This window comes from Citrus clementina, unplaced genomic scaffold (genome assembly GCF_000493195.1).
Source record: "Citrus clementina cultivar Clemenules unplaced genomic scaffold, Citrus_clementina_v1.0 scaffold_6, whole genome shotgun sequence".
NCBI lineage: Eukaryota > Viridiplantae > Streptophyta > Magnoliopsida > Sapindales > Rutaceae > Citrus > Citrus x clementina.
Genome location: NW_006262139.1, coordinates 9,602,036 through 9,674,124, shown reverse-complemented (window position 1 = coordinate 9,674,124; position 72,089 = coordinate 9,602,036). Strand labels below are relative to the sequence as shown.

The window sequence follows — 72,089 nt, the reverse complement described above, 5'->3', positions numbered from 1 at the left end:
ATCATTGACTCTAACTTTTAGGTAAAGTTGTCCTGATCAATACTATAATTAAAAGAATGATTAAGAGAAATAGTTATAAAGTTGAGAGATTAATTATTAAAGTTACCCTACCATAGAATGGAAAGAAGGGTACAATAAATAATGATCATAAGCTATATAGGAGATGACACTTGTACAATGAGAAGAAATATAAACAGATTGTGTTTGCCATGAGCATTATAGCACTTAATGTGATGAATATGATTAAAAAGAGGTTGTTTAAGGATGATATAGAAAATATTGTTGTTGGGATTGATACTGAACCTCAGAGTCTGTTATATGTGTTTCAATGGCAACCAACTGAGAATATTCAAGCACAATAATAGCTAAATGCAACTATTATTGGAAAAAGAGGCTCTCAAAAGAAGTCGGTGGCAAGAAAGAATCAAGGAAACCATATACAAAATTTTCCAAGCTCTCTATTTGATAACTCTATGGAATGAGAGTTATTATGACATTTTTAGACTTAAACCAATATTACTTAGAAAATAAATGATGTGTTTTTATTGCATTTTTAGCTACATTTTGTATGAGCATTTATTTAAGTTTAATTTTAATAAATTGATTATGTGCATGATTGTAGGTGATCAAAAAGCTCAAGTTTTATGGATGGAATGTTGCAGTAGTAAACTTGCAGAGATGACAAAGAACTTGACTATAGAGGAACTAAAACAAGTATGAGAGAAGATGTTGTAATCGTTACTACAGCAATCTGGGAGCAACTGCAGAAAAGATTACGGGCGTGTTAAATGACAAAGCAGCAACATGAGGCACAAAAAGATATGTGATCCGAGGTATTTTTTTTTTAAAAAAGACACGTGACCACATGCTTTTGGTTGCTCTAATCCCAAGATATAAAAAGAGCACACGTGAAAGAAATAAGAGAGAGTCGTCATTGAAGAAAAGTAATAGAGAAGACAAAAGGAAAAAGAGAATAAGAGAAAGTTGAGGGCTGCAGCAAGGGATTCCAGAAGAAAACGAAAGAGATGTCATAAAGACTTAACTCAATTCTTCATCTTTATTTTCTTGTTTTCTTTTCTATATGAGAATGTGTTTGATGGCAGAAACGAGTATTGGTACTATTTCGGTTAATCACCCATTTAGAGGATACTAGCTAAGAAGAAGCCTAAAAAAAGTCTGACTTTATGGAGTAAATTAAGACAATACATGGTTTTAAATTGAGTTTCCCAAGTTGAGTTAATCTCGATTTGAATAGGATCATGCTTGATCTAAAATTAGTGAAGAACTAGACATAGAGATTCACGTTGTAGGACAATTGGAATCTAGAACGTATAATGTTGTATCTAATGTTAGCATAACAATTTATCACTATTAGGTTGCATATAGATATAAGATATCCAACATGCGATAGCTGAGGACGTATGAGGGATTTTGTCTCGTGCTGTAGTAGATGCTGTAGCAACAGAATCATAATTGAAAAAATAATCAATGCCATTAAGTAAGTTTAATCACTTAACTACTCATTTCCCATTGAATACATCTGTGAGTTTAATTTAAGGTTTTCCTTATTGCATTTTTAATTTAGTTAGTTAATTAATTTCATTAATTATTTTATTTTAATTTAGACTGAAATTACACTGTTAAGATTACTGTAGCAAGTCTTATAACATCAATCCCTATAGAGACGATCTGAATACTCATCATTATATTACTTGTTGTGTACACTTACACATTAACACCTATAGTAACATGCATAAACACTATTCCAGAACTAGAGTCCATAAATAAGCTTACCACTACAATAGAACATGGTCTTGAAATATAAACTACAACTGAACTTGCTATTAATATAGAAGTTGAACTTGAAACACAAATCACAACTCAACTCGCCACTGCAGCACAAAATGAACTTCAACCACAAATCATAACTCAACCTACCCCTACACTAGGAGCTAAACTTGAAACACAAACCACAACTCAACCCATCACTGCCGTAGAACTTGAACTTAAAATGTAAACCACAACTGAACATGATATTATACCAAAACCTGAGCTTAAAATATAAATCATATTCAAGTTTACACCACATCCTAATCCTACACATGAACCTCCACTTGATGTTGAACTTGAAATTTAAACTACAGAAAAGGTATTAGAGAAAATGAAGGCACTTGTCAGCAATAATATACAACCTGGTGTGTTTGATCCTTTGTCACACCTATAAAAGAGCCTGCAGATAAAACATTCTTAGATTTTCAAACAAGAGCAAGAGAATTACCACTAGACTTTGACTAAACCCCATTTATAATATTAACACCACCACCACCATCTCAGTTTAATAAAACCTCATTACCAGTACTTGCATTTTACCCTCCTTTAGGTGATGATGGTCCAAAAAAAGGTGGTAATAACGGTGAAACTTACTCTTTACACCTTTCACAATATAATGATCACTTATCTAACTTTGATGTTGCTGATGACTTCCATGAGTTCTCAGTGGAAGTTGATAAACAATATGTTAAAGTTGCTAATTTTCATGACATTTGAGCCACTGATGTTGAGGCTGTTGATATATCATTGTCTTAATTTTGGAAGAATAGACCCATAGGTCCAGAATATCAAGGACTATATATTCTCAATTAGAGCTACCAAATGAACAATCACAAGATACTATGCCGACTAAAAATTTACAATAAAAAAAATCTCTAAATTGAACTTTCTAAAACAAAGGAAAAAAAATTCAGTAAATCACCTGTTACTGTAAAACCTTTACATAGGTAAGCTAAAAAGAGAAAGGCTGCTGCTTTTCAAATCAGAGCTTCTCAAAGGATTGAAAATCAGAAGATGCTTTATCTTATATTTTTCAAGAAGACTGTAAAGAAGAAAATGATGAGTAACTTTGCATATTCTAAGCAAGTCATGAGCAGGTCCAGGCCAAGTAAGAAGAGTAAATCAACCATAAATAATGTTAGTGCTGGTCTATGAAGACATGTAGAAGAAGATGATGAGATGTTACCAGATAAGGAAATGGACTTCGACATTTGATCTAAACTAAAAGATGACATTTGTGGAGTTATAAAAGTGAATAAGAGTCAGCAATGAAGCTCAAAATGAAGAAGATGATGACTTGATGGATATCAAAGTGATAGCTATGATTATTGGCTACTTTTAGATGAACATCTAATCAATATAATGTCTTATATGTTTGGTGGGAAAATGTTCAAAGAGGATATGAAATCAATAGAATTTAGAAAGGGAGTGATGTTCAACAATTTCATAGAATGTGCATGGGCTCTAAAGAATTTATGTATTCAAAAGAGTTTCAGGGTAGGAAGATCAAGCTTGAGAGAAATATGATTTTGTGTGGATGTTATACAGACAAGCGCCCATTTATGGTATATACAACACTTAAGAACTATGAAAAGTACTTTTATATTCGGTCTTTGAATAACATGCACACTTGTGAAAGCCTTGATGACAATTCTAAGATAATTGAAGCTTGGATAGCAAGAAAGTACCATAATAAAGTGCTTGCTGATCTAAGTGTTGTTGTAAACATACATACAAATGATCTGAAGATAATACATAAGGTGATTGTTTTTCTACAAAAGGTTTACAAGGAAAATAGAAGAATTTTAAAATTATCTGCTAATATTGACTATGTTGAAAGCTTCAAGTCATTGTAGGAATATTGTTATGCAAATTTTATTGAACTTGCAAGCGCACGAATCTATTGTAGAATAGACTAATGGTGACGAGTGTCGATCCCACGAGGAGGTGGATTTTAATTGTATGTAGAATTAATTTTGTAAATAGGTGGTTGGATTTGTGGTGAAAATGATTTGGATTATCCTAAAATTGAAATTGAAATGGCGAGAATAAATTCTAAAATTGGAATTGAAATGGCGAGAATAAATTAAAGAGAAATCTATTGAGATGACGTACTTGGGTATCTGGATCCGTATCAACATGCATCATGGGCTAAATATTCCTTATTAATACCAATTAAATCATGAGGGGGGAATCCACACCTCATAAACCACGCTCTAATCAATATGGTGCTAAAGGCTTATCGTGCCAAATAATAATAACCTTGTACTAGGGGGCCGGTGAAACTAAGGCGGTACTAGACAAGATTAGTATTATTTGTCGACGAGAAGTCAAAACATCCACAAACAGTAGAGGGGAAGAGAAAGTAAATTTACCAAATAAAGCCCATGACACATGTTGAGACTTCACCTTCAACCCAAGCTTGAAAGACAATTAGCTACTCATAATTGAACTAAGGACAAAATGAAAATTTATTAAAATACATAGAAAATACAAGATGGAGAAGGAATTACAGAAAATGGATCCCAAAAATGTATTCAGAGGTATCAAATTAGGGGGGAGAGGCCCCTTTTTTATAGATGCATGGAGTACATCATGGCCATCGGATTAAAAACAGTTTGGACGCTCAGGATTGCGCCACGTTATTAGTCAACAGTACGCGGTTTGACCACGCGGATGAATAGTAACACAGTTTGACCTGGGTTGAACAGTAACGCGGTTTGGTTGAAAATAATCTTATGTGATGCATGTACCGTACGTGAGATTTTTCGTCCACTGATATGCTGCCACGTCACCATCAACAGTACATAAGAATTTTAGCCCAACAGGATCGTGACACCTCATCAGTCAATGCCACATCATCGGTCAATGCCACGTCATCGATCCGTCTATGTGAACAGTGTCATGAACAGTAACGTGAACAGTGCCGTACACGTGAATAGTACCGTATATGTGAATAGTGTCATTTTTCCTTTTATGCTCCTCTTAAGGTTTTCGACCGTCCTGAGTTCAAAAGTGATGTCCGTTTTGCCGTCTGATCTCTCGTTTATTGTGAAATGACCATGATGCCCCTAAAATACATAAAATACTTAATTAAAATAAAACACACGTAATTAAATCACAAGAAGGTTAAATACATAAAAGTAAGGGTTGTTATTAAGACTTGAAATGTAAAATGACGGTTTTCTCTTTTATAAATATGCATTTTCTAACACTGAACACACCCGCAACCAGCTTATTGGTAGTCCCTAGCAAATAAAGCGAAAATAAAATTCAAATTCAAAATATATATATTTAGAAATACTTGTGTTTATTCAATCAAATTAATGATAGCAATCAAATAAAAGTATAAGCATTATCTCCAGTCTAAAGAAACATCACACCCACATCAACCATCCACATGAATCAGCCCAGTAAACTTTGTTATAGCTACTTTCAAGAATGACATGTCAAACCCCAAAATCTCACTAAAAGTAGTGACACTCTCACAAAGAAATTAAACCCAATAAAAATAGTCACTCCAATGAATGGTAATTGAGAGAAAATAATAAAGAAGTGATATCACATGCTCTCACCAAGATGAAATAAATATGCCCTCAACTTAGAAATAATACGATCTCAAGTCAAACAAAAATGCTAGTCAACCCAATTTATTTATCTTTATTTATTTATTTATTTATATTATTATTTTTTTAATGCACCACTACATCTTTTTGGCCCATATAACTAGCTTCTACTTCAGACTATAGTTCCCTAAAATCAAGAAGGACTTTTATTAGGATGTAACGTAGGCTAGGGACATGGTTAACAAAGAAGGAAAATAAGGAAAACAAAGTGTATGTTTGAGAAAAATGCAGAGAAATTTTTTTTTTTTAGGGAGCTACAAGGTGGATTTCACCTATTATTGTTATTTTTATTCTTTTGAAACAACAATTTTTTTCTTTTTTCTAGCAACAACAAAATATTTTTTTTTTTGAACTAGGCATAACTTCACTGTACAAAATGTTTATTTACATTTTTCTCAAACATAAATAGATGATGGAATTTGTAAGATATTGGGTAATACTCCAAATCGGAGTGGGTCAAGATGATAAGTTTAACAAAAAAAAGTTTTTTTTTTAAAGGCTCAAAATGGTTAACTATGGATATTTCACAAAAGGGATGGCTAGAAAGGCTCAAACGGATCAAAAATGGCCTTTCCATCGTCTTTTAGGGCTCTAAATAACCTTCCATATCTACTAGTTAGATGGGCCTCCAAATGTAGCAAAACACTTTTTTTTTTTAATTTTACAATTTTTTTTAAGGGTTAACTCAAAAGAAATCTAGAGATCGTGTATACAATAATAAACTGCTAAGCTGTATAAAGAGTGGGTAAAAGGGTTACTCTCCAAGAAAAATAATAGGCTCAAAAACTCACTTGTCACTTATTTATGACATGTTCATTCCTTCAAGCAACTCATATTTGTCTCCGAAATCAACATGTAAAGTAGCAAACATAGCCTAACATCACTTAAGACCAAAGATAATACAAATACTAAAATTTGAAATTAATCATATCATCCAATATTAAAACAAATCACGCAAAAATTTTTGTTTTTTGTTTTTTTTTTAAAACAGTGTTCTACCCCCCAACCTATTCTAAACATGAAAGGAAAATCCGCATGCAGAAATGTGAAAATGATGCAGAAAAACTAATTAGAAAAGTTACACTTAAAATTATAGAAAAAGAAAATGATTTTTTTAATTTTTTAATTATTTTTTTATTTTATATTTTTTTTTCAAACAATGAAGATGCGTTTCTAGAGGCACTACACTCCATATTCAGCCATCTTCAACACAAAAAGTTAGCAACAGTTAGTTTCTACAACAAAAAATCAGTAAAAACTTAACCAAGATTTCACAATTGTCGACTATTCCCTCCCCCCAACCAAAACGAAACATTGTCCTCAATGTTTGAAAGGAAAGAAGTAGAGTTTAGAAGACATCACCTGGATGGTGCAATACAGAAGAAAATATTTACAAGCGGAGAGTTAAATCTAATTTGTACTTCTTACTGCGGCTACTGTTACCATCATTATTTGGACGCTCCAACACAAAGGTCCAGGGGTCTGGCTCCGGTCTATAAGCTTGTAACATATTAAGTAGCTCATTAGCAGTGTGAGCACAAATAAAAAGCTTTTTGGCATTGGAAGGAACGAAATAATTTTTTATTGCATGGTTAAGAAATGCAATAAAGCCATCATAAAAATTATTGACATTTAACAAAGCGATGGGTTTCTGGTGAATGTGCAGATGGGCCCAAGATGCTAGTGTGATAAGTGCCTCTAGTGTTGCAAGATCTCCTGGAAGGAAAATAAAAGCATCAGCATGATTAAGCATTTCAGTTATTCGTTCTTGCATACCTGAGACGACTAACTCTTCTCCAGTCGATGAGTCAGACAAACTGCCCAAAGGTTTTAGGACTCTTGGGATGATGCCTAACACTTGACTTCCTCTGACAAAAGTTGCTTCTGAGACCATTTTTGATAACCCTCGATTACCTCCTCCATACACCAAGTGTAATTTTCTCGCTACTATGCTTCGACCAAGATCTATGGCTGCCTCAACGAACTCTTTATGTTTGCCATAGTTAAATCCAGAAAGCACACACATGTTATTGAATTGTCTATTGGGAGTAGCTGCCATTGTGATACTTCTCAAAAACAATTTATGAGTGCTTGACAAAAAAAAGAAATCACATTTAAGAATCTTGGTGACAGTGGATCACAGCTGTGTATGAGGTAACGTGTTAGTGTCAAATATGCGTAAAGCACATGGCTCGAGAGGAAAAAAGGAAACAGTAAAAAAGAAAAAGCAAACAGTAATAAAATTATTAAAGACAATAATACAAACAATAAAACAACAGTGAAATAAAATAACAGTAAAGTAAAAGGATATTTACAGGTAGTTGCGACTGTGGCTCACATTTTCCTCTGGTTTTACGTCCAGAAACGGCTTGAACGCCCTCTATGGGTTGAGGATAGGCTTCCCATCCAGTTTTCTTATAAACTGGCAAACATGGTCGTTTATAGTCAGATTCCCGAGACTATATCGTGCATGCTCTTTCTGGAATAATGGCCATAACTGGAGAATCGCTCCTTGCACATATCCACTGGGATGCGTTTCAAGAGACAGAATGATATCATCCAATGACTCCTTATTCAAGCAATCCCTAATGAATTGAATCTTATCTTCCCTGTTATCAGACACCATTCTTAAAGAACATGGGTTTTTATCGCAACTCATTCTAGCACACTTATGACAAGCAACAGAAATTCTTCGAGCTCGTCGTTTTCTTGCATAATTTCCTTTACCACAACCAGGCATGTATGCAATAAATTTTGAAGGTAACTCACCTGCCAATCGTACTTTAGCCTCGATTAACCAACGGATGTCAGCAGGTATGTTATTCCTCATGAGCAATCGCATGCGTTCGGACCGGGCTTTATAGATTGTAAGGAGGGCATTCTGAGGAAGTGAAGGGAATCGCTTGTGAAGCTTCGCTAGAATGTCGTTTCTGTCCATACTTTCGCCTCAAAATATCAGTTATTATGGGAAATTGAAGTAACCGACTTGATTGTCATGGAGTACCGTTATCCGCCACTTCACTGGGGTAACAAACTAAAGCACACAAATAGAAAAACAAATTAAAACACACAAAGAAAATTAAAATCGTCCTCTTATTGAATTTACCTCAAGCTCCAACTAGATGTCGTAAACACTTCTCTCAATGTCTCTAAGTTGGCTTTCTAAACCCTCAACATAGGCTACGAACGTTGGTGGCTGTAGAGCCCAAATGCGATGTGTTTTACAAAATTGAATCTGCCTTTTGAGATGAGTTTTGACACGTTAAAGTGGTTTAAGAATGTTCAGGAGGAACGGTGTAAGTAAGGTACTCATGATTAAAAATGATAAGAGAAAACTTAATAGTTAAACAAACACACTTATGCAAAAATAATTTCAAATAGCAAAGAATAATAAAAAGAAAGAAAGAAAAATCAAATCAACGAAAAGAAAAAAAATCAATTCAAATCTGGTGGGTCACTCAAATTTATTTCGGTGTTTTCTCTATGTGGTTGATACTCTAGATATGGCTTTAATCTTTGACCATTAACTTTAAACGTGACACCGTTCTTTGGGTCCTTAATTTCAATTGCCCCATGTGGAAAAACAGTATGTACAATAAATGGGCTAGACCAACGAGAGTGTAACTTACCTGGGAATAGGTGCAAGCGAGAATTGAATAAAAGAACTTTCTAACCTGGAGTGAACAATTTTCTCATAATTTGCTTGTCATGGAAGACTTTCATTCGTTGCTTGTAAATCTTGGCATTTTCGTATGCATAATTGCAAATTTCTTCAAGTTCTGCCAACTGTAATCTTCTTTCTGAACTAGCTTGCTGCATGTCAAAATTGAATTTCTTGATGGCCCAATATGCACGATGCTCGAGTTCCACAGGTAGGTGGCAAGCTTTTCCATACACTAGCCTGTAGGGTGACATCCCAATCGGGGTCTTGAAAGCTGTTCTATATGCCCATAATGCATCATCAAGTCTTAATGACCAATCTTTTTTGTCCGGCCTCATCGTCTTTTCTAATATGTGCTTTATTTCTCGATTGGAGATCTCAACTTGGCCACTGGTTTGCAGATGATATGGGGTCGCCATTTTGTGAGTGATTGAATACTTTGTCAAAAGAGCTTTGAATACTTTGTCAAAAGAGCTTTGAATGCTTTGTTACAAAAGTGGGCACCACCATCACTGATTATTGCTCGAGGGAATCCAAAGCGTGAAACAATGTTGCTTTTCAAAAATCTTATCACCACCTTGTGATCATTGGTTCTACATGGAATTGCTTCTACCCATTTTGATACGTAGTCAACAGCAACCAATATGTATTGATGGCCAAAAGAAGGGGGAAAGGGTCCCATGAAGTCGATACCCCATACGTAAAAAATCTCAACCACTAAAATTGGATTTAGTGGCATTATGTTCCTTCGTGTAATGCTCCCCATTCGTTGACACCTATCACATGAAGAACAGAAAGTGCAAGCATCTCGAAATATAGTTGGCCAATAGAAACCACATTGTAAAACTTTAGTTACTGTTTTCTTAGTACTAAAATGGCCTCCACAAGCTTGTTCATGGCATAATGAAAGAATATTTTGAATTTCATTTTCTGGGACACATCATCTAACAATTTGATCTACACAATACTTGAACAAATACAGGTCATCCCAAAAGAAATTCTTTATTTCTGCAAAAAAATTGGCCTTGTCTTGCTTGGTCCAATGCTCTGGAAGTTGACCTGTAACAAAATAATTCACGATGTCAGCATACCATGGTAATACTTCCACACTCATTAATTGTTCATCTGGAAGTGACTCATTCAATATTAATGGCTCTGTAATTGTGTCAAAATGGAGACGAGAGAGGTGGTCCGGCACAACATTTTCTGTGTCTTTCTTATCTTTGAATTCCAAGTCAAATTCCTGCAAAAGTAACACCCAACGAATTAGTCTAGCTTTTGCATCTTTCTTTGTGAGAAGATATTTAAGAGCAGCATGATCTGTGAATATAATTATTTTACAACCAATGAGATAAGATCGAAATTTCTCTAATGCAAACACTACTGCTAGTATTTCTTTTTCAGTAGTTGAATAATTCAACTGTGCATCATTCAATGTCATACTAGCATAGTAAATAACATGGGGAATTCGATCAACTCTTTGTCCTAATACTGCTCCTACTGCATAATCAGATGCATCACACATGAGCTCAAATGGTAAGCTCCAGTTTGGGAGCTGAATGATGGGTGATGATGTCAACAACTGCTTTAGTTTTTCAAATACCACAAAACATGAATCATCAAAGATAAAAGGTACATCCTTAGCAAGTAAATTGCATAAGGGTCTAGAAACTTTGCTAAAATCTTTAATGAAACGTCTATAGAAACCAGCATGCCCAAGGAAAGATCTTACTTCTCTGACTGTTTTGGGTGGAGGAAGATTAGAAATGAGATCCACATTGGCTTTATCAACCTCAATACCTTTGCTCGAAATGATGTGACCGAGAACAATACCTTATTTTACTATAAAATGGCATTTCTCCCAATTTAAGATCAAGTTCTTCTCGATACATCTCTACAGAACTAGTGTTAGATGATGTAAACATTGATCAAACGAATCACCAAAGACAGAAAAGTCATCCATAAAGACTTCAAGGAATCGTTCAAGCATATCAGAAAAAATACTTAACATGCATCATTGAAATGTAGCAGGTGCATTACATAATCCAAATGGCATTCTCCTATATGCAAAAGTGCCAAAAGGGCAAGTGAAAGTGGTTTTTTCTTGATCTTTTGGTGCTATGGGAATCTGATTATATCCTGAGTAGCCATCTAGAAAGCAATAAAATTCATGGCCTGCTAATCTATCACGCATTTGATCAATAAATAGTAAAAGAAAATGGTCTTTACGTGTGACATAATTCAATTTTCTATAATCAATGCATACACGTCATCCTGTAGTTACTCTAGTTGGTATCAATTCATTATCAGCATTGGTAACTACTGTGACTCCTAACTTTTTAGGGACAACTTGTACAGGACTGACCCATGAACTATCAGAAATTGGGTAAATGATACCTGCGTCTAATAGCTTAAAGACTTCAGTTCTAACAACTTATTTCATGTTAGGATTTAACCGATGTTGCATTTCCCTAATAGGTTTAGCATTTTCATCGAGGTGAATGTAATGCATGCAGTCTACTGGGTTTATACCTTTTATGTCTGCTATGGTCCATCCTAATGCTCCTTTGTGCTCTTTTAAAACATCCAACAACTTACCTTTTTGTTTGTCATTTAGGGATGATGAGATGATTACCGGTAGAGTACTTTTTTCTCCCAAAAATGCATATTCCAATGTGTTGGGCAATGGTTTGAGCTCGAGTTTTGGTGGTGATTCTGATGATGGGATGAGTTTCTTCTCTGATTGTGCTATTTGTTCAACTCTTGACTTCCATTTATTAGTGTCCATGGATGGTGCTGAGTCAAGTAAGGCGTTGACCTCATCGACTGATCTGTCAATATCAAAATCCAAACCAAAGTGAGTTAAACATGTTTGTAAAGGATCACCACTAAGGTTTGAAACAAAAGTATCATCAATTAATACTTCAATTAAATCCACATCAACAATTTCATCATCTGCATTGTGAGGTTGTTTGGCAATGTTGAAGATGTTCAGCTCCATAGTCATGTTGCCGAAGGACAACTGCATATTTCCAGTCCTGCATTGAATGTGAGCATCCTCAGTTGCCAAGAAAGGTTGGCCTAGAATAATGGGGATGTGCTTCCTTGAATCCTGTGTTGGTTGAGTGTCAATTACAATGAAATCAACAGGAAAATATAACTTGTCTACCTGGATAAGCACGTCTTCCACAATACCACGAGGTATTTTTGTGGACCGATCTGCAAGTTGTAACACCACTGGAGTTGGGTGTAATTCTCCCAATCCAAGTTTCACGAAAACAAAGTAAGGCAACAAATTTACACTAGCTCCTAAATCTAACAAAGCATTTTCAATTGTATGGTTCCCTATGCTACATGAGATAGTGGGGGAGCCTAGGTCTTTGCATTTTAGAGGAATTTTATGTTGGAGGATAGAACTAACGTTTTCTGTTAAAAATGCCTTCTTTTGAACGTGAATGTTTCTCTTTTTAGTACAAAGATTTTTAAGAAACTTGGCATAAGATGGAACTTATTTTATAGCATCAAGTAAAGGGATGTTAACACTTACCTGTTTGAAGATTTCAAGAATCTCACCTGTGGATTTTCCCTTCTTTCCTTTAGCTAACCTCTGAGGAAATGGAGCTTTGGGAACATATTCCCGTGTGTTGGTTTCTTTTTTCTCCTCCAGTGATGAGTCCTTAACATTCACAGGTACAATTTGATTTTCTTTTGTCACCGGCATCTCTACTTTGTTGTCAACTTCTTTTCCTTTTCACAAGGTCATGATTGCTTTGACCTCTCTATGCTGCTGTGGTGAACTGGTACTTGTTCATGTACTCTTTTAGGATTAGGCACTGGTTGACTTGGAAATTTACCTTTCTCAACAGTCATTGCCAAGGTCTGAACTGAAGAAGCAAGTTGTCCCACCATATTCTTGAGGCTTGAAACTGATTGAGCTTGTGAGTTGAAGCTTGCTCTCAACTCATTTCGTAGTCCATCAATGGTGCGATTCTGTTGCTCAATCATGGAGTGAGTAACATTCTTGAAATTCTGAAATGCATCCTCCTATGGTCTGGGTTGAGAGTAGTTCTGGTTCTGATTGTATGGTCTAAACGGAGGCTGAGAGGCTTGAGGAACTTGAGGAATTTGTTGCATTGGTGGAGCTGGAGCTACTGGTCCATTTTGTTGGAATCCTTGAGACCATGAAAAATTGGGGTGGTCTCTCCATCCAGGATTATATGTGTTGGAGTATGGGTTGTAATTTGATGGTTTTCTTATTACACCTATGGCATTGGCTTGATCTGGATATGAGTTAGGATCGTGTGGCTCTGTTGATTTAGCAGTCGATAACGATGCTATTTGTCGAGAGAGACCTTCAATTATTGCTTTGACTTCTTTAATTTCTGAACTGGATTCATCAATGTGAACCTCATTTACTCCCTTAATTCTTCTAGTATTCCTGAGTGACCGACTCTGTTGTTGGGAATTATCGGCTTGTCGCTGGAAGAATTCCTAAATCTCTGATGCACTTTTTGACATTAACTCTCCTTCACTTGTTGCCATTAGCCATTCTTGCACATTCGGCAATAATCCTTTCAAAAAGTATTGGCATTGATGTCATTTCTCATACCAATGATGTGGACACTTCAAGAGTAACCCATTGAATCGCTCCCATGTTTCGAAAAACTGCTCGTCCTCTCTCTGGGTAAACTCTGAGATTTCCCTGCGAATAGCATTAGTTTTATGCACTGGGAAATATTTATTCAAAAATTTTGTAACCATTTATTCCCATGATGTGATGCTATTAGCAGGCAATGTATTAAGCTATGAACGAGCTCTATCCTTTAAAGAAAATGGGAATAGTCTAAATTTTACATCATCATCTGAAAAATTCTCATATTTAAATGTTTGACAAATAGCATGAAAATCATTCAAATGATTATATGGGTCCTCATTTTCTAGGCCATAGAATGTTGGGAGACAATTTAGCACACTAAGTTTTAGTTCAAAGCTCCTAGCAGCTACATTTGGGTATCTTATACATGATGTGCTCAAATTAGCTAAAGGACTGAAGTAGTCCTTAAATGGCCTTTCCTGTAGTTGCAAATCCATTTTATTTTTAACTTGTTTGTGTGTGCGAAGTGTTTTCTCAAGTTCAAGATCTATAGGTTCAAGATTAGGTAATAATGACCTTCGACCATGCATGCAAAACAAATAAAATAAAAAATAAAGATGGGAACAAAACAAATAAAAATAAAGAAGAGAGAGAAATTACGATACTAACCTTATTGCGCTATTACAACCTTACTATAAAAATACACAAAAATAAATACATTAAATAAATTAACTAAAAATAAATTAATAAGATAACAAAAATTACAAAAAAAAAATAAATTGAAAATTAAATTACATAATTTTAAAGAAGAGGGAAAATAAATAAATAAAATTCTTAGCTCAAAATGTAAATTCATTCTTTTTTTTCTCTTTTTTTAAAATTACAAGAAAATAAATAAAATAAATTATTCATAAAAATTAATTCTGTGAATTAAAATTACTTACCTCCCCGGCAACGGCGCCAAAAACTTGTTGTGCAAATTTTATTGAACTCGCAAGCACACGAATCTATTGTAGAATAGACTAATGGTGACGAGTGTCGATCCCACGAGGATGTGGATTTTAATTGTATGTAGAATTAATTTTGTAAATAGGTGGTTGGATTTGTGGTGAAATTGATTTGGATTATCCTAAAATTGAAATTGAAATGGCGAGAATAAATTCTAAAATTGAAATTGAAATGGCGAGAATAAATTCTAAAATTGAAATTGAAATGGCGAGAATAAATTCTAAAATTGAAATTGAAATGGCGAGAATAAATTAAAGAGAAATCTATTGAGATGACGTACTTGGGTATCTTGATCCGTCAACATGCATCATGGGCTAAATATTCCTTATTAATACCAATTAAATCATGAGGGGGGAATCCACACCTCATAAACCACGCTCTAATCAATATGGTACTAAGGGCTTATCGTGCCAAATAATAATAACCTTGTACTAGGGGGCCGGTGAAACCAAGGCGGTACTAGACAAGATTAGTATTATTTATCGACGAGAAGTCAAAACATCCACAAAAAGTAGAGGGGAAGAGAAAGTAAATTTACTAAATAAAGCCCATGACACATGTTGAGACTTCACCTTCAACCCAAGCTTGAAAGAAAATTAGCTACTCATAATTGAACTAGGGGAAAAATGGGAATTTATTAAAATACATAGAAAATACAAGATGAAGAAGGAATTACAGAAAATGGATCCCAAAAATGGATTAAGAGGTATCAAATTAGGGGGGAGATGCCCCCTTTTTATAGATACATGAAGTACATCATGGCCATCGGATTAAAAACAGTTTGGACGCTCAGGATTGTGCCATGTCATTAGTCAACAGTACGCGGTTTGACCACGCGGATGAACAGTAACACGGTTTGACCCAGGTTGAACAGTAGCATAGTTTGGTTGAAAATAATCCTATGTGATGCATGTACCGTACGCGAGATTTTTCGTCCACTGATATGCTGCCACGTCACCATCAACAGTACATAAGAATTTTAACCCAACAGGATCGTAACACCTCATCAGTCAATGCCACATCATCGGTCAATGCCACGTCATCGATCCGTCTATGTGAACAGTGTCATGAACAGTAACGTAGACAGTACCGTACACGTGAATAGTACCGTATATGTGAATAGTGCCATTTTTCCTTTTATGCTCCTCCTAAGGTTTTCGACCGTCCTGAGTTCAAAAGTGATGTCCGTTTTGCCGTCTGATCTCTCATTTATTGTGAAATGACCATGATGCCCCTAAAATACATAAAATACTTAATTAAAATAAAACATACACAAGAAGGTTAAATACATAAAAGTAAGGGTTGTTAGTAAGACTTGAAATGTAAAATGACGGTTTTTTCTTTTATAAATATGCATTTTCTAACTCTCAACAAATATGCAAATATAATCAAATAATAAATTCCATGGGTGTTGGCCTTACTAAAGGCGACACAACATGATATACCTACTGATAAATGCAAGTTTTAAAGTTTATGGTGAGCTTCCCAGGTCTTAGAGATGGCTTCAAGAAGGATTGCAAACCATTCATTAGGCTCGATAATTGTCACTTGAAGGGGCCATTTGAAGGTGTGTTGTTACCAGCAATAAGTTTGGATGCAAACTAGAGGATATTTCCTATTGCAATCTATGTTTGTGAATTTAAAAACACTTAAAATTAGACCTAGTTTCTGGGCCACTTGCAAGAGTATTTACCTAATGATATACAGTTGGCGTTCATGGCTGATAGGCAAAAGGAGTACTTAATGTACTTTATTTTGAGTTCAACAAGTTCTATACAAGACATGTATTTGTGAACCTCAGGACAAGATTCCCTCAAATGGAGTTGAGGGATGAGTATTAACGGGCAGTTAGAACATCTAGTAAGGATGTTTTTGTCGAAGCAATGAATGACATGCAAAAAATTGATAATGATGCATTTCAGTGGTAGAGAAAGTTAAACCTTAAGCATTGGTCAATGTATGCCTTTGATGTTTGTAAAGTATAATCACGCAATAAATAACATGATAGAAAGTTAGAATGAATAGCTTGGTGAAATGAGGAAAGCACCAATAATAGCTTTGGTAAGGTAAATTAGGAAGCGGATGATAAAAGAAATAACTGAGACAAGACAACCTTGTTTGAAGTGGCCAACTGATGTTCTTACATTTATTGGCAGAAAGATGAATAGCATACTGAAGGTTGGTAGCAATTATCACGTCATATCAGCAAGTGATCCTTTATATGAAATTGAAATAGGCCATAGTCTTATGTTGTTAATGTTGATGAGTATACATGTAATTGTGGGTTATGACATATTAGTGGCTTGCTTTGTAAGCATATAATGTCTTATGTAGCTCACTCACATTAGAGGTATTTATGAGAAACTTGTTGCTCCTTATTTTGTAAAAGATGCATATATGACTTGACAAATCTAAATGGCCACATGTTGAGTTTGATGAAATACTACCCTCAATTGTTCAAAGACCGCACCTTGTAAGCCCAAGACATATAGAAGAAGGGAGGTTGATGAACCACTAGCACATAGAAGAAAGTTCACAGTATATTGTTCATATTGTTGATGTATTGGTCATAATATAAAAGGTTGCCCTACTAATCTAGCCAATGCATAAAAGAAGACTAGAAATATATTAGTCAATTTGAGATTGCTTACAATTTTAGTTATTGTTAAGGTAAACTTCAAATTACCACCACCTAGAGTGACTATACATGGTGGATAAATTAATGTTTTCATATTTTTTTGGGAGAGGGTGTAAATTGAAGTTAGTCACTTTAGGTAGGGAGTAATATGAAGTTTATTATATTAAAGGATTGAGTGTACTGACAAAATTTTGTTCACTGTGTTAAACAAAAGCATAAGATTTGGCAGCAGCTTCATGCTTAGAAACATTATTTATAGGAGTGAATACATCAGGTATGTAATGTTTAATAAACATATTATAAAGTACATAATTTTTAAATTGAAACACAGTTTTATTTACATGATTAAACCCCTAAATAATGGATGAATTACGATCAACATCTGAGCCATCATCTAATAATTTAATGTCAAGGCCAAACCAATTAATAAAGGGTTTAGTAACTAGGAAATCATTAGCAATAAAGGAAGCATCAACAATAAGTAAAGCAAAAAAAAAAAACTAAAGAATGCATCAATAACAAGAAATATAACTTTTGATCAATATCTAATGCCACCAATAGTAAGCATTGAAATTAGAGAGGGAGACATATTTGATAGGGCTACCCCGTAATCTGCCCTAGTTCAAACAAAGAGAGATTTAAAGGGCGAAGACTGTAAGTTTTTTTCTTTTTCTTTAAAAATCAATCTTTCTACTTACATGTAAGATGTTATCTAACGGACATGCTAACTACTAATTGTTTTGACTTTATATGATAGAGAACTATAGCTACAGTTAATGGCATGATGGCAACAATATCGTCATTTTATGGAAATGGTGCTGTTGATTTTGATATTTTGATACTTTTGAATACATGATGTAGCAGAAGTTTGACCTTCAAATATTTTTATTGATTCTTGAGAATACCGGAATAAAGAATAATCTAAATTCACGTTGATTCGAAAGAATATCGTGAACGTAGTGGTTAAGACTTCTTGATTCTGTAGAATGCTGAGAATTAGCTAAACTAAAACCCTTACACAGAGCATTGAAAATGAACATATTATTAAACACAAATATGCCATCCAAGGCTACAAAAGAGAGCTATTTAGACTAATAGTAATTGCCCTAAACCATAAACAAAAAGGAAATCAAAGTCCTAATCTAGAAAAAAAAGACACTAAACTTTAGACAATAAGAAAACTCATCCAAGTAGGATAAGGAATCTTAATCTACATCATTTCCCTTATAATAGAGAGAATTCGCCCTTGAATTCAAATTGTAATTAATAGTATTTTCATTATGATCACCTCTGAAAGAAATAAGATGCTTGAAATTGAAAACATCTGCAGTGCGGATATAACTAGGAAGCTTCACTTTGCAATACTAAAATTTATATTGTTTATAATCTTTACCGATTTTCTGAATAGAAAACTTGTTCTACTTTCTAATTGAGAACCTGTCTTTGATGAAGACAACTTAAACAATCTCCCACTTTAAATTTTAAAGCTCGATACCGTTTATTTGCCTCAATTTTATAACCTTCAGTGGTCTTCTTCCAAGACTCTTATGTATTATATGAACTTTTTGAAGCTGCTCAATAAAGTCTTCTATCTTGATGCTTTGCAAACTAATCTAATGCTGGGGTTAAGTCAATAGGTGCTTGCGGATTATATCCATAATTCACCTGAAAAAGACTTGAACTAGTACTATGCTTGACATAATAATTATAAGAAAATTGTACTTAATACAGCTTTTAATCCCATATCTCCGAGTTATCACCAACTAGACTACGTAGATGGTTTTCTAAAAAGGGTTGACAACGTCAGTTTATTCATCTATCTATAGGTGATGAGTATATCTAAAATTCAGGCGATTGTTGGTCAACTTCTACAATGTCCTCCAAAATGGCTAAGAAATCATGTATCTTTGTCAGATATAATAGAACTCGATAAACCATACAATTTATAGGTTTCTTTGAAAAATAGGTGAGCAATAATTATAGCGTTTATAGTCTTCTTGCATGCAACAAAGGTAACCACTTTCGAGAACCGATCAACAACGACAAATATTGGATCCATACCCCTCTGAGCATGGGGTAACCCCAAAATAAAGTCCATGCTAATGTCGGTCCAAGGTTGTGTTAGAATTGGCAACGACATATATAATCCCACACTAGTTGGAGTACCCTTGCAAATTGACAAATGTGATAAGTCTTGATATAATGATTAACATCATGCCTTATAGTAGGCCAAAAATAAGTGTTTGCTACTAAAGCCAAAGTTTTGTCGTGACCCATACATCTTTTATTATGTAGTTTTACAATGATCTTTAGTCTCAAACTTATGTCAAGAACACGTAATTGATTACCTTTTGAAAATGAATATGTTATGCAAATGATAGTTTGAGTGGAACCCTGTAGCAATGTATTCTAATGAAAAAGTGAAAAAAGAGTTAGTAACATATAACTTTCAAAATATGTCAAATCCAAAGACTTGATTATATATTTGTGTCAACAAGGAAGGTTGTCGACTAAGTGCCTGTACTACTCTATTAGATTTGTCAAAAGTATGCTTTACTACGAAAATAAATTGTTGAAGGAAAGTTGTCCACATGGACAATGTATAAAACAAAGTAAATTATCAAGAGAGCTTATCTTGACTGTCGAGATGTTTTAACATGGCATGATCAATGTATGAAATAAAGGCTCGATGAATCAGACAGTAATGCTAATGTTTTAATACTTAGACCACTGCATAAAACTCCATATCATAAGTGCTGTAACATGCCTTTACTCTATTCAACTTCTTACTGAAATAGGCTATAGGCTTACCTTGGGAGTTACGAACAACTCCAATGCCTATTTTATATGCATAATGTTGGGTGATTTTTATTGCTATAGGTGTCAATGTGCAAGTGTACACAACAAGTAATATACTGATGAGTATTCAGATCATCTCCACAGGGATTTATGTTATAGGATTTGCTACAGTAATCTTAGCAATGCAATTTTAAGTTAAAAATAAAATAATCAATGAAACTAATGAACTAATGAAATTAAAAATACAATAAGTGAAATTCTCAAGTTAAACACAAAGACAAACTCAATGAGAAATGAGTAGTTGAGTGATTAAATTCATTTAATGGCATTGACTATTTTTCTAATTAAAATTATGTTGCTACAATATCTACTACAACACTGGGTAGAATCCCTCATGCATCCTCAGTTGTTGCCTGTTGGATATCTTATACCTAATGCAACCTAATAATGACTGATTGCTACGCTAACATTAGATATAGCATTAAAGATTCTAGGTTCCAATTGCCTTATAAGGTGAATTCCTATGTCTAGGTCTTCACTAATTTTAGATCGAGCATGACACTATTCAAATCGAGATTAACTCAACTTGTGAAACACAATCTAAAACCATGTATTGTCTTAATTTGTTCCATTAAGTCAAACATTTTTTAGGCTCCTTCTTAGTTAGTATCCACTAAATGGGTGGTTAGCCGAAATAGGGAATTGCAATAAGTAAAATCAAGACAAAATGTTTTAGCAAATTCAGAGTAACACACATATATCAATCAAGTAACCATTAAGATTGTTTATCACTCAATCACAACAACGTTTAGTTCATTATTTGAAATAAAACAGTAACAAGAATCATTTTTGCCATCAAATATATTCCGATAAATAAAGAAAAACAAGAAAAAAAGATGAGGAATTGAGTTTCACTTAGTCTTTGTGACCTTTCTTTCTTTTTCTCCTTGAATTATCTATTACAGCTCTCAAATCTCTTTTTTTCTCTGTTATTTTTCTTGAATGACGACCCTCATTTTTCTTTTCATGTACTCTCCTTTTATATCTTAGAATTAGGGTAAACAAAAGCACACGACCGCATGTCTTCCATTTTTGGAAACTTGGGATCACAATCTTTCAGTAAACATGTGCGATGTCTCATTTATAGTTGCTACAAGATTGTTGCAGCAATGGCTACAACATTTTTATTGTTTCAGACTCGTTTTATTTTCTCTGCAGCCAAGTTCTTTTGTCATCTCTGCAAGTTTACTGTAGCTGTAATCCATCCATAAAACTTGAACTTTTCGGTCACCTATAATCATGCACATAATCTGAGCACAAAATGATCTAAAACAAAATCAATTTATTAAAAATAAACTTAAATGGATGTTCATGCAAAAATGTAACTAAAAATACAATAAAAACACATCATTAACTCTCTAAGTAATATTGGTTTAAGTCTTAAAGAGCCATTCTAACTTCTCATTTCATAGAGTTATCACATCACAATGTGCCTCAAAAGTGAGAGAAAAATCTAGTAGGGCAAGTACTGGGGTAGTAGTCTACTTCTCTTTGATAATATCAAAGCCCTTAGTAGTTACTTCTGTCCAAGAGAATTGTCTTCCTTTTATGCAATCCATGATTAGTGTCATAATAGTACTAAAATAAGGAGTGAATCGCCTCTAGAAAGATGCCAATCCATAAAAGCTTCTAATGACAAATAAAGTTGTTGGTTAGTGCTAATCTCGAATAGCATCCAAAATAGATATATCATCTTTTGACGATGTATATCCTAAAAATATTACTTTCTCTATTAAGAAAATGCACTTGTTTATTGTGGTTTATAAACTTTTGTCCTTAAAGTTTAAAATATTTCCCTTAAATGTGGCAAGTGTAATTCATGGCTGGTACTATATAAAAGTATATGATCGAAGTAGACAACCATAAACTCTCTAATGGAATAATGAAGAACTTGATTCATAACTTGTATGAAAGTACTCGGAGTATTAAATAAGCCAAATGGTGTTATTAACAACTAGTATAACCCTTCATGAGTTTTAAAAGTTTTCTGTTTTTTCTCCATGCCATATTCAAATATGATAATGGCCACTCTTTAAATCAAGTTTGGTAAAAACTGTTGTCTTACTGATATAATCCAATGAGTCATCTAGTTAGGGAATTGGAAAATGATATCGAACTATAATTTTATTAATAGCTCAATTGTCCATGCATATTCTCCAAGAATTATCTTTCTTTAGAGTCAACCAAGCAGGGACTATACATGGATTGAGATGTTCTTGAATAAATTCCTTGCCTGGTAACTCTTCAACTTGATGTCTCAATTCCTCATGGTCTATAAGACTCATACGATAATAAGGCTAATTTAGTAATGTTGAACATGGTACTAAATCAATTTGGTGTTTTATATCCCTTAGGGATGGTAAACCTTATAGTAGCTCATTAAGGAATAAATCTTGAAATTCCACCAGCATAGTTGTCATAGCTTCAGGTACCTTCAAATTAATTAGCTTTCCTTTTCTAATAAAATATAGACTCTCTTCATCTTTGTTATAGCATATATAAACTGTTTTTTACCTAGCAAATAATTACCTAAGTCTTGTTTGAAAGTGAGCTCCTCGCTAGGTAGAAGAACAAGTTTAGTGTTGTTAAATATATAGTTGCAGGTACTTTTTTTCCCATCATGCACTATGTTTTGATCATACCGCTAGGGTCTACCTAATAATCGATGACAAGCATCCATAGCCACATCGTCACATCAAACTTGGTCTTTATAGAATAATCCAATGGATAAAGAAACTATGCAATGTTTAGATATTGTTACTTGATTTTATTTCTTCGGCCATGTGAGCTTGTATGGAGATTGATAAGGTTCTGTTTTTAGATTTAGTTTCGTTACAGCTTCCTCCAAAATAACATTCTTACAACTACCTAGTCTATAACCATACGACATACTTTTCCTAAATAGTGCAAGTAGTCTGAAAAATATTTTGACATAACCATTTGTCTTTGTCTTGTTCTTTAGGGGAGAAGAATGCTTAATTTACTATTAACATTGGCCCATTGTCTCCATGTTCTTCAATGGATTGCGCACTGTCATTAATATCAAAAGTTGGCTATTTAGTGAACTCTTTGATTTCTTTCTCTTAGTGCTCTTCACTTTCCTTAGCGTCTATGACTAAAACTTTATCATATTTTCCTTTCTTTTTACACTCTATCATTTAGTCTCTATTTTCCTTACAATTGAAGCAGTATGTTCCTGAGCCCGAGTCTCGGGTCTTGCTACTTTGACAACTCTCACTAGATTTATTATTTTTATTTAGAGGATTTGAAGGAGTGAAATTACGATATTGAGAAGTTGAGTTTGAATTACTATGAACAACAATTCAAGAACTCAAAAAGTTTGGGTTATTAGTATATCAACTAAATTACTTCTCCAACTGAAAAGCCTATTGGTGTGCTTCTAAGACAGAGTATGAATCAAGTAAATTCAATTGCTTTTGAAACTATGTCCATAGGCCTCAATGTAGTGGAAAACTTGTTATTTTGTATCTGTTAAGTCATTGCACGCACTAATAAATGGAATTATGTAGTGTAATCACCTATCGATCATCACTTTACTTCAAATTTTGTAGCTATTAGTATAGCAATTTGGCATAATTGTGAGGTGAGAATACTCCAAGCAAGTGCTTCTTTAACTTTTCCTACGAGTCAATCTTCTTTTTACCTTACCTCATCTTTGTGAGTTTTATTTGTTGCCACCAAGTTACTGCCCTCTTATGAAACCGAGTTGCAACAAGTAAGACTAGTTAATTATTAGGAACTTCCTTGTATTTGAAAGCTTCCTCAATGGCATTAATCCAATCCAATAATTCTTTGGTTGGATACTTTCTTGGAATTCAGGAATGCCAATTCTCAAACCAGATTCCCACATTCTATCATTAGCAGACTCAGTTCTATGTCAACATCCGAAGAGTGAGTTAGCGAAGTTTCAACGAGTTAGCGAAGTTGTCGAGGTGTTACTCAACTTATCTAACTAACTATTATAATAGATTGTATTAGCTTAAGACCAACTAGCACATGCATGAGTAGCTTTAGAACCATCTTATGCCAGCTAGCATTCCATATCATCAATTCGTAGCTGTTGACTACAGTTGTTGGAATTCTTTGCTCTACTCTTTATGTTGCTGATATGTGGTTCGTTAACAAAAAAACATGATGCAAGCATCTAAATCCTCCTAATCTATATCGATAATATCAATTGTGGCTATAGAAGAAAAAAGACTGAGGAAGAGCGGTGGGTAAGGCTTCTGATGATACATCTACTCGTACCACCATCGTTACCTTCCATTTTGACTGCACTTATTATGGACAAGTAAAACTAAAATGGTAAAAGATAAGAGCGTACATGAGCAAAGTGGAAGAGACGGCTTAGAAGACGAAAATGATTTGAGGGCAAATTGATATGAGATGTAAATAGTTTCAAATTTTGAAACTTTGGCATGGATAAAAGCAAAGATAGATCTCTATTAATGACTTCGTTCACAAAAAGAGATTTTTGAAATTCAAAAACTCTCTTTATAAACTAGGGGCATGTATTGATAGATTATTTTATATGTGCTTTAGGATCCCACCTCAAGGTAAAATATGCTACTCCTGAGGTGCGTAACTGAATCAATCAAAAGAAAGGCAAACCATGAGCCTAAAATCTAGGGGAGGCAATTCAGATGATAAAGATGGCTTCAAACACAATCATGACTGTCGACAAAGGTAATTTTTAGTTTCATTCCTGAAGTTTGGGGTCCCTTCACTTAGATAAATCGTATAAGGATATCTCCACTTTGCACCCCTACCATTAGTGTTAAGTCTAATTGACTGTTAATTGACTAAGTAAATGACTAAAATACCCTTGCATTAGTCAAACGATATTTTAGACATGCGCTAGGCATTAATCATTGACAAATTTGGTGCCAAATCACAATGAAATGCTCAATTGCTTTTTAAAAAACTATTACTAAAATTAGTTTAAGACAAAAAAAGGGTTATATTTGACAATTAATTCGGTTATATATAGTAAAATTTAAATAGAATTCAAATTTTATTATTGGATTTATTGAGGGGAGTAGTGTGGTAAGTCTATTTTATTTATTCAAAAGAAATCAAAACCAAACAGAAGAAGAAAAATGCCAAATGCAATCATATTAAAAAACATATAAACATAAAGAGCCCTTAACATCTTAGTTGAACAAAATTAGTCTACTGACAAAGATGAGAAAACACTTTTCATAGGATATTTAGGAGAGACTGATGAACACAAAAACCAAGTAGAATGAAATTAACTTGCTCTGAAAAATGTACTGCCAAACTAGTCTTTAGCCAAATGTTGCAATAAGGAAAACCTTATAAATACTCATGAACTTGACCACAAATGCTGCAAAAATTTATCACTAGGAGTACCGTTAGAGAACTTATTTGGTTCATCTCAAAAGCAATACCAGTTCATGTAAATTTGTATAATAAATAGTGAACTTCTAGTTCAGTAAATGAAGATCAATGAGATCATAAGTAGTTGTTTTTTGACAAAAGAAACATTCAAACTCAAAGAGGATAGATCACGCCCATAAAAGGAAAGTCTCAAGACGGTGAAGTTCAATTATTATGCTGTCAATTGGGTCGTCACACAGTACTCACTAGCAATAGATTATATCATGATAATCTCCAGAAAGATGAAATACCTTCAAGGTGAAATATGGCTTTATTTCGAAGACACATCTTGCATTCCTGCAAAAATATAATAAACTAACACATGAGTAAAGAATACATAATAATGCCAAAGAGAACATTATTATACTTGGTGGAACTAAGAACCTAGGCCTAGGAGACTCAGAGAATAGTCACTACGGCTACTTTAGAAGTGCCACTGCGTTTGCTTTCGAACAATTTTGAATACCTCCACAAAAGTGATGTTATCAGCCTAATATAAATTTGAAATACTAGCTATGCAACCCAAGAGGGGGGCGAATTGAGTTTCTAAAAATTATGCTATGCTTGAATAAAAATTAATACAAATCTTAAACAAATTCAAAACAATAATCAAAATGTAAAGAGATAAGAGAAGAAAGATTCAAACACAAATATTTTTACGTGGTTTGGTCAACCCCACATATGTCCATGCTTCTAAGCTCACTGGGCTTAAGGATTCAACTATCCAAACCTTCAAGGCTTCAAGAACTTTTACAATTGACTTCACAGATGTCAATCAACCTTTACAATAAGAGATTATCCCAAATCTCTTAACTCAAGTGTTTCCCACACTCACACTTTTTCAAATACAAAATTTTTCTCACACACAATCTATGTGTTTACAAATATATGCCCAAGGTGTGATTTAAAGAATGAATGAATAAAGCTCAAGAAATATTGTATTCTCAATAATATGCTCTTTGATATTTGTTGGATTCACTTTTATTTGGATCTAATGCAGCATTTTTATAGTTCGAGCTGAAAACCAGCCGTTATTGACTTTCTGCACTAAGTCGGATCGCTATTAATCCTTATCGGGTCATTGTTTTGACTTGAGCAAGTTACCGTTGTGCTATAATTTCAAATTGTCAGATCACCATTTTTCAGATGTCAGATTGTTGTTAGTTTCCAGAAACTAAACTCCAATTCTGTTAGATGTCGGTCAGCCATTATCTCCTAAATAGTTAGCCGTTTGCTACAATGATTGTTATAGTGAAACTATTTTCCAAAATTGTAGTTTTGTCCCCAATAATGGAACTTTAGCAGTATTATACAACCTCAGCATCACTTTTATCTCATCTCAACACCATAAAAGGAAAAAAAACAACAAACAATGGAACTTTCAATTACTTGGCACGCGGCTCTATTGCGAGTAGAGGGGTTCTTGGTTGTCGCCTGTATTTGTTGACGGACATCAAATTAGTGAGAACTCTTACATCAGTTCCTATCGTGGTCGATTCTAGTTGCTTCCCTAACATTTTGTTGGTCACAGTAACAAATTTCCTCAACGCATTTCTTAAGGATTTTAATGGTGATTTGAATATGCGTTTTCGATTTGTGAACATAAAAATTACCCAAATCATTGTTTTTGTTTTGGTGTAAAAACTATTGTACATGACCATGCTTATGTTATTACGTAGTGGGTATTCTAATGCTTCAAATATGTTCCAATTTCCAAAGTGCAAAAATTCAAAATGGTTTTAATATTTATTCAATTTATCATGCAATTACTTACATACCCCCACATACTGAATATGTACTAGACTTTATACTAATGATACGAGGATAAAATGGAGATACCCTTATACATTCTAAGGGACCTATACATTCTATCTAAGTAGAAGGACCCCAGACCTCAGGAGATGAAACTGAAAATTACCCCAGTTGAAAAGTTAAAGCATGATGTCTCCTTAACCCTAGAGCATCGAAGCATCATCTCCACACCCGAAAAACAATCCTGTAACAACCAATTCAAATATATAAGCTACAGGGTGAAACATTTGAGGTAAGCACACAATCACCATCACCAACAAACATAAACTCACGTAATCAACTTATCGACTTAAGCTTTGAAAGAGGATCATTGGAAAACTCTATTTTTTGGTCTAATTTTGATTTTTCTTATTTACTATATATGTAGATAAGAAATTCATATGTTATTACTTATTTCTACCTCAATGATTTTAAGAAGAAATAAGTATTGAGATTTCTTGCCGACCATGTTAAAGATGAACAAACTTGTATAATAAAAATGCTCTTGACGTCACAAGACATTCATAAAAATATTGCTAGTGCCATTGCCATTGAGACCACGAATGCCGGTATTAATTAGTGAGACGGATGATGCATTATTTTGTGTTCAGATCAATGAAACTCGTAACGTATCGTTAACAACCATAGAGAAGTCTAAAATTCCTACCGTAACCTTCCAGTTATTATGTTATGGTCCATATTCCCACTGCCATTCAAGCTTAGTCTCTTTACTCTCAAATGTCCATGTAATTTTCCAACATGTATATTAAAAATCAACCCTTGATTTAGTACGTGTTGATCCCATTCTAAACAAAATAAAAGGGAAATTATCAGCCATATACCCTTAAATGACACATGTATCAAACGTATGTGAACACTTTTCAAGTGTATCACTCGTATACCCTAAGTTGACAAAACACTTCTGTCGTCCACCAATCCGTTAACTTCCGTTTGCAAGCGCTGACATCATAAGGGTAATTTAGTCTTTTAAGATTGACGAAACTTTGATTTAAAAAAAACATGTCATCCCATTTACCTAGTAAAAAATGACATGTCATATGATATATATTGATAAAAATGACATGTCATCCCATTTATCGGATAATTGTTAATAATTGCTAAAAAAACTACTTTACAACCGAATCTACTCCTCCAAATTTTAACCTAAATTTTTTAAGATCTACTCCTCCAAGCTCCAACTGGAAATTTTTATATTATAATATGTATAATTGTAAATAATATGTTGTTAATAATTTTTTATAGTATACTATGAATATTTTTTATGAATAATTGTTAATAATATGTACCATTAATAATTTATTTTTTTAATCAAAAAATGTATTGTTAATAACAAAATAAAAAAATTATGTATTGAAAAATTACGTTAATTTTTTGGGAAAATTTATCTTTTTACCTCATTTTGAGTTTCAAGGGTAAAATTGTCAATTTGCCATAATTCTATTAACTTTCTAACGGAAGTTAACAGATTGGTGGACGGCAGACGTGTTTTGTCAACTTAGGGTATACGAGTAATACACTTGAAAAGTGTTCACACACGTTTGATACGGGTGTCATTTAAGGGCATATGGCTGATAATTTCCCCAAAATAAAATGGCCAAGCATTAAAAACCTAACACACCCAATGAAATTTCTATTTCTACCTTTAAAGCCTTATTCTTTTACATCCATCAACAAAATCTCGACCAATTTGATGTATTCAGAAGTAGTAAAAAAAAGTACCAAAAAAATTAGTTAGGCAAATGCTTAGGAGCTACAACAATTAAAGATTGTGTCCAAGAAAAAATGAATGCAAAAATGCGTAGGGGAGGTGATCTGAATCAGACAATCAGGCTTAAAGATTGAAAGGGGTGGAACCCCATCTTCATTAATGTCTTAGACCTTGTTAATTTAAGAGTTAGAACCTGGGGAAATGTTACTGAGTTTCAACTAGACATAAAAATGATTGTGATGTCTCTGTCTTATTAAGTTCTCGTGCGCTCTCAACTATTAACACATTTGATCTAGAGCAAACATTGCTGGTAAGGATTTCTTGAGTTTCCTTTTCGTATAAATTTTAGATATACCATTCTAGAAACTATTCACATTGCTTATTAGCTCTGAATTCAATTTGGTTATCTCTATATAAATTATATTTTATTTTATTTTCTCAAAACTTCAACAGGGCTACATGAAAAATAAGGGACTGCAAAAAATGCCCATTTAGTTAAACTTTTACCATTTTAAATTGAGGAGATCTTTTACTATATTTATTTCTGGAAATTAAGCATATGCAACTGATAAGCCTGCTAGCTAATTGTAACACCATCTCATCAACTCCTTGGCCAGTGCATTTCAGTTATTTCTATTAGTGCTTCTCTGCCATTTCATCTTGGCAACGTGTAGCATATAGCCAGTGCATCCTACTTTCGTCTTGCACATATAACATTATCAACTCATCTGCCCACTTGATCCTGTTTTCATTCAATCATATGCCTATCAAATGTTGAGCTATGATGCCACTTTTTATGCTTGAAATGCAGAATCAAGCGCACCAAATAATCACAAGAAAAATAAAGAACAAAAGAATTTAACGTGGTATTCGGCAATATGCCTATGTCCATGGAAGCAAAAGAAAATAATCATATTACAAACAATTAGAGTACAAAATTTAAGTAAAGAAAATCTCACTTCCCGAAATCCAAATACACCCAGTACGCTCACACACACTTAAAAGAAAAAACCTCTCAATTGAATACATTGTCCAATTGCTTACTCTTTTAACAATTCTACAACTGAATTATTATTCTCTCAAATTTAGGATGCCTACAAATGCAAAATGCACCTCTATTTATAGAGAGCATTTTGCACTATTACAAGTGTGGTGCCCACCTATCAATTGGGCTAATTTGTCAAATTGTCAAAGTTGTCATGAAATTGTCAAATTGCCACATGCTTCACCAATTCATTTGGCTTTAATTTTCCATGATTTTGGCCACATGCTTCACTAACAATTCCAACATTGCGACTAGAAGCTTCATCATCCATGTGACTTTTGACTTTCTAACAATTCTTTACCTCAACAAAGATTTGTCCAAATCTAAGCCAACTACTAATAAACCATCATCCTCAAAGTAATCCTTCATTAAGATCTAAAATAGTGCATCACTTCAATTGCCTATGTACCCAAAATCTAGGATCAAGTCAATTGTAGTTCAAAAATTTCCCAAACTCAACAGATTCGAAGGATTTGAATTAGTTTTAAGTAATTTGAAACTTAACTTAAAAAATCACCTTTATCAACATATCTAAGGGATTATCCTTGGTTTCGATCGTTTTTAATAACACAATACCGCTCTTGATAACCTCCCTCACATAGTGATATTTCACGTCTGTGTGTTTTGTTTGAGCATGATATGTTTGGTTCTTCACCAGGAATATCACGCTTTGGTTATCATAGAAGACCTCAATATTATCTTGGATTACTCCCAAATCACCTAACAAACCTTTTAACTAAATAGCTTTTTTTATAGCATTTGATGCTGCCATGTATTCTACTTCCGTAGAAGAAAAAGCAATTGTCGACTGTAAAATTGATCTACAAATAATTGGACCTCCACCCAATGTGAATATTTATCTCGTTGTTGATCTTCTTTTGTCAAGGTCTCTAGCAAAATCAGATTCAATAAGCAACACATTGTTGAGTACAATCATTTTTAACAATAATCCAACATCAACTGTCTCATACGGATACTGCAAGCCAATGGTTTTTTGCCTATATTATGCATGTATTGACTAACAATACTTACGACTTGAGATATGCCAGACCTTGTGCATTCCATAACATTCATAAGACTACCGATAGCACTAACCACACCATATCACAAGCTATTTGTCATGTTCTTCTTGAGATACAGAACATGAAAAAGAGCTTAATTTGATACGACGAGCTCAAAGAGTAGAAAATGGTTTGGTTTTGTCATTTATAGTAAACCTTTCTAGCACTTTCTTCAAATAAGACTTTTGAGTCAACCAAACGCTCCTATTTTTTTCGTCTCTATGAATCTCCATTCGAAGTATTCTCTGTGCATGACCCAAGTCTTTCATCTCGAATTCAAAATCCAGCTACTTCTTTAATCTTTCAATCTCACCTCTATTCTTCGAAGTTATAAGCGTGTCATCGACACAGAGTAACAAATAGATGAAATCTCCATCTTGTAGTCTTCTAAAATAAACACATGATCGTGTTCACTTATGATGAATTTCTGCCCTTATATGAATTGATCAAATCTCTTGTACCATTGCCTTAGTGATTGTTTCTATTCGTACAAGGATTCAATCAATCTATACACATGATTTTCCTTTCTATCAACTTTGAAACCACAAGGCTGAGTCATATAGATTGCCTTCTCTAAATCTCCATGTAAGAATACTATCATAACATCTAATTGAGCCAAGTTTAACTCATATTCAACTACCAAGGCAAGTAGGATATGAATATAATTATGCTTTACAACTAGAAAGAACAATTCATTATAGTTAATACCTTCCTTTTGAGCCAAAACTTTTATTACAAGCTTTGCCTTGCATCAAGAGTTGTTTGATTTGAATAACCCTGCTTCTTAGTATAGACCCATTTATTTCTAATATCCCTTTTACCCTTCGGCAACTCTATAAGTTCCATAGTATGATTTTGTTTAAGAGACTTCATTTCTTCTTTCGTGGCTAATTTTCACTCTCCACTTTCAATGAAGTTATCCACTTTCACTACTGCGTATAACTTCACTGAAAGTGTCGGGGATGTCATCATCAATAAATAGAAGTGCATAGGCTACCACCATATTTTTAATAAGCCATCCAAGTTTCTTTATTACTCTTTTTGGTCTTTTCTTACTATAATATAGCTTTTATCTTCTACATCTTTAATTGTTTCTTCTTGTTTTGGGAAATCAATAGAAACATCTTCTTTTTTAACTCTTGGGGTTACCTCCAAAGCTGAATTCTTCTATGATGTTGAACTAACTAGTACATATGGAGTCGCATCAAACTCCACTTGTTGCAATATCTCATTGGTCTCGTTCTCCATCTATTGAGAATTTGAAGCCTTTAACATAGAAGCTCCATAAAAAACGACATCTTTTTTATACACAAACTCCTTATCTTCGAGATCCCAATGCTTGAGACCTTTAACTCCACTTTTGAATCCCACAAAAATAGTATTTCTTGCACGAGGATCGAGCTTATCATTCTTTATATAATTATAAACTAGACACCCAAAGACACGAATGGAGTCATAGTCTTGTGCATGCTTTTCAAACTATATTTCCAAAGGAATTTTACCTCCTATTGCAGAATAAGGCAATTAGTTTGTTAAGTGACTTGCCTAACTCACAGCCTTAGGCCAAATCTTTTTATCTAAACCAATATTAGATAACATGCATCATACTGTCTCTAGAAAGTATAATTCATACGCTTAACCACATCATTTTGTTGCGGAATATGTCTCACTATGAAATGTCTTTTTATACCCTCACTCTAGTATACTTGCAAGAATGGATCAGAAGTATATTCACCCTCATTATCAAAATGCATTATTTTCATCTTTTCTGCTAGTTTCAGTCTCCACCAGTTTTACCATTTCATGAAAATATCTAAAACCTCATCCTTGTCTCGCATGGTGTGCATCTACACACATTTAGAGACATCATCAATAAAAGAAACAAAATAATGGCTTCCATCAATTGATGCAGTCTTGGTTGATCCTTATACATCGCTGTAAACATAACCAACGATCTCACGAATATCGTGATAAGCCGTACCAAACTTGACCTCTATTTTCTTGCCTAGAACACAATGCTCACAGAATTTCAGTTTACAGGTGTTTGTACTTCTCAAAAGTCCATGCTTCATCAGAGACTGCTCTTTAACATGACTTAGTCATGCATGTCATAGCTTGGTAGTGTCACCGTACGCCTCAGAAATATTAGCTTCATCGATTGTACCTTCTTTTAAATAATACAAATTGTAACGCCGAAACCCTTGCAGAATCACCATAGCCTCATATGTGACTTTATTATGCCATCTTCAATGATAACTTTGTTGCATTTAGCCTTCAAGGCACCTACGGAAATTAGAATTTTCTTTAAAGCTGAAACATATCTAACTTTTTTAAGTTCTCTGATCATTCTGTTGAACATTTTGAGTCGAATTGTTCCTATCCCTATTGTGTAACAAGGTTGATCATTCCCCATCATATTTGCTCCAGATTCCAGATCACATAAATCTGTAAACCATTCCCTTATAGGACATCAATGATAGGTTGCTCTGGTATCAAGTATCCATTCGTTCGAATTAGCCACATATGCTGCAGGCGTAATATTTAGTGAATAATAAGAGTCTTCATCTTTACATGCCATATTCGAGGGTACTGGTTTTTTCTCATCTTTCTTCTGAGCCTTTGGACAATCTTTCCTCCAATAACCCCTTTTATGACAAAAAGCACACTCATCTCAAGCTATATTTCTACTTCTCGATTTAGATCGAGAATTCTTTCCACTGCACTTCTTTTTCTCCATCGTCCTTCTAGCTAATAAAGATTTAGATGATGCTCTTTTAGAATGTTTATCATTATTCTAAATTTTCAAATTAGTCAATGTTGTGCAGACATCTTAAAGATGATTATGCTTTCCTATATAATAAAATAGTCACAAAATGACTATATTCTTCTAGAAGCGAGTGTAGCATATTCATAACCTTGACTTCATCCTTAATATCTTCATCAAGATTTCAAATCTGAAAGTAACTTCTCAAATCTTAAGACATGATCATGCATTAACACCCCATGCTTCATTCGAATACCATACATGTGGCTCATTGCATGAAGGTGATTTTTAGTACTTTTCAGCAGGTACTTTTCCTCTAATATACACCACAAAGTCATTGCACGTTCTTCATTTTTCACTAGATATTTCACCTCCTTGGTCAAGCAAGATATGATTTGACCATAACTTTTTTTTTCATACAATCCCAAGTTTTTTGTCATACAATTGTCTTTTATTTTTCAAAACAATATTGAGATCGATTTAAATAAAAGCATCCATGACTCCGCGCCTCCATATGATTTTTCCATTAAACTTTTCAACATCGATCTTCTGGCCTCCTATAACAAGTGCTAAATGGCACTATTATAAGTCTCGCCTCTCACCTGAAGTGTCTCCTAGCGTAGGCTAGGTAGATCTCTCCCCACTTCTAGAAGTTTCACCTTCTACCATTTTCTCAGTAAACTATTTCTACCTTAAAGATCAGTACGCATAAAAAAATGCACTAGGAAAATTCTTAAGAAAGACTAGAGGGTCACACCGATCCCACTTAAAACACAGTCTCCTTAGGCTCTTATCGCCTTTGTGACAAAACTTTCCTAAACATGCACAAATCCACACCACTGCACAAGCTACTAATCCTCCAAAGTACAAACTGTTGGCTCCACCGTATTCGTAAACAATACTGTATGTATAGATAGTGTTGTATAAGTGAACAGTACGGTCTACCCCAATTATGAACCGTCGGCTCTGATACATTTGTTGTGCTCAGAATGCAGAATCAAGGGTACCAAATAATCACAAGAAAAAATAAAGGACACAAGAATTTAATGTGGTTTGGCAATATGCCTACTTTTCCAAAAGTAAAATGATCATATTACTAATAATTGTTAGAGTACAAAATTTGAGTAAACAAAATCTCACTTCGCAGAACCCAAATACACGTAGTACTCGCACATATACTTGAAAGGAAAAACCTCTCAATTAAACACACTCTTCAATTGCTCATTCTCTTAACAATTCTGGAGCTGAATTGTTATTCTCTAAAATTTAGGATGCTTACAAGTGCAAAATGCATCTCTATTTATAGAGAGCATTTTGCATTATTACAAGTTTGATGCCCACCTATCAATTTGGCCAATTTGTCAAATTGACAAAATTGTTGTGAAATTGTCAAATTGACACATGCTTCACCAATTCATTTGGCTCCAATTTTCTATGATTTCGGCCACATGCTTCACCAACAATTCCAATGTTGCGGCTAGAAGCTTCCCCGTGTATGTGATTTTTGACTTTCCAACATCAAAATCTTGCCTTTAGAGGACATCTCATCCTTGTAAACATAAATGAGGATCATTGGAGCCCTTTGAGTAGAGTTGTAATACGTTATATTACACCATTGAATAAAATTCTTGGTTGAGCTTTTTCATGTTTCTCGGTATTCATTGTGTAAAAAAGATCTAAATTACTAAGTTCACGATAATTTGCAGAATCAACAGTACTTCAGGTTATTTCACTTTTCCGGATATTCTCGTATTCAACGAAGTATGGAAAAGATCGTTGGCCTATCAAATGGAGATGGATGTACCTGTCTGGAAACTATTCAATAATTAGGACAAATGAGAACCGAAAATCAAGAAAAAGAAAAATGGTCGAATCTTATTTGCTTCGGGAAGTCAAAAAACTTCGCGTGCCAAAAGTTCAAAACTCTCCCTTTATTGGCAAGTATATAATGTTATACGATTATTTTAGGATCATCTGAAACCTTCAGTTTTCCTTACTGAATGTTTATCGTGATATGCAGCTGAATTTTAATTTTGGTTTTGGTGCCGGCTTTCCCATTCTCAGATGCTTTGAAGCTTCTGTGTTATCTGAAGGAGTGGACTTCAAATCCTGATAAGGCTCTTCCATTTCCATCAACAGATAAACAGAAACATCATCATTTATAAAGCCGTAATTATATGTACTTGCATTTATAATGTAGATTTGCTGGGGAATCAATCGCTTATTGTTATTTATTTCTTTTTCTAATTTCTTTTCTCCCCGTCTCTTTGTTGCTCTCTCCGTATTTGATAATTGGCATACCATTGGATATTATCTTGCCTTAAAAAATTCTGTATGTCATGAAAAAAATATAAAACATCAATATATTACTATGAAATTTTTTGCCTTACCTGTGGGAATTCAAGTAATAACTTGCAGTGCCCGTGGGTGTGTGTGTATTTTGGAGAATTCTCCCCGTACGCCTTTCTGTTTTTGCTGTAAGTTTAAGATTAATTTCTTCATTTCTTGCTAATAATCATTTTTGTAGCCTGTGCTTATTGAGGTAGATGTAATGCTGTTTTAATTTATGTGCAGGTTGAGCTTGTTTGCAGGGTTGCGGATACATCATCATCAATTAACTAGTAACCCATCTGCCAGACATGCGTTGACTGTTCTCTGAGACATTCTATATGCAATACCAAATCATGAACAAAATCATGTAGCTTAAGCTGTCCAATCACAATACCAAACATGGCAATATATCACTTGGTGTCTATTATTTATATATGAGATTTTCTAAAGCACAGCAATTATGTTGAATTGTCAAGGAAACCTATTTATTGGATTAGGAACAAAGCTAATTAACTTAACGATCCTTAGCTGAGTTGTTTCAAACTTGTATCAGGAACGCAAAGATACTCTAGTCCTGCCGCAATGGATCACCTAATTTGTTTTAAGTGTTATTATTTTCAGCTTGATCTGATTTATGAGAAACAAAGGTAAGAATTTATTTATTACATTTGCCTTTCATTTCAACAATGAATGGTGCTACACATTTTAAATTTTTTACTCTAAAATAGTATCCTAAATTATGTGACATTTATCAAAAGAAGATTTTGACTTTCCATTCTGTTATTCTAAATTTTAATTAGGGGCCTGTCTGCATATTTTTGTAAACGTGTTATATTTATGAAAATTTTGTCATGTGATTGCATTTAATGACTAACATAATGTGGCAGCTAGCGTTCGTGTTCTCAAAGCTGCATGCTTGTTGCAGAAGCAGAAATTGGTTTGGAATTTTAAGGATTCAGAAGGGAGATATTTTGGGTGGGTGAAGGAGACAGCAGAGAAAGGTAAAGAAACTGAACACTTGGATGGGTCAGGCTGCTGTGAGTGCAAGAATGTTCAGATGCTTAGCCTTGAATGTGTTTCAATGAAGAATTAACTGCTTTGCAACTACTTACTGTAGAATTTCCATGGAAAAGTCTCTTATTTTGAGCCTTTATGTAACATTTTTATGATAGTATATATTGAAAGCAGATCAGCTAATCTTCCTAAAAGTTTGAATAGGCATGCGCATTTGCTTTATGCTGATAGAAAATAAAATAAACTGGACACTAGTCTTACATAAGAAAAACAGGAAAATAAAATTCTGCAATTTGGTCTTGCAAAATGAAGCCTCTTTAGATTAAAAGAAACTGGGATCTGCCATGCTAGTGGGTGGAGATTCTGTTGTAAACCCGAACTCCTTGCAAACTTAAGCTATACAAGCCTCCATATCAACACTCAACCTCCATATTTGAAAGACCAAAGCAACTACCTCAGGCATCATCAACTTTACCAGTAAAATCCGTAAGGCATGAATTCATTTTGTTGTCAGCATACATTGACTTTGATACTCTCCTGTCGAAAGTCAGTTCGGAATTATAATATGGTCAGGAATATATTAAGTTAATTCTTTCAGATTTTAAGAACCCTTCACAACTAAGACTTGGCTGTATGAAGGCCACAAGTGAAGAACATAGTTTGTCATCAGGTGTAAGGCCTGATGCTATCATTTCATCATACAATCTAAAAGCTTCATCTGATCTCCCCTCCTTAGACAGACCAGTGATCAAGGTTGTGTAAGTGACTGCATTTGGAATAAAACCCTTTTCTATCATTTCATTAAACAGTATCATCGCCTCATCTAACTTTCCAAATACACGTTCACCATGTATAAGTGATGTGTATGTGTACACATCTGGCGTCATCCCCATTTCTTCCATTTTACATTTTAGCCGGTATGCTTGCTTAATATTCCCTTTCTTGCTATAACCATGAATCAGAGTGTTGTAAGTAAAAGAATTAGGTTTCACTCCCTTCATCTTCATATCTTCAAATAGCCATTTTGCCTCCTCTAGGTTCCCTTCCTTGCAACAAATGTCAATCAAAGTTGAGAAGTTCACCGTATTTAGAGCCAGACCCCTTTCCATCATGGTGAACAACCACTTTTTCGCTTCATTGTATCGTTTCACTTTACACAACCCGCTGGCTATTGTATTATAGGCAAAAGGACCAGCCTCAAAACCTTTTTTTTCCATGATAGCCATCACCTTCAAAGCTTCATCTATCATACCCTTTTTACAGTACCCATTCATGAGAGTATTGAATATCACTTCATTAACATCAAGCCCTTGTCTTTGCATGTCTTTTAGCAACATTTCAGCTGCCTCCACCTGCCCGACCTTGCAAACACCATCAATCATAGCCCCATAAATGTGAGAATTCGGAACAATGCCTCTCTCAGTCAAATCATCAAATAGCGTGAATGCTCTCCTCATATTTCCTGATTTACAATTCCAACTAATAACTGTAGTATATACATGAACATCAGCTTCTACTCCTCTCTCACGCATTTCATCGAACATCTTCTCAACTTCAACCATCTTGCCTGAATTTCCATACCAATCAGTCAAAAGTGTGTATGTAACTACATTGTAAGCTACTTGATCTCTCTGCATCAAGCTCAACATTTCATTCACACCCACAGCATCCTTTCTTTTAACAAACCCATTTAAAAGCGTATTATAAGTATAAAGATTAGGCTTAATCCCTTTAACAACCATTTCATCCATCAAATCTCTAGCCATTTCAACATCTCCTCTCTTGCACAGCCCATCGATCATAATCGAAATTGAGTAAACCGTAATCTCCACATTGGCATCAACCATTTTTCGAAAAAATTTGAAACACATTTCAATATGATCACATCTCTTCAAAGCAAGCAGAAACGCAATGCAAGACCTTTCATCAATTTTTAACCCACTTCTTTCCATATAATCAAATACCCCCAAAGCATCTTCAAACAATCTGTTATCCGCATACACTCTAAACAACAAGTCACAGAATTTCTCAACAAATTTAGGCTGCTGATTACCGCTCTCAATCAAAGAAATTAAATTTACAATGGAACACCTAAGATTAGCATCAGTTACAATATAATTGAATACCTTTTTCATTTCAGCGAACTTCTGAGCCTCATGGAGTCTGCAAATGAGGGTTACATGGGCTTGAAGATCGGGTCTGTGTGAATACAGAGATGGGTTTTGGCGGAGAAAGTTGAAGAAGTGCAAGCAAGCATGAGGCGGAAGATTTGTGTCAGATAAAACAAGGTGGGTAATGTGAGAATTGAGATTTGAGAGCAAAGATGGTGTCGTTTTGAAGGGTTCAATACCTGAGTTGAAAAGTGTTTTCGCTATTTGTGTAGAGATATCTTTGTAGGAGATTGAAGTAGGGTTCCTTACCGGAGTTTTGGCGAAGTATTGTACGAGTGTTTGAGTTGTCATCGTCACTGTGCCTAAGCTCTTACCTCTTAGGTCGCTCTCTTTCTGGCTATTTTTTGAACAGACAATTTTTTATTTCAATTTCAATTTCATTGTTTTGTATTTATATAAAAAATAATAATTAATAAATAAAATTTATGTTTTATTTTCTAACATGTGTGGTTAAAAGCTAAGAGGTATGGCCCATTTTTAAATTTATATGAAATGGCAAACTTGCAAAATACTAGAGTAACAAATTTGTAAGCATAATAGTGGTAGATTTGTAAAATGAGTAATAACGGCTTTCAGTAGTAAAATCTAAAAATTTTCCCCAAATTTTAGTGTCGCCCTTAGGGGTGGGCATATTTTAACCGAATCGATCCAAACCGATTCAAACCGACCATTTGGATCGGTTTGGATCGGTTTCATTAGTAAAAAAACTGGTTTCGGTTTATTGGATTGCAAACCGACATCACTCGGTTTGGATTTCGGTTTGGAAGGATTCCAAACCGATTCAAACCGATCCAATCCAGAAATATTATATAATTACATTATATTTTAAGTTAAGCAATCTAACTAATTATATTTATCATTTTATGCAGATTTTGACAAATCAAAAGTAATTGGGCCATAAATTTTGACGGACAAGATGCACAATATTTTAATTGTCAAATGTTGTTCAAGTTTATTTTAATTTTGTGAATTTGTTTTGAATGAACATGTTAAGAACTTGTTTATTAGGATGTATTATGCTGTAAACTTGTATGGATGTATCTTTGAATTGTTATGTAGCTATGAATAATATAAAAGAGGTATCAATTTGGATTACGGACACAAAAAAATAACAAATAATTTAGGTAAAATAATATAAAAGAAGTGAAATTTTAGCTAATAAGTTCAAACCGGATCCAAACCGATCCAATCGGTTTGGATCGGTTCGGTTTGAAAAGATTTTAGGTTGATATCGGTTTGAAAATATTTCAAACCGATTAGTTTGGATCGATTTGAGAATATGTCCCAAACCGATCCAAACCGAATTTGCCCACCCCTAGTCGCCCTGCTCTTGATGTCCTCAACATTCTTTGTCGCTGTGATGGTGTACTTATAAATTAAAATAATTTTTGTACGAATTAACATTCTTGGTTAAATTAAAATACCATATGTTTCATGTGATTTGTTTTTATTATTTTAAATACTCATCCAACCAATTCTATTACATCACATTAGTTTATACAAATATAATTTATAAAAATATTTGTATATGTATTATTACATATTACTCATAAAATTAAATAAACAATAACATAAAATTATGAAGTTAAAAGAGCCAAAGATAAGAACTAACTTAAGTATGTCAAAGCTAAAAGAGTAATGGATAAACAAAATCTCTATAGTGACAAAATATAAGTAGGTAATTAGGATGTCAAAAATACATATCAAATAGGATATCAGTAACATAGGAACGAGGGCAGATTCGGTTTGAGCTTCACTTGAAAAGTCAAAAGATTGACTCGAAACCTAGATTTTATTAAAAAATTAAAAAAACCTATATTTCTTTAAATAATAATATTTGTTAGGCTTACGTATTATCTATATTTGAAATTTTAAACACTAAAAGTCCATGTTTTCAAGTCTAATTTCGTTAAAATAAAATTTAAAAATTACATATATATAAATGTTTTAATCCAAAATTTTAAAGTACGGAAAATTTTAGAAAAGTTTTAAGCCTCTTAAACTCTATAATTTTAAAAATTTTCCCAAACTTTTCAAATAAAAAGTTAGGCCTAGGTGTTTAAAATTGTCATACCTAGACTTGCTTGGGTTTTTGCCATCCTTTAGGTGATTTATATCAATTATATTATGAGGTTCTATATAATAATTAAATTGTTAAATATATAAATTGGAGGATTAGAAGATTTATAGACAATATTCAAATTAAAGTTGCAGAGCAGAACCCTTCAAAGATTGGTAATTATCAATCCATCCCACACATATTTGTGTATAAATGAAACTTAAAGAAGCAGCCAAGAAGAGAGAAGCAAGACAACGGAGAAAAGATTTCTACCACTTCTCAACTTCTTGCAATACCATTCTAAGACTCCGACTCATCTATATCTCTCTCTACATCTTCAAAGCAGACATCACTATTTTTTTCACAACAATTTTAATTCAAGAGACTTAGGGTGCGTTTGAGATTGAGGTGTTGTAACTTTTAAGTCATACATTTTGTGAAAAAAAAACTATAATTATGAAACAAAAGTTAGTAATATATAGTAAATATACATTTTAAATAATAATTTTGACAAAATTATTAAAGATATAATAGATTTTCCATGATACAAGTGAGAAACCACATCAACATAACTTCTAAGTTACAGCAGCTAGTGTTTACTAAACACTTTAGTATTGTAACTTAAAAGCTACAGCTGCCCAACCTCAATCCCAAACGCACCCTTATTTTTCTAATTTTTGGTGTAACAATTAATTTAAGATAATTTTAATATGTAAAATATATTGTTGGCTATCCAATCTATGGCATAGCAAATACATAACAATATTATATATAGTTTAATCTAATATTACATTAAACACGACATAATATTTTAATCATAACAAATACAAGATAATATTATTTGTAATTTTTTTAAAGGCATCAACAATGTAAGAAGCATGTACTGTTAGATTTAATCAATGGTGCACATTATTCCTTTTACTAACCATGCCAAGACATTGTGCTATAAAAAATGATCATTATCTTTTAATTAATTAATTATTTATTCATTATATTAAATTATATTAAATGAATGAATCTAAAGGTGAAAAATAATTCCATTATTAAGAGCAACCCTAAAAATAAATCACTTGAACTATCGAGTATTTTCATTTAAAATTTTGCCTCAACATAGCTAATATATATTGCAATAATATATTCTTTTATAACAATACTAGGAAACTGGGAAATATTGAATGGTGTGGGAAGTTAGCACTTTGTCACGGGCCGCTCAAATTTGCCACTAACAGGGCCTAATTTGTGCATGAGGTACGCTCAATAAAAGTCCGCCTAAAGGCAGGATGCGCTCGGCTCAACAACGGGATGTACTTAGCAACAAGGTGAGCTCAGCACTAGCCCGCCTCATACACCTAGCCAGCCATGGTACTCTTAGCAAGTGACCAAGTCCAGTCCTAATTCCAGAATTCTCTACAATTTGTAAATAGCTAGAAAGTTTCTACAATTTTTCTTTCTAGTCCTAGGAAGATATTTAGGCATGTTGTCAACTTGCATGGTGAGCTCTAGAACTAGGCATTCAACACAATAAATACCCCATCACCCTTGCCATTTTGCTCACCACACCAATACCACCAACACAAAAAACACACCTCAAACATAAACTCTCAAGCTCTTGTAAAAAACTCTCTTGTATTTACTCTTTTGCAAATAATATAATTTTATTTGGCCATATTACTTGCTCTTCTCCCTAGTATTGTAACAAGCATCCTTAGCTAGTTTGAGAAGATCATTAGGCTTACTTAGCAACTTTTGTGCAAGAAGTTGTCTAAGTGCCGCATGGGTTGCTGCGTAATAAAACTCATCTCGTGACATATGGTATCAGAGCTAAGGTTTGCACCCATGCAATCTAGCTCATGAGCAATGGCCAACCCTCTTAACACAACAAAATAGTGCGTTGTCGGTGTGGAGTCACTTGAGCCAACTCATGGCCGCAAGGAGGGACACACACAAGCTAAGTCTCGCGATAAGTCCAAGGCCGCTTCCGTGGATGCCTTGGAGACTCACGTCGCCACGCTTGAAACTTTTATGTTTGCTGTCCAAGACACCCTCAACACTTTAGAGGTAAGGGTCAACAGTCTCGATCACAAGTATGGCGAATTTATAGTGGCCACCAAGGCCAACATCCAAGACCAAGCCAACTCCCTCCGAAGGGAGTTTTGAGCACTTCATGATGAGTTGTTGAAATTGTGTAGCTTCGTGCACAATGAGCTATGAGCAATCCGTGCGGAGGTTGATTAAGTTCGCTCGAATTGGGCTTAGCACAAGCGCAGACTCTCTGTTACCTGGCTTCCACAAGCTCGAGTGATGAATGACGCATCGACATGCCAAAGCGTAACACCTACGATGGTACTCGCAATGCTATCATTGTGGACAGCTTTCTTCTTGGGCTAGAGCAATACTTCGATGTCATGGGTGTTCGAGATGAGGCATAAAAAATAGGCATCGCGCCTACATTCTTACGAGGCGCCGCACAACTATAGTGGCGGCAGAAGCATGGTGAGATAGGTAAGGGCATATGCGCCATCAACACAATGAGAACTCTGAAATCACTTTGCCCTAAGCAATGCGGAGAAGGAAGCAAGACCATGCCTACGTCGGCTCAAGCAAACAAGTAGCATTTGTGATTACATCTATGAGTTCACTACCCTTATGATTGAGATCTCCGACATGTCCGACAAGGACTCTCTCTTCTACTTCCAAGATGGCCTAAAGAATTGGACCAAGGTGGAACTTGATAAACATGGCGTTCAAACTCTCAATAACACTATCGTTGTTGCCGAATCACTAGTTGATTACTTCACCCAACATAAAGACAAGAGGTCTAGCCATAGTAAAGGTGTGACAGAGATTTGGAAGGACAAAGGCCATAACCACAAGGATTAAGGGTAGAAAAAGCCTCCTAGCGGCAAAAGCGGGCAAAGTAAATCAAATAAACAACTGCCCAAGCCTCAAAGTTCATGTTTCATATGTAATAGCCCTCATTGGGTATACGACTGTCTGGAGAAGAAGTCATTAAATGCCCTCGCCACACAGCTCAAGGGCCACTCTACACTATTAATGGAGGAACCCCGACCTAAGAAGGGTTCGCTCCAATGCCTTGGTGCACTCAAGAGCTACCTACCTATACTTACTAAGAAAAGGCTCATGTACGTCAGTGCATCCATCAACGGCCAAGCTCTTTGTGCATTGTTAGACATTAGAGCAATGCACAACTTCATTTTAGAAGATGAAGCCAAACACTTATGCCTCAAGGATGACGAAGGAAAGAGGTACTATGAAGGTGGTAAACTCGTCGGCCAAGCCCATTACGGGCATTGCACAAGGTGTGCTCGTAACGCTCAAAACATGAAGCGAAAAACTCAATTTCTTCATCGTGCCCCCTTCAAGATGGTCCTTGGCATGAAGTTCTTCGACCAAGTTCATGTCTTCCTACTATCGGCCACAAACTCCCTAAGCATCATTGACGGGAGTATGGTGTGCACAGTTCTCGCCAAAAGTTCCAAGATTGCGCACAAAATGCTTTCGGATATGCAATTCATAAAAGCTTTCTAGAAAGACCCAAGTTTCTTAGTATCCCATCCAGGAGTTGAATAATAAAGAAGATCATAGATACTAACCAAGACAAGTCCCTTCGCTCATCCAAGAAGTCTTCGATGAGTTAAAGAACGTGATGCCTCTGGAGCCTTCGAAAAAGCTCTCACTTAGACAAGAGGTGGATTACAAGATCGAGTGTGAGCAAAGTACTAAACCACCAATCTTGGCGCCACCCAACTTGAGGTGTTGCAGAGATACTCAAAGACTTGCTGGACACGAGCTACAATTGCCCATCTAAAGTTCTATTCGGTGCACCAGTCCTTTTTCTAAAAAAGAAATATTGATTCTTCCGGATGTGCATCGATTATCCGGTGCTCACAAGATCACCATAATGAACAAGCATCAATCCCTTGATCACGAATCTTTTCGATCAGCTTGGTAAATCACAGTACTTCACCAAGCTTGACTTATACTCCAAATGCTACCAAGTTCGGATTATCAATGGAGACAAGCCAAAGAAGGCATGCGTAACTAGGTACGACTCTTTCGAATTCCTTGTAATGTTGTTTGGCCTCACCAATGTACCAGCCACGTTTTGCACTCTTATGAATAAGGTTCTTCAACCTTCCTTCGACTGCTTCGTCATCATATACTTGGACGACATCGTAGTGTATAACACCACATTTGAGGAACATATGCAAAACTTGTGACAAGTCCTCTAAGTACTACGCGAGAACGAGCTCTACCTCAAGATGGAGAAATGCTTGTTTACTCAACGAAAGGTGGAGTTCCTCAACCACAAGATAGCAGACAAGAGGTTGATGATGGAGAACTCGAAAGTGAAGGTCATCCTCGAGTGAGAACCTCCCACGAAAATACATGAACTCCGATCCTTACTTAAATTAATGAACTACTACCATCTCTTTATTAAGGTTATTCAGTCAAGGCAGCACCTTGACTGACTTACTAAAAAAGAATCGAGCATGGTATTAGTCCGAAGAATGGCAATACACATTCGAAGACTTGAAGAAAGCTATCTCCTGGGAACTTGTCCTCGCTCTTCTGAATCACACTAGCCATTTAAAGTTTAAACGGATGCATCCGACTTTAACATTGGAGGAGTAATTATGCAAGAAGGCCACCCAATAACTTTTGAGAGTTGAAAGCACAACGACATGGAACGCCGCTACACTGTCCAATAGTAGGAAATGACCGCCATCATTTGTTTGCCTATAACTGTGGCGACACTACTTGCTTGGCTCACTCTTCGTGATCTAAACGGATAACGTAGCTACAACCTACTTCCAAACATAAATGAAGTTGAGCGCCAAGTAAGCAAAGTGGTAAGAATTTCTCGCGAAATTCTACTATTAGGTCTATTAGAGGCCCGAGAAAGCCAACGTCATTGCAGATGCTCTAAGTTACAAAGCAAAATTGGCGACTCTTAGCTTGAGCTAACCAAAGTCCGACTTTGTCACTCATACCAAGAAAGATCACTTACAAGATCCCCTAGTGAAAGATTTATTGGAGAAAGTTCTTTGGGTTAAGACAAGACGATTTTGGCAAGAGGAATGCATCCTCCTCACCAAATGAGATCGATTCTTTGTGTCTAGGTAGGAAATTTGCAAAAAAAAGTCATCGAGGAGTGCCACAACTTGAAGTCGACTGGCCACCCCAGAGTAGAGCACATGATTGCACTAGTCTAAGGGTGCGTTTGGGATTGAGGTTGGGCAGCTGTAGCTTAAAAGCTACAGCACTAAAGTGTTTGGTAAACACTAACTGCTGTAGCTTTTAAGCTATATTGATATGATTTTTCACTTATATAATACAAAATCTATTATATCTTTAATAATTTTATCAAAATTTATATTTACTATATATTATTAACTTTTGTTTCATAATTACAGCTTTTTTTTCACAGCAGCTGTAGCTTAAAAGCTACAGCACCTCAATCCCAAACGCACCCTAAGGCTCCTACTTTTTGCCACACATGTAGGACGACATCAAGGCATATATGCGGACTTGTCTTATGTGCCAATGATAACTCTATGAAATAAGAGTTATTATGGTAATTCTAGACTTAAATCAAGATCACTTAGAGAGTAAATGATGTGTTTATATTGCATTTTTGTTACATTTTGCATAAACATTCATTTTAGTTTAGTCTTAATAAGTTTTGCTTGATTTAAAATAATTCGTGCTCAAATTGTGTGCATAATTGTAGGTTTCCAGAAACTTATAATTCATGGAAGGAATGCTGATGCAATAGACTGGCAAAAATGAGGAAGAACATGGCTATAAAAGAATTGAAACAAATCTGGAACAGTGCAGTTGTTGTAGCCGTTGCTGTAGCAACCATTGCTGTAGCCGTTGCTGTAGCAATCTTGGAACAACAACAGAGAAAATTCCGTGCGGGATACTTGCAGAATTGCGATCTGCAGTTTCCTAATCTGACTTATGCGCGCCCTAGGCTTCCGTTTACCCTAATTTTCAACTATAAAAGAAGCACACATCATAAGGATTAGGGGGGCTGTCACCCAAGTAGAAAAACACAAAGAAACAAAAGAAAAATAAGATTCAAGAGAGAGATTGAAGGCTACACAAGAGGAAAAATTGCATAGATCAATTGGGAGCTCAATCCTTCTTATCCTTCTCTTGTTTTCGTGTTTTCTATTTATTCATGGGTATGTGTTTCATGGCTGAAACTTTATTCTTTATTTTTCTTTTACAAACCATGAACTAAATTTATTTGTGGTTGAGTGATAAACAATCTTGATGGTTTATTGACTGAATATATGTGTTGCTGCATGTTTGTTATAACAGTCTGTTTTGATAGTATTTATTTTTATTCATTATTTCAGTTGATTACCCATTTAATGATACAAGTTAGGAGAGAGCCGTAAAATGACCTATCTTAGTGGAACATATCAGAGCAATACTTGGTTTTAGATTGAGTTTCCTGGATTGAGTTTAACTTATTCCAAAAGGGTCATGCTTAATCTAAAATTAGTGATGAACTAGACCTAGAGATTCACCTTATAGGGTAAATAGAACTAAACGTGTAATGTTATATCTTATGTTGGCATAGCAACTGATCACTGTTAGGTTGCATATAGATATAAGATATCCAACATGCGACGGCTGAAGATACATAAGAATTCTGCCCAGTGCTGTAGCAAATACTGCAGCAACCGAGCCAACCATTAGAAAATAGTCAAGACCATTAAGAGAGTTTATTCACTCAACTACTATATATTCCCATTAATTTTATCCTTGAGTTTAACGTGATAGTTTACTTTATTGTCTTTTATTTATTGCGTTTTTTATTTTAATTAATACATTAATTAGCACAAAATCTACACTGTTAAGATTGTTGTAGCAAATCTGATAATATCAATCCTTGTGTAGATGATCTTGAATACTCATCACTTTATTACTTGTTGTGTACACTTGCACATTGACACCAATAGCATTAGTATTTATACACCAACAGCCAACAAGACAAGTTAGACCACTAACTTCTGGTAGGATCGTCAGAGCCCCTGCCACTAGCATCAAGGCCATGGAAGAGTGTCACCATGGACTTCATTTCAGCCTTACCTAAGTCCAAAAGATACGGAAGCATCATATTGTGGTTGACCACTACAGCAAGTACGCAGTTTTCATCACCACACCTACTGATTGCAAAGTGGATAAAGTTGCCCGCCTCTTCATCAAACACATCGTGAAGCTATGGACAGTTCTGAAAGCCATTGTGAGTGATCGAGACCCATGATTCAGTGGACGCTTTTGGATGGAGTGCTTCAAGTTATTGGGAGCTGACCTTAAGTTCTCAACAAGCTTTTATCCGCAAACCAATAGGCAAACTGAGCACATCAACAGCCTTCTCGAGATGTATTTGAGGCATTACGTGAGTGCTCATCAATGAGATTGGGCTAAATTGCTAGATGTTGCCTAATTTTCATACAAATTTTAATGGAGAGAGGCTACAAGCTAGAGTCCATTTGAGATCATCATGGGATTTCAACTTATGACGGCCAATACCATAGCCTGGACATATGGTGGAGAAAGCCCAAGGCTCACATGTTCGCCCGTGAATGGCACGAGGATGCAGACATCACGCAAACATATCTCGACAAGGCCCGTACAAGATGAAAAAATGGGCTGATTCAAGGAGACGGCATGTCGATTACAAGGAAGGCAATCAAGTTATGGTCAAGCTTTTACCCCAATAGTTCAAGACTTTACGGAAAGTTCACAAAGGATTACAAAGGCGATACGAGGGGGCCTTCCTATTTGTACGACATACAGGCAATGTCTCGTACCAATTCTAACTTTCGCCAAGACTCAAGATCACAGAGATGCAGAAGACCCAAGCCATGGTAAGTCAAGACATGCCTCAATAGTTTTTGTCATCGCGTATGACAAGAATGTGGAGTACATCCTCGTCGATCGACTAATCTAAAAAAAGGGCATATTGGCTTACAACGAGTACTTGGTGAAGTGGAAGAACCTCCTCGAAAGTGAAGCAACTTGGCAATTCGTGGAACACATCAAAAAGTACAAGCACGAGAATACGACGAGGACGCTGCAAGCATAACTGGAGGAGGAATATCACAGGCCGCTCAAATTTGCCACCAACGTAGGTTAACTTTGCGCGTGTGAGTACGCTTAGTAAAAGTCCGCCTAAAGACGGGATGTGCTTAGAAGTGGGGTGCACTCTACTCAATAACGGGATGTACTTAGTAGCAGGGTCGTCTCATAACACTAGCTAGCCGTGGTGCGCTCAGCAAGTGACCAACCTCGACCCGAATTCCAGAATTCTCTACAATTTGTAAATAGCTAGAAGTTTCTACAATTTTGCATTCTAGCCCTTGGAAGGTATTTAGGCATGAGCTCTAGAACTAGGCATTCAACACTATAAATACCCCCATCACCTTTGTCATTTTGCTCACCACACTAATACCATCAACACACAAAATATACCTCAAATATAAGCTCTCAAGCTCTTGTAAAAAGCTCTTTTGTATTTACTCTTTTATGAGTAATAAAATTATATTTGGCCATATTGCTCTCTCTTCTCTCTAGCACTGTCGCAAGCATCCTTAGCTAGTTTGAAAAGATCATTAGGCTTACTTAGCAATTTCTGTGCTAGAAGTTGTCTAAGTGTCGCACGGGTTGCTGCGCAATAAAACTCATCTCGTGACAACCTAGACATATAAGCATGGTTTATTTTTAAAAAATTGGAAATAATGTGGGTGGAAATCTAGAAAAAGATGATGACATCATCATATGCACAAGAAATGTTTTAAGGGAAAATGACATTACATCTTCAGGATTTGGAAAAATGATCACGAAGACCCTCAATCTTTTAATAAAAGATTTCAAAATTTTTTTTGATCATAATATCCTTTAACTTTATTAATTCAAAAAATTGACTCTAGTATTTTATAATAACTAGAAATATAATATTAAAATAAATATAGTATTATATGAAAGTAAATTTTTTAATAAATGGGAACATAATATTAAAATATAAATTATTTTGAATATTATGTAAATAGTAACTTCAATATTATTAATATGAGAGCTATTTTATTAATTGTAAAATCTATTTAACCAAAAGGTTTATTTAAAACCTCAATAATAAATATAAATTTATCATTAAAATAAATATACTAATTTACATATTTAAAATTATTTTATATATTAAAAAATATTTGAATATCATTAGTCTATTAGATAAGTTATATTATTTATATTATATTTGTATTTAGTAGAAAATTTAAAGTCAATTTTTTAGTTACTATATTCAAACAGTATTATGAAAAAAAAGAAGTCTTATGCTCTTATTAGTATTCTTTATAAAAATTTAAAAGTTTACACAATTATTTCTCCAAACTTTAGGATGTAATTATTCTTAATTTCATCGATGACCAGTACACCAACAGTGGCTTTTTAATTTCCACTTTCCAGCTAATATATACTTCTGTTGGCTCTTTAGTTTCCACGTTCCAGCAAATATATACTTTAGTAAATTAGAAGACCCAGATAAGAACTCACCTTTTATAAGCTTATATTTCTATTCGTTATTTTCTCCATGTGGAATATTTGGATATTAACATTCTACCACTCTTCACAACCGACGTCGGTACTGTGAGTGATCCCATATTTAATATGGAACCTAGCTCTAATATCGAATACTTATGACTCAAAGGTAGGACTCACCCTTAAAAATCGACTTATAAGAAAGATTACTCAAAAGGTATATTCACATCTATATTATTGTATTTTTTCATGTAGGATATTGGATCTAACACCAAGTAAAGAAATATGATAAGTACTTCATCCACTAACACATGCTTAAAAAAAAAATAGCGAAAGATGAGAGAAGACAAAGACGTGGGCCTTGCTTGCAAGAGAAAGTAATCAATTTGTTTAGCAATAGAATTTAGGGATTTTATTTTGGGACTTTACAACACCTTGTACTATTCTTTTCGGTTAAGGGAAGTCACACAATCAAGCGAGACAATTAAGAAGTTTCAAATACAGGCCTTGTTCCCTTACATTGCTATTAGTTACAGACCATGACAAGTTAATAATAGAGTGGGTTAGCGGAAGCGGAATTGATTGGATAGAAAAATTACACTTCGTTCTAGTACTGGACCAAGCCAACGCAATTAGGTTACGCTCTAATCGAAAGGTGATTAGATCTCGTTCTAATCTAACAAGTTAATGAGATTTTTAATAATGCGAAAAGCGAGATTAGATGGCGCTCTAGTCCAAATGACTATATAAGAGAGATTTTGATAGATAATCCTAGAGAGAATTATAAAAACGAATGTTTTATTGAATGATTGAGTCTGAAGCTATAAAAATAATTATAAGACCTCTCTATTCATAATAGAAGAAACCTACTTCCTTAAGTTAACTTAAAAAGGAAAATCAAATCACAATTATAATAAAAATAAAATATATTTTCCCTAAGTTAACTAAATTTCACACCTTAATTAACTCTAATGGAAATTGAAAGTCCTAAAATAATAAAATACCGTAATTGACTCTAATTAAAATAGAAAGTCCTAAAATAATAAAAATTCTAAAATCCTAAATTAACATCATACATCATTCTTGCCCTTTTAAAAGAGACTCGTCCTCGAGTTTGAATATAATCTGAAGGATGAAACTTGTAGTGTAAGACCAAATCATCTTGTAATTCGAACTTATTGTCTTTCTCATCAATCTTTCTCGAAACTTTGAAAAATCCATACTTCATCAACTTCCTTTGCTTGTACAATCTGCAAGACAATGACGACTTCCAAGAATGAATAACGATCAAATAAATTTTGCCCTTCCCGCATTGTCGCTCAATGCGCTCCCCAACAAGTTTCACATTTTCAATCAAATCTTCTTCAAGTACAACCTTCTTGTCTTCAATGTGAATAAATAGGACCATTTCGATCATTTCAGCTTCTTCAACTTGATTTTGTTGCATAACCTCCTTCGTACTATTAGACTGAATGTGCAAATCAAAAGTAGGTTGATCTTCTTTAAAACTCTCAGATATATCAAAAATCTCATCATCTTCAACACTTGTCTTGTTCTCCCAAGAAACATCATGCACATTTTCGCATAAATTGTTAGACTGAAACTTTAAATCAATAAAAAAAAGTTTCCTCTTCTTCTGGCATCTCGCATAAGTGTTCTTTCTCAACAATAAGTGAACTCATATGTACATCATTAGAAATTATCATAGAGATAAGCCATTACTGGGTTAAATCTTTGACAATTCTTTTAATCACATCATCTATGTCTCTTTGTCGTTGTGACTTGATTTGCGATTGGATTTGCTTGGCCAAATGAATTGCGTGCTGTAAAGTACAGATAGTATATGTAGGCATCCTTTATTGAATGTGTAAATCAAGCCTTTCACAAATCTTATAATAGTATTATCTTCAGGTTCATAATAATATATACGCCCATAAAATATTTAAAACCCATAAGCATAATCAGAAACTTATCTCGTACCTTATTGTATTAAACAATAATCAAGAGGGATAAACTCAAATCGTAGAATACGCTTCATACGATTCTATGATTGAATTTTCCATATGCCTTGGCCAAGTCAAAAAATTTGCAACTCATCCCACCATTCTGAAACACTTATACTTAGGGTGCGTTTGGAATAGAGGTTGGGCAGCTGTAGCTTAAAAGTTACAACACTAAAGTATTTGGTAAACACTAACTACTATAATTTTTAAGCTACGTTGATATGATTTTTCACTTGTATAATATAAAATTTATTATATCTTTAATAATTTTATCAAAATTATTATTTAAAATTTATATTTACTATATATTATTAATTTTTTTTTATAATTACAGTTTTTTTTTCACAACAACTATAGTTTAAAAGATACAGTACCTCAATCCCAAACGCACCCTTAATCTACTAGCAGCAAATGATACTTGTTCTTCCTTGGGAGTGCGCCAAGCTATAAAACAATGCTCAATTTTGTCCAAACAACCAAGAAATTTGTTTGGACGAGTATATGCAAATAATTTTGGTACATGAAAAATAAGAGAACAAAGATGGTAGTTTGCCATTTATCATCAAGTTTCCACACAATGGCAAAACTGTAAATAATGCTCAACTCTTGGGTTTGGGTTGGCCGGCAGCCCGTGGCCGTGATTGGGACCGGAGGGTGTTGGATCTGGAAGATTTGGTGGTGAGGAACATGATGGTTGCCTTGGATTGGCTAGATTCACAACAGTTTGGCCAAAAAACTGAATTGAATACGCGGCGGCTTATGGTGATTTGGTTGTGATTTATGGCGGTTTGTGGTGGTTTTTGGTGAGGGGGATGGTCGGAGGAGGCTTAGGATTCTTATAGTGGTGGTGGTCGACAGTAAAAGTGGCTGGTTTCGCAGCGACGGTCGGTGGAGAGCTGTATTTCGGTTGTTCGAGCGATGGCCGCGTGGCTAATTAAAGGTTGTGGATGGCCGGGCTTTGGTCTGCGAAGCCTGGGGACCACAACAACAACGGTGATCAACGAAAAGAGGAGGTGATTGGTAGCGGATGGTGGAGGCTCGCGGGTTTGGTATTTTCACGGTGGTGGCAACAGCGTTAAGAGCGGGCTGGGGTGGGGTTTAGTCACCGAATTATGGCGAGTCCGATAGTTGCAGTGGTTGGCTGAAACGTTGGTGGTGGGCTACTGTGGTGGCGGCGGCGGCGGCAGCTAGGGTTTCAAAAGTTTGGTACTTGCTATATTTATTTGTTTTTGCTTTTTTTTTTGGTAAACAGTGATGGATTTAGTGGGCAATGGATATGGGTAACCAGGAAAGCTGTGCAATTGGCACGGAATCGCACTTATAACAATTGATGGAGCGAGCATAGCGAAAGTGAAAATTAATAGGGTAGGAAATTTAGATATTATTTTAGTACTGAACTAAGTTAATGAGATTAGATTACGTTATAAATAAAATGTGATTAGATTTTATTTTAATCCAATGATTCAATGAGATTTTTAATAATACGTAAAGTGAGATTAGATAATGCTCTAATCGAAATGATTTTATAAGAGAGATTTTGATAGATAATCTTAGAGGAAATTATAAAAAAAAAAGGATTAATTTTGTCCTGCTCCCAAATGTTTCAATATTTTTCATTATGCACCCATATGTTTCGAAAATACTCACTCTACACCCAATTCCGTTAATTTGACCGTTATATTTAACGGTCCTATTTGAAATTTAAGTAAATGTCCAAAATACCCCTTATCTTGAATTAGAGAAAAATAAAATAAGATAAAATGTTAATTTAATAATTAATGTTTACATTAAAAAATTTTATTTAAAGGTAATTAATAATAATTCCATCAATTAAATTATCAAATAAATTTAATTTATCATCATCAAATAATATTTAGGATATGAATTTCCAAATTTACCCTTTGACCATTAGAATAAATGGTCAAAATAACGGAATTGAGTGTGGAATGAGTATTTTTGAAACATATGGGTGTGTGGCGAAAAATGTTGAAACATTTGGGGGCAGGACAAAATTAACCAAAAAAAAAAAGATACTTTATTGAATAATTGAACTAAAGTTATAAAAATAATTACAAGATCTCTCTGTTTATAATAGAAAAAACATACTTCTCTAAGTTAACATAAAAAAAAAAAAATTCAAATCACAATTATAATAAAAATAAAATATATTTTCCCTAAGTTAATTAAATTTCATACTTTAATGGACTCTAATAAAAGTTGAAATACTAAAATGATAAAATATCATAATTGACACTAATTAAAATAAAAAATCCTAAAACTAACCCCCTACATCAATTAATAAATATGGAGATGACACATGGAGTGAACTGAAGGGTCAAATGACCGGAGAAACAGTTCTCATGCCGGTTGAAAAAATAGTTGTTAATTTTTTCGAGCCTCAAATGTTCTAACATATGCCACCATCCCCCATTAATTTTCACAATTGTCACTGCACTTCCAATTCTGTTTGTTTCGTTGTCGACTCATAGTAATTTTAGTTTGAAAGATTATTATGCCCTAGAATCGATTTGTACGATTACTAAAATAGCGGTTACAAAAGACATTTACAATGATTTTTTTCTTTTTACTTATTTTTTTAAACAAAAAAAAAACTGGATTTAAATTTTTGTTTTTTGAAGTAATCAATTTTTTTCTTAGAAATATATATTTTTTTAAAAAAATTCTTTTAGAGTTTTGAAAGTTTTGAACAAATCTTATGATAATTGGTGTCAGACACAAAAATATGAGTGTAGAAATTCAACTTATATAAAAAGTTCCTAAATATTCTAGGCGTGTTTTTTTTTTTTTTTTTCAAATTTCTCAAGAAGCTCTCATTAAGAAATATCAACTATGATTTTTTTTAGGGGTCCAGATACCTTGCAACAGTTGCAAGTTACCATTCATTTTTGTCTTTTATGATGTCAAATTTCATTTAACTCCTTACATTCCTTTTTATTTACAGTTTATTTATAATGTTTTGTGTTTTAGCAGTTGACTTTTTAAAATGTAATTTTATTTTATTTAATATTATTTAATTTTTTATTTATAAGCTTATGTGCTTTGGCTGATGATCTGCTAAAATGTAATTTTATTTCATTTAATTTTATTTAGCTTTCTAAAAGAATAAATATAACAATAAGTTTATGACTAGATAATATTAAATAATATTTTTAATAAAAAAATATTAAAAATTTATTCTTATAAATAAAATAAATAATATTAAAAAATAACATTTATTTTTTAGGACTCACAATTGCTTATTCTAGTTTATTTAATATTATTTAATTTTGAAAAATAAATATAATAATAAGCTATGACTAAATAATATTAAATAAAATAAAATAAATATTATTAAAAATAATATTAATTTTTTGAGACTCATTACTGATTATTTCATTTAATTTAACATTATTTAGTTTCATGAAAGAATAAATATAATAATAAGCCTATGACTATATAACATTAAATCAAATCAAATAAATAATATTAAAATTTATCCTTTTGAATAAAATAAATAATATTAATTAAAATTTTATATTTTTTTAAGACTCACAACTGATTATTTATTTTATTTAATATTATTTAGTTTTTTAAAGAATAATTATAGTAATAAGTCTATAACTAAATAACATTAAATAAAACACAAATAAATACTACAAATAATATTAAATAAAATAAAAATTATTAATATTAAAAATTATATTTATTTTTAATGCTCACTACTAATTATTTTATTTTATTTAAAATTTTTTAATTTTTTGAAAGATTAAACACAACAATAAGCCTGTAACTAAATAATATTAAATGAAATGAGAATAAATAATATTAATTAATATTTTTTAATAAATAAATGATATTAAAAATTAATTTTTAAATAAAATAAAATTTATTTTTTAAGACTCGCTACTAATTAAACAACATAAAATTTTAAACAATTTGGACGTATGTGCTAAAAGTTTTAATTCTTAAGTTCTTTTGCGTTTTTGATAAATAGCAGGGAGCATAATGTTAATATTCAAATAAATGAATCTCTACCCTTAAATCTACCTTTTCATTGAATCCAATAACCAATAATTGAAACCATAAAAAACAAAATTATGTGGTACCTTGCAACTATTGCAAGATAGTTGAGTCCTTTTTTTAGTACTAATATATAAATTATATAAAAAAATTGAAAATGCTCTTTTCTATGCGTCATGTGAAACATAAACTCATCGCGAGTATGTTTGTCTTTATACATTGAAAAAATTATTATAATTAGTTAATTTAATTTTTCTTTCTTGGTCAAATATCCAAACGGCTGAATTTTTTTTTTTTTTAACTTTTTGGGCAATGAAATGGGTGCTCAATGATGACTTACAAAGTATGAAGGGATAAATAACGATGGTAGATTCACGTGGGTGTGTTGGGAACTTGGGATTTTGTCTTTTTATGAAACTAGCATAATAAAATTTGAAGAAGTTAAAAAACACTCAACAAAAGATTGTATAATTAAATATGAGATTATGACATTAAAATTAAGCTCTAGTGGCATTGTTGAAGGAAGATAAATGAACCTCTCTTCTTTTTTTTTTTTTTTGGTCTTAACCACAAGGTATTCTGGGGAGGGCCCCAACTGTGAGAGGCACCTTTAAGCCCGTACCACAACTCAGATTAGAAGTCCCCGCTTGAACCGGGAAGCACAAGCTCTCCTAACAAATGCGACTTCCCTGCGACTCGAACTGGGGAGCAAACCTAGTCAAACCACTTAATTGATGTATTTTAAGCCACTAAAGTTTAATTGCTAGCATAATAAAATAAATAAATATTTTAAAAGACTTATAATTAATTATTATTAATGGTTACATATTGTTGGATTTAAATAGAAAGAGGAAGAAACATGTACAAAGAATATCCACTAATATTTTAGATATTTTAGATAATAGAAAATATATAAAGATGAGAAATGGTGATGGCACATCAGCTCTTCTAATCCCAACTTTATATATATATATATATATATATATAGAGAGAGAGAGAGAGAGAGAGAGAGAGAGAGAGAGAGAGAGATTTTCCAGCACTGATTTTTCATGCTTCCATTAATTTCTATCAGTTGGATTTCAACCAATAATAGCTGCCGGCAGTTAGTTACAGAGTTGGGTAACTTGGGCGTCGCTACCTTCAAATACACAAAATAAAAATTTCTGAGTTTTCGACATAATCCTTTTTTTTTTTTTTTTTTGCTGCAAACCAGTTAGATACAAAGCTTGTCTAAAATATCTTTATTGAAGATTCCAATCAACAAGTGAGCTTGAAATAATTTTTAAATTTAGATTGTTGAGTTATACTCAATCATCCATAATTTTTTGCCATACACACACATGGGCAGACCCAATTAAGGCCCAGGAGGAGCTTCAGCCCCCATGTACTATTAAGTTTTCTTTTAAATGCAACCCAAGCCCCTTCTGAAAAAATTAGATAAAAACATTTAAACACATTTTTCATATATTAAAAGACTTGTAGTTCGATGGTTAGAGTGTTATTTAATGGTTTCCAAACCTTGGTTCAAATCTCATTAGTCACATTATTTTATTTTTTAAAATATTTTGTAGAAACTACTTTGAAAAATGATATTTTCACGTATTTAAAAAATATAATTTATTATTATTATTATTTAGAATTTAAAAAATAATAATAAAATTTGAGTTTATAAGACTTAAAATGTATTCAAGTGAACATTAAAAAAATCTAAATTAAATAAAAAATTTTGAACTAAGCCCCCCCTCATTTTAGTTTCTGGGTCCGCCACTGCACGCACACACACACGCACACACACACACACACACACACACACACACATATATATATATATAGTAATATGCAATTAAAATTTTATTAATTTTATATTCTTATTTAATAATTATCAATTAAAATTTTATAAAAAAATTAGTAAAAGGATCATCTCAATCTTGAATCCAAGTTCATTTTTCTAAAATCTTGCTAGCTTACAATTATTTGTATAGTCCCTAATAAAATGGAGTGACTAACCCCGCTGCAAGTTCACCAGTCATTCATTTGAGAAATTCTATAATACCTCAAAGATATCGTGTGAGTCATAAAATAAACAAATAATATTATGATATGTGTACATTTTTTTGAAGAACCATCATGCAATTGATGGTTATATAAAATTCAAATATACATGTCATACATACATTAATCAGTTGTATTACTTCTGATGTCCCACTCATTTTAGTTTGAACATAGCTTACAACATTTTTCCACCATGCCTTTTTAAAATCTTTACTAATAAGTTGGCAACATGACTAAATATGTATTTTACATTATAAAATATATTTATATGTTCTAAAATCATTTCTATTAAAAGCTTAATAAATTTATATTTTATAAAACAAAATAAATTAACATTGTTGGGGTTACTATTCCACCAAGGTGAAGGTGGCAGCAATAGCAACGGTGGTAGCAAGTAGCAACGACAACAGTGGAAAATGAGAATTTTTGTTTTTATTTTTCAAATATATAAAGAAAGGCAATGAGAATTTTAAAATTTGAGTGGAATAATATGATCATTCCAAGGAATGAGATTCCCATTCCAACCTCCTCCATTGGAATGAGAATCCTAATAATCATTCACAATTTCAAGTGGGGGCTGCCATTTTGATTCCAATTCTCCCTCTCATTTATGCAAGTAAACACGTCATTTATTCTCATTTCTTGATTCATATTCTAATTGTTGATAAGTATACACACCATAAGTATATAATAAAATGTTATTTCAATTGCATTGATAGTATTAAAATAAAAATAGTATTAACATGACTTACATATAGGGATGGATATGAATATTTGATGGATAATATCCATCCAAAATCTTTTTGGATATGGATATGGATAATTTTAAAATTATCCAATTAGATATTGGATGGATATGGATAGTTGATGGATATCCAAAGTCCAATTCATTTATCCAATTTTAAGGTAAAAAAAACTTATATTGTAAAACTAAAAAGAAAAAAATAAAACGAATGTCATAGATTATTGATTTAGCAAACCCTCAGATTGTCACCAACCGCTCTTCACTCGCTAGTGCTCATCGCTCTTTGGCCGCTCATCATTCGTCGCTCATCTCTTCTCTTCTCTTTTCTCTCTGTCAATAAGGAAAAGGAACAAGCGGAGGCAAACCTGCAACTCAGATCTCTCTCTTTTGACTTCTATGTATATAACTCAAATCTCCCTCTTTTTCTTCACTTGCATTCCTCAAATTTTGTTTGATTCGTCGCCTTTGATCTGTAGTAATAATAGGCTGTGCTTCTTTTAAAAAAAAATTCGCAACATTCGTTTTTGGGGAAAAAAAATATGTATAATGGTAAATATTTACCCTGTTTTTCTCAATTTATTTGCTCTGTTAACTTGTAGGGTTTTCATTATTAGTTTTTATTTTTTCTTCTCTCTCTTCGCTTCTCTTCTTTCTCAGCAGCTCTCACAATATCTCACCTTGAATTTTTCAATTGTAAGAACGTGTTCAACTTGACTTGAAGCCAACCAAAATGGAAACAATTTCTCTTCTCCCCATGTGCCCATAAATTTGTTTGTTTCCATCACTTTTTAGACCTTTTCAGATGTTTCATGGTCCATAAAGCAACGTTTCTCACCTTTTAGAAATTTTTTTGCTCATATTTTGTATTGAATTTTGAGGAAATTGATCAACTTCTTATGCTCAATGGGTTTTGTTAATTGGTTAATTTTTTTTAATTTGGTTTGTTTGATTGAAAAAAAAAAGTATAGTGTTGTTTGAATTTGGTTGAATATATAAAAAAAAGAGAGAGTTAATTTGGTCGCTAAGAATAATCATTTCACTTATATACAGAATATAAAAAAAAAGAGTATGCTTGGATTGAATTTGGTTGAAGCATTTGGTGAGTCTAGTGTTGTTTCTAGTTTTAGTTCAGCTGTTATAAGCATGTTTGATGTGCAAAAATTTAATGCATTTAAAAGCCAACATATTCATAAACGAGCCATGTTGGAGTTAAATACTTACTTGAAAGAGGAGGATAAGAGACTTCGATATTTTAATGTGGTGGAAGGTGAATAGAAGTGGATATCCTATATTTTCATAGATTGCTAGAGATTTTTTGGTTGTTTCGGTCTCCATAGTTGCTTCCAGGTCTACTTTTAGTGCAGGTGGTCGATTTTTAAGTTCACCTCGTAGTATACTTCATCCGAGTACATTAGAGGCCTTAATGTGTACACATAATTGGATATGCTCAATTGAAAGGTATCAAATTTATCTCACTTCTACACTTTATTTAATTTTGATAATATTTGTTTTCTTTATATTTCTTAAGTGTTTTTTTGGAAAAAAAAAAATAGGTGGGATTCCTAAAGATAAGGTGATAAATGGAAAAGAAATGAAGGAAAAAGTGACTGATAATGATAATGAAGAGGAGACACAACCATGTTTTGAATAGTATTTCTTTTTTCTTTTTCTAGTATGTGCTTGATGCTCATTTTGATGATCAATTATGAATTATCATGGTCATAAATAATACAAATTATTTACTTGTTTAATTCTTTGTTTTGATTTGCAGATTAATGATGATAGTCAAGCTGGAGATTGAAAGCTTATATAAATTGTACAAGGCTTGTTAGAAGAATGAAGTTTTTGTGTTTAGTTTGAAATTAAGTTGTAATTTTGTATTATAATTTCTTTTTATGAATTTATAGTTTGATTTTTTTATTTGAGATGTTTATTATTTTATTTGATATTAGTATTTGATATTGGTTTAATTATTTCATATTTTTATTTTTATTTCATATTTTTGGTATTACTTTGTATGTAATAAAAATTAAATATCCATAGATATTCATATCCATATCCATGTCCAGCATTAAATGATGGATATGGATATTGATATATCTATCATGGATAATTAAGGATTTGTACTTGGATGGTTAATATCAATCCACAATTGGATATTTGCCATCCCTACATACATATGTCAGTACAATTAGTCAATGGTGGTAGTTGTCATTAAATTGAAATTGTAACTTTAGTTATAATTAGAATTACCATTGGAATTGGAATTGTAATTATAATTGCAATGGTAACGGCAATTCTAATTGTAGTTTGAATTGAAATTGAACTTGTAATTTGAATTGGAGTTGCAATTGTAATTGAAATTACAATTGCAATTGTTATGATCATTGCAATTGTAATTGAGATGAAATTGTTATCAATTGTAATTCTAATTCTAATTTGAATTAAGGATTGTCAAATTTTAGTTGGTACAAATATTACCCATATATGTGCAAATTTATAATTATCCATAATCTTCACATCCATCCATATCTAATTTTAGATGCTGGATGTGGATGTGGATCTCTATAGATATCCGTATATATTAATTTTTTAAAATTAAAAAATCTTACAAAATATTATTAAGTTAACAACATGATTAACAATGTGTTTTACATTATAAAATTTAATTTATATTTCCTAAAATCATTACTATTAAAAGTAAATTAAATTTTAATTTTATAAAACAAAATAAATTAACATTATATATGTTATTGTTTTGCCACATTGGTCCCATTGCAGACAAAGATGAAGGTGGTAAAATCGTGACGATTTAGGTGCCATCAGACTCAGTTTTATAATCTATACAGTGGTACTAATTTCTTTTTTTTTTAAAAAAAAGAGTAATGATGGTTGCAGAAATTTCCACCCTAAGGAACAGTTGCACTTAACTCCTTATACGTGTAGCGATAGGACAATGCCCACAAACTCACTGTCAACCAACAAGTATGACCAAGGTGGCCGTGAATCTGAATGCACCACCGTTAGGCTATGGAATATGTTGCTGCTGCTACTTTGGGTGACCTTTCCACCACCACAGTCTACTTTGGGCCAATGAAATTAGTACTTTTCCATAAATCATATAATTTCGAAATTGGTGGTGCCAAATTCGTCATCGTTCAGCCACCTTGGCTCTACTTAGGGCTGGGCACTATTTGGTTCGGTTCGGTTTTTTATCTAAATCGAACCGAACCAAAACCAATCGGTTCTAACGAGTTGAAACCGAAAATGAACCGAAATTTAAAACGAACCGAATTATTTCGGTTCGGTTCGGTTCTAAACTTCAGTTCAGTTTGGGCCGATTTGGTTCTATTCGGTTTCAATTTTACAGTTTCTCCCTTGATTGAACTGCACACTTAATACCAATATTTTATAGAACGTGATAAAATTTAGCAAAATAAAAACTCATAAGTCAAAGAAAAACATGATTCAGAAATAGAAATTGACGATAACAAAAAAATCATAATAAATTTTTCATTCCTAACATAATAATAATACACCAAAAATCTCAAATGAAACCATTTGCAATAACCAATAAGGCCTTCAAAATCAACATCTATTCAATGACCAAGCATGGCCATGTCACCAAAATCTGGCAAGTCAGCAATTGCAACAAAGACCCAAAAAAAAAATTATAATTTCTCAAAATTAATTTTACTGTGATCACAATGGAGAAGAGCAGATCACTCCCTAAGTAATCATCATCATTTTCCAGTGAGTTCTATTTCAACAACCAATCAAATTTATACATTTTCAATGGTCCAAACAGCAAAAGGAACGGATTTGCAACACCAAATCCAAAAAAAATAAACAAATACAAAAAAAAGCAAAAAGAAAAAAATCAAAATTTAATATTGTTATTTCACTTAAACAAAGAAATGGATCTATAATAGAAATAAAATAAAAAAACAAAAGCGAGAGAAATAAGAAGAAAATAAGAATTCTTGTGGGATTGTCGATGGCTTGTGACGAAGGAGGGTAAAGGATGGATCTTGTGGGGGCTGCCAGTTGTGTGTGTGTTCAGAGAAACGAGCGACTGCCGGTGGTGGAAATGGATTGTGCTGCCGATGAGAGTGTGAAAGAGTGAGGGTGTGAGTGTGTGCTGCCGGCGGTGAGAAAGAGACGAGTGAGTGTGTAATTGATTTTTGGTTTAGGTTTTGTTTAGCTATTTATGTGTGTAAAATATTTTTTTAACTTTAATTGAAAGAACCGATCGATTTGTCGGTTCGGTTCGGTTTTGATCCGAACCAAACATAAACCAATCGGTTCTTCAATTTGTGACCCGTTTGGTTTTTGCTAGTAAAAACCGTTTTTGCTAGTAAAACCGAACCGAATGCCCACCCCGCCTTTACTTGTGATGGCTACATAACTGCCTAAATATTAGTGCCAGTGACTGCTTCAACAATATTATCAATAGTTTTGCTTTCCAGTCCTAATTTTGTAAATTAGAATTTTTTTTTTAATTTTGATTCTAGGTAAAGGGTGGGTACTGGATAAATAAATAATATCTATGTCCATAAAATATCAAGTGGGATAATTTTTTAAAATATTCATACTTCAATATAGAATATTTTGGATGGATATTATCTAATCTAAATTGAATGGATTTGATTGCAATCCCTCTTTGAAATTATAATTGTAATTGTAAGGATTATTCTATGACACCATGATACAACCACAAACTCTTGTACAAATTTATCTTATACAAACTGATGTGTCATTAATTCATTGGTTGAATAAAAATATAAAATAATAGGAATAAATCATGTGGGCTAAGAAATATTTAATTCAACCAATAAATTAACGCCACATCAGTTTATACAAAATAAATTTGTACAAGAGTTTGTGACTATATCATTACTTTTTTTTTTTACAGCGTCAATAATGTAACAAATGTGCCCTATTAGATTTGGTCAACAGCATAAGATATTTGTATTAATAGAAGATATAGATCATTTTAAAAAACTGTAATCCCTTAGCAAACTGTAATAAAATTACAATCAAAATTGGAATTAGTCAATGGTTGTAATTGTCATTGAACTAAAATTATAACCATAATTATAATTGGAATTACCATTGACATTGTTGTTTTAACTAGATACTGGGCAAGGAGAGAAACCCAGTTAAACACAATAAGTTTGTAAATGAAGGGGGTTGGGGTGCCTTAATTGATCGAGGCGTGTTGTCTACGTTGACCTTCTATGAGGCTTTAGAATGAACAAAGAAGGGAGGTTGATTGAATGAATTTGGACTTATAGAGAAATGGTTCCAAGGTCTTTACTTAACTTGCAAAATGTAGACAAAGAGGTTAGGGTTGGAGCCATGGTGGTTGGCGACCATACTTGGATGCTCAAGTTAGTTTTAGGATTGTTTTGAGTGTGAAAACCTTGCAAGCTCTCAATAATGGCATTGCTCAAGGTAGAAGATGAGTCTTATCCTTTTTTGTGTGTTTATTGCTTAGAATTGCTTAGTAAGAAAGAGAAAACTTAAGCGTCCTTATATGGAGTACCCTAGGGTATTCTTTTCACCGTGTCACTTGGCGCAATTTTATTGGCACTTTTCTCTCTCTACACAACGATACTCCTATCCTTTGGCATTATGATCATTTGGGACTATAAAGCATGCTTGAAGAATAAGTTGGTTCATCATTTACACATTTTGTCCATAAAAAACACCCGTTGAAATTTGTTGGGTTGTCTAGCATGTCTCTACGGAGGTTACAATGCAATTGCTGGTGTGTTAGATAAGGACAAATGGTCCCAACTATTTTGGTAGGCCGTCTCTGGCTTTCGTAGGCATGGCAGCCCATCACTCACTCTTGTTTAGTAAAAATCTCTTCATTGGTTCCTCATTTTCAATTAAGAATTCAATATTCTTTTTTATAATAATGACACTTCATGTCGTGATATTTTGGATATTTTCTCTAAAATTTTTGTCCTTAACATGGTGAAATCCATATACTATTCTAATCTCTAGTGTACCCAATATAAGCCAAGCTACTCTGGGTGACTTTTATATTATAATTACTTTTGACATGTGGCATTCTCCTATTAGTCTTCCATTTCTTCCACAAACAAGATTCCTCTAGTATCTTTACGGTGAAAGTATTTAAGGCATTCAAAACTCTCAAAATAATTATGAATGACACATGGTGATATCTAACCTTTCTTCATTGATGGCTAATTAGGGAGGGGTACCTTACTTGCCCTTTTTTTTTGAGTTAATCACACAAGTCCCCTTGCTTAGGAAACTATCCCCTAATTTATTTACGTTGTCGGATGTAACTGCCTTTACTTTGTGAGTAGTGGGCTTTAGGGTATGCATAGTTGGGTATTCTTTTGGCACGTCTTCTTCTTCTTTTTTTCTATTTTTCTTTTACACGTATCCTTATGAGGGCCAAGCCCTTTGGAAAGTAAGGAAGTAAGATAACCACTAACTAGTTTTGTTTCACTTCTTTCTCCCATTTTAAATTTTAAAATAGATCACACTTCTCAACTGTCAGGTATGCATCTAATATGCGTATATAACCCTAACTACAAGATACCCCTTTATCTTCTTTTGATACAGGATAGGTGCCAACTTCGACTTTCCTCTAATCCGATTGTACAATCCCTTTTTTTAATTCCTTATCCTTTTCTTTTCCACTAATTTTCTTCCTCCATTGAAATCCCTAAAATTTCTCTATTATTGTGCTTTTTCGCAGCGATCTCCATTCTTCTTCCTAGTGTTTGTTAGGTATGTCTCGCTCCTTTACCTATTTTGTTTCTTTCTTTCTCTTCTCCACGTGCACTTCTTGGTTTCCTTTGTGATCTTACTTTTATTTTTTTTGGCAACTATTGTCAGTTACTTTTAGATCTGGTTTTTGGCACTCGGATCTTACTTCTTTAAGAATCTTAGGTATTCTTTGTATTATTCTTTTTCTCTTATGTGTATACGCTTTGCTATACTAGTTTTTCGTTTCAGATCTTGTAAAAAGTCTTTAATTTTATTTTTTTTTTAGCGTTGATTTGTAGGTTTTGCTTTGAGGGTTTTGCTTTTTAGGTTTGTGGTTTTGGGAGGATAAGTAAGAAAAAGATAGGCATAAAAGAGCATAATTTAACATATGACTCAAGTGGATAAAGCCTTTCATTTGAAGCTGCCCGCTATACAATGACTAGTAGGGATGAAGAGTCTTCCTCGAGTGGTTTAGAGAGTAGTAGCCATCATTCAGAATTTTACTGTGACGTTCGTACAAGCTATAGCAGCCCTAAGATGTTGTGTGCTGTCTTTCATGCTTGGAGGATTAACTCCAGAGGCAAACCCCCTATTAGCCAATCTAAAAGGAAGGCCAAAATACAAACCTCAATCTATATCCCCAAATCTCCTTCTCTCTCTTCTTCCAAATCCAACAAATCTCACTCTTTAGGGGGTAGAAAGATTACCCCTATGAGATCTTAAACATATTAAAACCTAGCACAACATTCCCTCTTCAGTTCATCTTTGGGTACCCAATAAAAATGAAATATTAAAGCGTCCTGAGATATATGAGATAGCATTTCACATTGACTTTTTTTACCTGGGACTCTGCTTATCCCTCTAACTCTTTTTAAGAAAGATTATTAGCTACCTTCGCTTCGGCATAAATTAGTTATCCTTATTTAGTTGGAGAGTTTTTTCTAGCCTATAGGTGTTATGATCAGAAATGTTTTGAAAATATATTTTCCTTCAAGAGTTAAGAGGGACTTATTAGCTAAAGAAGCCCAAAGGTTTGTGCAATGGCTGCTTTTCCACTTGGGCCACCTACATTAACTAATGAAAATGGACCTACCTTAAAAAAATAGTAAAAACATGGTTGATTTGTGGTTGATGGTGAGTAGGAGTAGGATATCCTAGTTGGTGGTGAGAATGTGAAGGTTTGAAATTCGTTCAATAAAGACAATACGTGTTTTTTTTTCTCGATTTATTTATTTAACTATTCTTCTTACTTGGGCTTCTTATGACCTTATAGATGTCAGTGGATCAAGAAGAAATGCCTCATTCAAGAGGTAGAGAAATAAACAATTACTAATAGAGGATTTTGACATTATAGAAAGAGTGATGTATTGAGTGATGATAGGTTGGAAAAAGTTGGGTTGATCGATGAGAGCCTTCTATCTACCTCTGAGGATAAGCCATGTATGAGTAAAGGGTGTTCCGAGTATATTCTTAGTCTCCTGTGTTTTGCTTTTTCAGCTTCTTTGTTTCTTACTCTTCATTTTTTTTTTCTGCTTATGGGATTTCAATGTTTACTTAGCTGACCTTTTCTTGTTTGGGTGCTTGATGGTTGGCAAACATGAACCCATCTACCTAAGATTTTGACTCCTATTTTAATCGAATGAGTAGCTCTTCCTCTAATGGTCTGAGTACACTCCTACTAAGGGTATTCGACTTCCTCGCTTTTCTGGAGTAACAACTAGGCCACAAAGTGCCTCCCTTAGCAGCTTTAAGGATACCCGACTACCTAAAAAAGAAAATTGTGGTTTTTATTCTCTTTGCATAGGAATTTCGTTGAAGGAAATTAAATCTAGTGGCAAATGAAAAAGTCTCGCAATTGGCTGGATTTATACATTATTTTACTGGGAATATTATCCTTAAGGTTGCGACAAAGACGGATAGGTTTGGCTTAAGTGAACACTATAACCAAGTACTCAAAGCCTGTCAAGATATGAGTGTTTCTCCAATTCTAGCTCTTCTTCCCTTTTATTTTATTTTATTTTGGTTAGTTATAGGCAACATTCTTCCTAAGTCACGACCTTCAAGACTTTAGTGCCAGTTTCATTACTCAGACGAATGTGGCGAAGCTGAGAAGTGAACTTTAAAGCCATAAGTCACATGAAAGATAAGCTTGCTTAAGAAAATAAAGCCTTGAAATGAGGCCTCAATGACCTATCCGGGGACAGAACTCAGGTGACCAAAAATGTTGAGGAGCTGCAGGCTAAGTATAGAGAATTTCTATCTTAGCAGAAGGAAATGACGGACAGTGCCTTTGCTCACACAATGATTGAGGTTTAAAGTATAGATCCAATGCTAATATGCCTCATAAAGTGGAGAAATTGGTAGACAAATTTGCTATCTCGGTAGCGATCGAGGCCAAGTAGGAGTCCTGCATGCCCCAATTTGATAACCCAAAAATGTCAACTAGTTTATCCTAACCAAAACTCTTGTTGGATACCACTGCAATTGATCCTCATGCTTCTTCGACCTCTGCTTATCCTGCTGCTCAAAACGATGATGATGGAGATAATTTGTTTGCAAAAGATCACTCTTGTGCAACTTTCCACTTAGTTGTTCTTTGTTGATTCTGACTCGAAACTCTTTTTCTTATTTTCCTATTATGCCTTATCTTACCAAGGTAACTAATTGTTTCAAAGTTGTCCTTGCAAATTCCTTTTTCTTTTATACTTGGCTATAATGGTATTCTTGATTTGGTGTGTGATTGGCTATATTGTCTGTAGTTTTGTGTTTGCTTATTTAGCTAAGTAGGTTTCTTAGAAATCTCTCGGGTATCTCTAATGTACTTGGAAGATATTTCCGTGACGTTGGGCACCTCAGGTCTCGATTAGCTTATACATACTTATTCTTTCAAGGTTGAGCAACTTAATTCCATCATATACATGACAATTCATTTAAATATGCTTGTTGTTTATATTTAAGAAATTATGCCAAATCATAACATATAATCAATAATCAAAGTATCATTAGGACAATTTGATTAAACATAAAAATTTTCAATCGGCGTAATAATCATAGTGAATAAATTCATTTTATTTGCTCTTCTTGAGCTCTATTTAGGACCTTCTTGGCCTTTTCTTAAATGAATCAAAATATTATGTTTTTTTATTTACTTCAAATTGAATTAATAGAGTAAGTAATATTATGAGTGTTTACTCGCTTACCTTTTTTATTATATACTTTGGACATCCAAGTCTTGTGGTTGTCATTTTTTTTCAAACTATTTATCTCTTACTTTTCATAAGCAAGAGAACACAGAGTGTGGGCATGTGCATACTTTAAAAGAACCTTATGATGCTAAGGTATGATTGCTTACTCTGCCCTCGGGTGTTCTGTGACCTTCTTTCTCTTCCTTCAAATAGCCACATTTTCAAAGTCGTTTTGAAAAGTTGCTTATTATTTATTTGTATACTTTTTGCTAGCTTTGACCTTGAATAGATCATTATGATCAAGATAGGTTAGGAATCTTAGCTTACTTTGAACTTATGTTGCGTCATAATAAACATTGTACAATAATAGGCGCGAAGTTAAACTAATGGTGATTATATTCAAGCTGAATAGTATCTCAAACCATTCATCCACGTTCCATAATTGAAAGACGAGTACAAAGAGCACACATTATCACGTTTTATAAATCAAATATATTCATAGGTAATGGCAATATAGATCATTATATGACTTAGGTTTGGTTATCCTAATGAGAAGGGGAGATCCCATAATCTCTTATTATGTCATTAAAGACTTAGGGAATTAAAAAGTGCAATTGACCACTAGGCCTTCTATATATTAAAAACACGTAAATATTAAAGAAAACAAATAAAATAAACAAAATGAAGTAAAACATTGTTCGATCGTTAATAGTATTTCTTCAGCATGGTGGCACTCCACATGTGCTTCAATATCATTCCATCCATGTAAAGTAGCTTGTAGGCTCCAAATCCAACTGGCTTATCCACACAGTATGGCCTTTTTCAGTTCTTCTCAAATGAACCTTTAGAGCATACATTGGTGTCCTCAGTCACCTTCCATAAAACTAAATCTCCTTTGAATGATCTAGGGAGCACCGTCTTGTCATACATACTCAAGATGTGGTGTTGGTATGGCACTGTCCTTAACTATATTCTAGCCTTTTTCTCTACTATGAGGTCGAGATTAGAAGCAACTAAAGAGGTGTGCTCTATTTCATCAAAGTGTGTTGTCCTCTAGGAGGGTATCCCAATTTCTATTGGAATCTTTGCATCGATTCCATACATAAAAAAAAAATGGTGTCTCCCTAATAGATACGTTATGGGTAGTTAGGTATGCCTATAAGATACTGCGTAACTCATCTAGCCATGCTCTTTTCTTTTTCTCCAGCTTCTTTTTTAAGATACCCTTGATGATCTTGTTGATAGTCTCCACTTGTCCATTGGTTGCAGGTGAGCTGGTGAAGCAAAATGGTTGGCTATCCTAAGTCTTGAACAGAAACTCCAGAATCTCTTGTTGTTAAACTACTTTCCATTGTCATTGAATTATGGCACTGAGGATGCCAAACCTATAGATGAGATATTTTCATATGAATTTGGTGGTTTTTTTTTGTGATACTTGTTAACGGTTCTATTTTAGCCTGTTTTATAAAGTAATATATTGTGACAATGACATACTTCGCTTACCCCCTTCTAGTTGGCTTTGTGCCAATGAGATCTACACTACAAATAGCAAAAGATTAGAGAGATAACATGTTAATTTCTCAAGGGGTAGATAGGGTGCCTTAGCAAATCTCTGGCATTTTTACACAGCTTCTCACCATTTTCTTATCATCCTCCCACATTATAGGCCGATAATATCCCTAACAAAAGGCTTTTTGTGCTAGCGACATGCTCTATAATGATTTGCCACAAATCCCCTCATGTATCTCTCTCATGACATACTCGGCCTGATTACTTCCCAAGCATTTCAAATATGAGAGGGTAAACCCTCTCCTATATTGAGTCTCTTGGATAAGGTAGTAACATGCAGCTTTATACTTCAACTTTCTCGCTTCGTCTTTGTTCGTAGGCAACTCTCATTTCTCTGAGCTATGATTGGTTCCATCCAAGACTCCTCCATGGATGTTTCTCTAACCTTTTTCGGCCTAGACGAACAACACTAGGAGTGGGTATATATTTTACCATAATGGAACCAACTAATTAAGTTGCGCCAAAGAAGGACATCTTGGCCAAATTATTTGCTTTGCAATTCTCCATTCTTGGTACCCATTCTACATTAACTTCACAGAACTAAGATATCAACTCATTGGTTTTCCAAGGTACCTCTTTGT

General features: G+C 33.8%; 1 protein-coding gene and 1 non-coding gene across 2 annotated transcripts; one reads left to right on the top strand and one right to left on the bottom strand.

Moving 5' to 3' along the window:
* Positions 1 to 13,722: 13,722 nt before the first annotated feature.
* On the top strand, positions 13,723 to 13,827 carry LOC112097515. The gene has a single exon (XR_002905047.1). It is a non-coding gene; the product is annotated as a small nucleolar RNA R71 (small nucleolar RNA).
* A 23,714-nt stretch (positions 13,828 to 37,541) lies between these two features.
* LOC18039949 (pentatricopeptide repeat-containing protein At2g32630) lies at positions 37,542 to 39,887 on the bottom strand. Its single transcript, XM_006428665.2, has one exon. It carries the CDS (start codon positions 39,832 to 39,834, stop codon positions 37,942 to 37,944), a length of 1,893 nt encoding a protein of 630 aa, XP_006428728.1. The 5' UTR covers positions 39,835 to 39,887; the 3' UTR covers positions 37,542 to 37,941.
* Between the last annotated feature and the right edge of the window lie 32,202 nt (positions 39,888 to 72,089).

Bases quoted from the DNA above. Each gene is read 5' to 3' on its own strand.
- LOC18039949 (XM_006428665.2), bottom strand. From the start codon at position 39,834: ATGACAACTCAAACACTCGTACAATACTTCGCCAAAACTCCGGTAAGG.